General features: G+C 34.3%; 5 protein-coding genes across 8 annotated transcripts; 3 read left to right on the forward strand and 2 right to left on the reverse strand.

Annotated features, from left to right (window-relative positions):
* Nucleotides 1–18,317: 18,317 nt before the first annotated feature.
* On the reverse strand, nucleotides 18,318–21,477 carry LOC131601469 (protein GRAVITROPIC IN THE LIGHT 1-like). Of its 3 annotated transcripts, none has more exons than XM_058873295.1 (2): nucleotides 21,335–21,477; nucleotides 18,318–19,892 (listed from the first exon to the last, which is right to left on the reverse strand). In XM_058873295.1, the coding sequence occupies exon 2, from the start codon at nucleotides 19,824–19,826 to the stop codon at nucleotides 18,567–18,569; it is 1,260 nt and encodes a 419-aa protein (XP_058729278.1). In that variant the 5' UTR covers nucleotides 19,827–19,892; nucleotides 21,335–21,477; the 3' UTR covers nucleotides 18,318–18,566. The 3 variants fall into 3 exon arrangements, with proteins under 3 accessions (XP_058729278.1, XP_058729279.1, XP_058729280.1); XM_058873296.1 differs by having other exon boundaries at nucleotides 18,318–19,899; XM_058873297.1 differs by having other exon boundaries at nucleotides 21,249–21,458.
* Nucleotides 21,478–28,540: 7,063 nt separating this feature from the next.
* On the forward strand, nucleotides 28,541–31,757 carry LOC131601472 (uncharacterized). Of its 2 annotated transcripts, none has more exons than XM_058873299.1 (3): nucleotides 28,541–28,830; nucleotides 29,903–30,283; nucleotides 30,392–31,757. In XM_058873299.1, the coding sequence occupies exons 2-3, from the start codon at nucleotides 29,937–29,939 to the stop codon at nucleotides 31,044–31,046; spliced, it is 1,002 nt and encodes a 333-aa protein (XP_058729282.1). In that variant the 5' UTR covers nucleotides 28,541–28,830; nucleotides 29,903–29,936; the 3' UTR covers nucleotides 31,047–31,757. The 2 variants fall into 2 exon arrangements, with proteins under 2 accessions (XP_058729282.1, XP_058729284.1); XM_058873301.1 differs by having other exon boundaries at nucleotides 29,909–30,283.
* Nucleotides 31,758–34,436: 2,679 nt separating this feature from the next.
* Nucleotides 34,437–36,396, forward strand: LOC131601473 (ycf20-like protein). Its single transcript, XM_058873302.1, has 3 exons — nucleotides 34,437–34,654; nucleotides 35,108–35,314; nucleotides 35,400–36,396. The coding sequence occupies exons 2-3, from the start codon at nucleotides 35,145–35,147 to the stop codon at nucleotides 35,788–35,790; spliced, it is 561 nt and encodes a 186-aa protein (XP_058729285.1). The 5' UTR covers nucleotides 34,437–34,654; nucleotides 35,108–35,144; the 3' UTR covers nucleotides 35,791–36,396.
* Nucleotides 36,397–37,062: 666 nt separating this feature from the next.
* On the reverse strand, nucleotides 37,063–40,789 carry LOC131601471 (uncharacterized). The gene is made up of 3 exons (XM_058873298.1): nucleotides 38,962–40,789; nucleotides 37,645–37,834; nucleotides 37,063–37,543 (listed from the first exon to the last, which is right to left on the reverse strand). Exons 1-3 carry the CDS (start codon nucleotides 40,615–40,617, stop codon nucleotides 37,416–37,418), a joined length of 1,974 nt encoding a protein of 657 aa, XP_058729281.1. The 5' UTR covers nucleotides 40,618–40,789; the 3' UTR covers nucleotides 37,063–37,415.
* A 22,006-nt stretch (nucleotides 40,790–62,795) lies between these two features.
* On the forward strand, nucleotides 62,796–71,084 carry LOC131606412 (arginase, mitochondrial-like). Its single transcript, XM_058878642.1, has 7 exons — nucleotides 62,796–63,049; nucleotides 63,161–63,320; nucleotides 64,185–64,318; nucleotides 64,972–65,181; nucleotides 65,386–65,496; nucleotides 65,599–65,623; nucleotides 70,660–71,084. Exons 1-7 carry the CDS (start codon nucleotides 62,909–62,911, stop codon nucleotides 70,893–70,895), a joined length of 1,017 nt encoding a protein of 338 aa, XP_058734625.1. The 5' UTR covers nucleotides 62,796–62,908; the 3' UTR covers nucleotides 70,896–71,084.
* The last annotated feature ends 1,005 nt before the right edge of the window (nucleotides 71,085–72,089 follow it).

Genomic DNA, 72,089 nt, shown 5'->3' on the forward strand with positions numbered 1-72,089 from the left:
GCATGAGAGATAGCATTCAGCAAAACAGTTCTGCATTTATGATGATTCCTGAAGAGCTTCTTCTGATCATCATTCATTTCTTGCCTTGTCAGCTTTACGCCTCTGGCATTTACTGGATGTTTGTAACCATCCATCAGAAGATCCCATAGATCACCGTCTAGACCAAGAAAGTAACTTTCCAGTTTATCTTTCCAGTATTCAAAGTTTTCACCATCAAATACCGGCGGTCTAGTATAACCATTGTTACCGTTGTATTGCTCAGCAGAGCCAGATGTAGATGCAGGTGTAGACTTTTCACTTTCATCAACCATCTTTTACTGAAGCGTTTTTCTCTTCCTGAATCTTTTCTAAACACGGTTAAGTGCTTGCACCTTAGAACCGGCGCTCTGATGCCAATTGAAGGATAGAAAAACACTTAGAAAGGGGGGGTTTGAATAAGTGTAGCTTTAAAAACTTGACAGATAAAAATAAATTGCACAGTTATTTTTATCCTGGTTCGTTGTTAACTAAACTACTCCAGTCCACCCCCGCAGAGATGATTTACCTCAACTGAGGATTTAATCCACTAATCGCACGGATTACAATGGTTCTCCACTTAGTCAGCAACTAAGTCTTCCAGAGTCTTCTGATCACACACTGATCACTCCAGGAACAACTGCTTAGATACCCTCTAAGACTTTTCTAGAGTATACTGATCCACACGATCACTCTAGTTACAACCTGCTTAGATAACCTCTAAGACTTCCTAGAGTATTCTGATCCACACGATCACTCTAGTTCCTTACAACTTAATGTAATCAATTCTAAGAGTATTACAATTGCTTCTTAAAAGCGATAATCACAAACTGTGATATTTCTCTTAACGTTTAAGCTTAATCTCACTAATATATTACAGCAGCAATGTAGTGAGCTTTGATGAAGATGAAGATTCTGAGCTTTGATTTGAACAGCGTTTCAGCAAGTTAATATGAGTTGTTTTTGTTCAGGATCGTTAACCTTGCTTCTCATCAGAACTTCATATTTATAGGCGTTGGAGAAGATGACCGTTGAGTGCATTTAATGCTTTGCGTGTTCCGTACAGCATCGCATTTAATGTTATACGCTTTTGTCAACTACCTCGAGCCTTGTTCACGCTGTGTCTACTGACGTAGCCTTTAATAGCTTTTAACGTTCCTTTTGTCAGTCAGCGTAGCTTGCCACTTGTACTTCCTTCTGATCTGATGTTTGTGAATACAACGTTTGAATATCATCAGAGTCAAACAGCTTGGTGCAAAGCATCTTCTGATCTTCTGACCTTGAAGTGCTTCTGAGCGTGATACCATCAGAACTTCAGTGCTTCTGTTCTCTTGTTCTTCTGATGCTTCCATAGACCCATGTTCTGATTCTGCTTCGACCATCTTCTGATGTCTTGCCAGACCATGTTCTGATGTTGCATGCTGAACCCTTTGAGACAAAGCTTCTGAGTGCTGAATTATGCGTACTCTTTATATATTTCCTGAAAAGGAAATTGCATTGGATTAGAGTACCATATTATCTTAAGCAAAATTCATATTATTGTTATCATCAAAACTAAGATAATTGATCAGAACAAATCTTGTTCTAACAATATGTTCTAAGATGAACCCCTTTATGACTAGATACATCTTGAGTGTATCTATGAGGGAACTCTTTGTTGAACTGATCCTTGCTCGATGAAAACCTTTATTGTATTCATAATCCTGTTATGACAAGGCATGGACATGCGGTTGGCATGGTGGCAGACATCCTCTTTTTTCTTAGTAAGACTAAGGTCATTCTCAATTTATCCTCCTTTCTCCAGAGTCTACGATCCTTTGATTTTTTTTTTTTGCGAGTCTCAGGAAATCGGCTAGCGCGGTAAGTGTGGATGCGGGTGAAGATGCAAATGTAAATGCATGAATGCATGAAAATGAAAATGCATGCGAATGCGAGAGGCTCCTTGTATTATAACTCCTTGTATGCAATGCAGACGTGTAACATATTATCCTAGGGATAGCCTTAGAGGCGACATTAGACCCTCTTGGAATCTTTGCAGGATAAATGTTATGACATGCTAAGGGAAATCCCTTGGATTCGAGAGTATGCGGGAGATAGCGGCTAGTGACCGTTCAAGATAGTCACTAAATCTCATGGCCATCGAGAGGCCAATCAACGTGTACCAATGAATTTGTCCCTCGTGGGAAGGTTCTCTATGCGGAACACAACCTATATAAGGACGGGATCGGAGAAATGAAATCCCCACGGGCTAGGGATGAAAGATGTACAAATGGAAATCCAAAACCCTACAAGTTATAGGGTGCACGGGAACAAACATGGAGTGACCGTTCAGGACAGTCACTAGATCTCATAGCCATCGAGAGGCCAATCAAACGCATGCTAATGAAGTTGTCCTTCGGGGAAGGACACGATTTTTTTGAAGTAGCATCCCTACAGGCTAGGGGATACGTAGTTGTAAGCACTGGGTGACGGTTCAAGATAGTCACCGAATCGTATGGCCATCGAGACGCCAATTGACATATGCTAACAAAGATGTCCTTCGTATGAAGGATGCGTAGCTGTAAAATGCAAGGATATAAAAGGAAACTCCCCACAGGTTAGGGAGTGCGTAGATATAGGCGTATAGTGACCGTTCATGACAGTCACTAGGTCTCATGGCCATCGAGAGGCCAATCAACGTGCATAAATGGAGGTGTCCTTCGTGGGAAGGACATGGTTTTGGGAATAGGCTCCCTGTATGCCAGGGAACGCGTAGGGGTACCTGCAAAATTGACACGCAAAACATTCGCAGTATATAAATTACAACCACATAATAAGCACATAAGCACATAAGCCCTAGGTTCATAGGTTCGACGTAACGGCTTAGGGTGTCTACCCTTCCCATTGGTATGTTCTAGAAGGGCTCATGGGGTCGTTCGTAGCCGCCGAGAACTTTTTGTCTCTTTGGATTTTAGAACAACTCATTTATCCATGAGGTTCGAGTTTTAGGGGTAGGTTCCCAGAGAGATCAGCCAAATACCAAGTCCAGCCCTCAACAAGGTCAAGCCTCGTATCAGACCTTTCCGGATATTCAACCCACTCTGAGTGGAATTATAATAAGACTCGTAGGCGATGTAATTCCCCTCTGGTCATTATTATAATTCCCACGCTTAGGCTTAACAGCAATATATATCCCAGAAAATACAGTAAAACAGGTAATAATTAGATAAACATTTGAAAATTACTGTAAAAGATAATTACTGTAAATAAAACCATAAATAAATAAAATAAATAAATTAAATTAAATATTTGCATAAAGAGAAAAAACCCAAATCCTAATTCACAACCCTAGTCTTGGCAAATTAGCCAAACCCTAAAAATAATTCGCCAAACCCTAATTGATTCGCCAAAACCTAAACCCTGTCAAAACCTAAAGGAGCATAATAATTTACAGTTTTGTTATCACTAATCCCCAGCAGAGTCGCCAGCTGTAGCAACCTGCCCTAAAAATTTAGCTTTTAGAGTCGCCACCTATTCTGAAGGGCGAATAGGAAACCCTACGCAGTTAAGAGATCGGGGTAAGTTATTATAATCAGGTTGAGGGAAGGTGTTAGGCACCCTCAACCCTTTCCTATGGCTTTGAATCTAAGGTAACAGTTTATGGCTAAAATATTTAGGTTTTATAGCTAAGGAGGTGAATAGGGGGAAAATTGAGATTTTAGGGTGGGGGACTCGCCTTGTTGCCAAGTGCCTACGTATCTCCTTATGGAGAATCAGAGTCAACGTAGTTCGGGTACAGGATTGTACGCCTTAGAATTTGATATGAATGTGTTGACGGTATTTTGAATTACCGTTTCGCAGTTTTAAAAAGGTATTTTGAATTACCTTCGTAGTTTCGCAGTATTGAACAGATGAAAATCTGTGGCTTGTGGTTTGATGTGTTTTAAGTGTTTTGGGCGTACAACCCTGATTTGATATGGCACCGTTAGTTGCAGTGATCAATAGGTTTGATCATTATAGTTAACGGATTAATGGGCATTGCTGGTTACTCGGATCGATAGATTGATCGTCGCGGGCAGCAAATTAAATGTGTTTTGAATTTTAATTAAATTGATTTATTCAGATATTTGATCAGTACGACATAGAGAGTCGACTAATTCGAAGACGGGATGAAATAGATATTCATCCGTCATTTATCCGTTAAAGGGGAAGTTAGAATTGATGTTTTTATTATTGGATTTGATTAATTAAATTAATCGATTGTTAATCATTGCGACCAATAGGTTTAGTCGGAACGAGTAACAAATTAAATCCAAAGACTTCGGCCGAGCGGCCAATGGGATTGGGCGAACCCTGATATTATAAACCTTTATAGGTTTTTTGTGATTTAATATTAATTAAACAAATTACCCGAAATAGTCGAATAATCGAGAATATAAATCGGGAAAATAATTCTAACCCTAATTTTGTATCCTAATCCTAATTTATTAACCTAACCCTATTTAAATAAATTAATTAAATTGAATAATATTATTTAATATCTAATCTAAACATTTAAATAAATAAAATTATAATATAAAGGAACCTGGCTATTATTCTGTGTGTAAGCCCTTGAGGGAGCATGGTATGCAGCTGTGTGGAGGAGCGTCAGATCTGAACTTGTATTGAATCTGATGGTGGTGACTGAAGGCACACCATAGGCGTACGCACAAGGAGAAGCACCGGATCCATGTCATGAACAGAATAGCATGTTATTAAAAAGAATAAAGGGAAGCTGGCCGTCCCAGGGATCGAACCCCTTCCCTTTGTGTAAGGTGCCAGTGCATTCTACCACTAAACCATGATGCGTTTGTTGTTAGACTTTGGATTCGCAATAATAATATATAAAACAAAAACACTGATAAATTTTAAAACGGTTTGCGCGCCCCTGTGTCTTCATCTTCTTCGTTTTGCCTGCAAAATAACAGACTTATACCTACGGTTGTGTTCACCGTAGCTAAAGAACCTGTCCACACGAAACGCTACACGAGTAACATGAACTCCATCCAAGACTATGTATCGATCCGTTTTGATTCCCTGAGTGTGATGGTGTCCGAAATTTGCCTTGATTTCGCCTGCAACACAGAAACCCCAATTTGATACCTCCGCGACCTAACAATGGCGGATCACTGTATATGCACCAATCCTTGAATTAAACACATCAGAAACATCCCACATATCCATAAGAATACGAATAAAACATTAAATTACGCTTAAGACGCATATGTTGCACAAATCGATTTGAAAAGAAAGTGATAAAACCGTGAGCGTGTGGAGGTGAAATTCACGGGCTCTAATCGTCTTTAATGGTTCGAGTAACCTCAGGGAGGACGCAGGTATGTGTTCGAATTCAGAACACGCCTTGAATCAAGCTTTAATTCCAGAACCAATTTTGACTCTTTCTTGATTTTTCCTTTGAACGTGTTTTACAGTTTTGGAGGCCAAAAGCCCTCTCTTCACCTACAATCCTTATCTCTATATATATGAAATCAGTTTAGGTTTTGACAATTAATTCTTGATTTAAATCAGATTAAATGTTGATTGAGTGAAATTAAGGATGATTGGGATTTGTTGCAATATTTGTTGAAGATTTGGAGTGATATTGGAAGGCTTGTAAATATGGTCTTTTTTTCCTGTGAAAACGTGAACAACTTGTACAACATGGTCAATTTGGTTTGTTTCTTTCTTTTTTTTTATTTATTATTTAAGTGAATAAGAGAAATCAAATGATTAAAAAAATAATAATGAAACTAATGCTAATCCTATTAATACTAAATGTTAACCCTAAAAAATGAATAACAGTATAAATAATTATAACACTAATATGATATGTTTTAATAAATCCTAATGATAATCCTAAATATTAACAATGATTAACTAGTAAAAATAAATGAAATTAATAAAAAAAACAAATGTTAGTGAAAAGAAATGTAAATCACAAAAAATGATAAAATCCTTGTCCTAATTGGGCCCAAGTGTCTGGGTCCCAAAATACCTGTTATCCACACCTCTATTCCAATTTATATGAGAATGGGTTTAACAATAAGAATGTTAAACCCCCGACCCTTAATTTTGAACCTTGATGGATTAACGGACGTAGATTTGATCGGGCAAATTTTGGGGTATGACAGGTATATATATGCAGGTTGTGTGGTTTATTGGGATATGTTGGAAGTGTGAGTGTAGTGGTGGTTTTGGTAAAAGATTAATCTCACTACATGAATAATACATGAATGAAGTAGTGGAGAGTTTATTGGTTATGGTAGTATTGTTAGAGAAGGTTAGAACTTTTTGGGAGACTCATCAGGAATTCCGTGGAAAATCTATACCGTGTATGTACCTCCCCCTAGTGATGGAAAAATTGGTCCCTTTTATCGTTCCCACCTGAAATCAATTTAAAAACATAGATTAAATATCATTAAGTTTTTTATTCATGTGGTTTTCATTTTGATTTTACTTGTTGGAGTATTGCTTTGGAAAGAAATAAAATGTTATTGATGCTGTCGGGTGTTTGTTTTGGAAAAATAAAAGATTTTATTGATTTGTGATTTTGTGGTTAAGTGTATTAAAATAAAAATTAGCTTCTAAAAAAAATCTAATATTTGAAACATAATTACCTAAAATATATATTTTTTATAATAACTTAATAATAATGCTAGTCCTAATAAAAATAAGAAATCAAAAAACCAATATTTACAAAAGAAAAGTAATAATAATTTTTTTTGGTTATTTTTTTAAATAAAAAGGTGAAGACGAAAATTAAAATTAAATAATAAAAAAAAACTTATTTTTTATGATTTTCGAATATAAATGAAAATAAAATTAAAACTAAAGTTAGAAACAAATAAAAAGGAAAAAAGTCAGAAGTGAGATTCGAACCCGGGACCTTGTACTTGCAAACCTTACTTGCTTACCAATTGTACTATATTATTTATTCGAAATAAAAAGCCAATTGAAAGTTTATGAAGCATCGATCAACATTTTGCTATTTATTAAAATATAAATAATTTAAGAGTAAACTATTATATTTTAAAATAGACTTTAAATTAAATATTTATAAAATTTTGGATGTCAATGTAAATGAACCCAATATTTTATAAAAATCCAATTTTAAAAGTAATTTTGACTTTTTGAAAAGTGTGGGCAAATTTTGGGGTATGACACCATTCAACATTGCCTAAAAGTCTGTCTATACGATTGTAGATAGTCCCCACACTATGCTTGTTTGACCATGTGAAGTGATCACCATTCCTATCCTTCTCATGGAGGCCAGTAGTGTTCATCATGTCCACCAGGTCAATGTATTCCTTTTCCTGCACAGGTTTCCCACCAGATCTGTCCAACACTGATAATACATTGTTAAAATCCCCTATAAGCATCCAGGGTCCCTGCAGTCCTATATGAATTTTAGTAATATCCTCCCACAAAATTCTTCTCTGAGCAAGCTTGTTGTGGGCATAAATAGCAGTGCACCACATGAGAAACTCACCACTGATGGAGTAAACACCACAGTGGATGAATTGATCAGTAGAGGACATGTCATTTATTCTGACTCTCGTATCATTCCACATAATCCAAATGCGGTCATTAGTGTGTTTAGAGTAGTTATCAATATACTGCCATCTATTTCCAAATTTATTTCTAATATGTACAGACTTTGATTGTTTGACTCTTGTTTCCACTAAAACTGCCAGGTCAGGGTCCATAGTGTTGAGACGGGTTGTAATCTCCTTACATCTCCCTGAATTATTCAACCCTCTAGTGTTCCAGCTAACAATCATGTAATCACTTCAGCCCCCTCAGTAGGACCCATCAAAGTCTCTAGAGGGTCAAAGCCATTACTGCAAAGAATATCTCCATTGTTGCTCTTGTACTCTGGCCCTAAACTCTTCCCTTTAAGCTTTCTGTTGTTAACTTGAGTCCAAGATGGTGATGCCTGGTCAATAGGGTTGTTTGGAGTGCTGACTTCTTGGGTCTGCTTAATCTCAATAGCAGGTTTAGCTCTCCATTCTTTCTGAATTTTCTTCTCAACATTGCTACAGTCATGACCAATTCTATTGCAGCTCTCACAAAACTTGGGTTTCCATTCATATTCAACTAGTTGGGTCAACTTTCTTCCTTCATTATCTTTAATAGTGATGCTCTCCTTCTGTTTTTGGGTGATGTCGATCTCCACAAGTATACGGGCATACGACACACGTAGCTTGTTTGCTGTGCATTCATCAGTGAAGAGCGGTTTGCCTATAGCACTGCCAATCTTTCCGAGGCTAGAGGCACTCCACAAATACAAAGGCAAATCAGGCAATGTGACCCAAATAGGTAGTGTGCGTACCATATCTCTTTTGAAATTGAAGTCTGGGTACCATTCCTTCAACACCATCGGCATGTTATGTATAGAGTATGGACCTCGCATCATAGCAAGTTCTTTATCTTCTTCCCTATTGAACTTGAGTAGGAAGTAACCCTCATCATGATAAAACATCTCTGGCAGTTGGGAGAAATTCCAGTAGCGGATCATAAATTGTTTCACAGCATTAAGGCTAAGATCCTTACCAAGCACATACACGATGAGTGTATTTTCCCAGAACCTGATTTCAGAGGCAACATCATCAGCATCAAGTTCCACTTCAATCTCTCCTTCAACCATATTCGGGGCCGTATAGCTGATTGACAGTCCATTTGCAGGGATACGATTACCGCTAATCACATCAACCCACAACTTCTTCTCTTGCTCATTCGTGTTCTTCACCTTTTCTAGGGTTTTGGGGGTTTTCTCCACCACATCTCCTTCCTTTATGACCACAGTCTTCTCATGAATACTTTTGACTTCTTCAACAACTGGTGGCACAGCTGTCGGCGTTGGCACCTTGTTTTTAGGCCTCCCTCGTCCTCGAGCCATACCGGACAATGTAAATGAAAATGCGCGCTAGGTTATCTTCAGTTGAGGGGTATAAGCCCCCAAAGGCCCCCAACCCTAAGGCTGGGAGTTTAAGCCTCTGAAAGCTTGATCCTCAACTAGAAGATTTTCCAATCTGGTACACCGGAAGCCGTTTTCTGTTTGCCGGAAATCGCTTTTCGTTGTGATCGGAAATCGCCAGAGCTCGTGAAAGCAATTAAGCAATTGTATCAAATTTTTATACAATAATAATCTTAGTATAAATGAAATTTCTAAATTATAAGTGTTTTTAAAATATCTGTTTTACTTATAAATTATTTAACCCGTGCCTCGCACGGGTCTAAATACTAGTGTGTATATATATATATATATATATATATATATATATATATATGGTTTAAATTTTTCATTAGAAAATAGTAAAAACCACACCTAAACAATTGTATCTAAGTTTATCCTTTAACAAATTATAGACTAAACACTAAATAAATATTTAAAATACTAGATTATTATATTTTTATATGTTTATGAGTTTGATTATTAATATAAACTATTATATAAAAATAATTTAATATAAATTTTTTTATAATATTGCATTATTCACGTAAATATGACATATTTTTTAAATTAAAAAAATATAACTAAAATATTTAAATAAAATTAGAGAAAAGGGGTCATGCACTGACAGTGTAAAATAATTTTACACTGTCAACCAATCACAACCATGAATCTAATTTCTCCACACTTTTATTTTAAAAAAAATTTAATGACATGGCATACTCCTTATTTTCTATTGGATGACATTGTAAAACTATTTTACACTGTCAGTGCATATCCATTAAACCCATAAAATTACAATTAAATTAATATGAATTTTAAAAATTTTATTTTATTTGATATAACTTAAAAACATATTGAATGATTAAATTATGTATAATCATACTTATTAAAATATATATATATTTTTATATAAAAATATTATTTGAAATAAAATTCTAATCAAATCCATGCAATATACTCCTAGTATAATAAAAACCAAGCTTTTGAGATTCAAAAAGAAGAAAAAAAAAAAGCCCAATCTATATCCACCTCTTCTCTAACCTAGATATAAATAGATAGATTTTACATCTGTTATTTTCTTCTTCTTTGATGGTGTGAAACTATTAATCTCTCTCAACTGCCCTTTTCTATACAAGCAATTTTCATGGCTTCGGTTCAACGTTCAAAACCAATGGTAAGTGCCTATTCCGTTATATATTTTTCTACTTTTGTTTTCAATTGGCATGAATAAACTTAATTGAATCATTTTTTCAATGAAGAAATCTGGAAGCTGTGACACTGTTGATGCATTAGGGTTTCTAAATGACACTCTAAAAGTTGCATTTCTTCATATAAGTGGTTTCAAAGCAAAAGTGGAGAGCTTGTTTATGCCGAAGGAACATCCAATCACACTTCCATTATTAGAGTCCGACGATGTTGCATCAGAGTTTTTGAAAGCAGTAAAAGTTGCCTCCAATAAAGATGATTACGATGATTTTCTAAAAGTTATCAAAGATTACGGAGATAAAACTATTGATATGAGGTGTTTTTCGGCGAGGGTGAGTGTGTTGCTCAAAGGGCGTGCCGATTTAATTTTGGAGTTCAACAACTTCCTTCCAACGGAATATCATATGAGAGTTCCTCCTTGGGATCAACTTCCTTGGGACGTGCTTGACGCCATTTCTCGAACACTAGATTTTGGCGATCTCGTTCAATTTTCTAGTGTCTGCGCGAATTGGAGAGATTTTCAGAAGAATCGAAGACGAGATATTGATGCGTTAAGGTTTCTGAAGAGAGTAAAAGTTGAATTTCGATATAACATGAAAAAGTATGGTCAATTTATGAAAGTCCTAAGCGATTACCGTGCAAACTCTCTTGATATAAATGGTGTCAAAGCAAAAGTCCAGAATATGTTTGAAGGGCATATGTGTTTAATTTTGGAATTCAACAAATTCTTGCCGAAGAAACATCGAATCACACTTCCACCTGAGACTATGGTTAGTACTACTGATTTGTAATTGATATTTTCTATGATATTGTCTCCTATGAACATCAAATATCTTATGAGTTCAAAAAATGCACACAAACATTGTCATTATATAAAGGAAAGTTAGGAGAGATCTGTCAAATTCCTTGAGGACCTCTTTCAGTTTTCTGGTGTCTTGCAAGAATTGTAGGATTTTTTATTTATCATTTTTTTTAAAATTGTTTAATGTGATAAAGATTATGTAATAGAGTGATTTTTTTCATTATCCAGCTCCTAAAATAATTAATTATATGATTGGATTTATTAAAGTAATTATATGATACATATAATTGTATGATATAGATAGACATGATATAATTCAAAGACTTAATTGCAACTTTTTTTTCTTGATTTTAGTGTCTCCATTTTGAAATATGGGTTTTTAGTTCCTTTTTAATTAAAAAAATAAAAATAAAAATTCAGAATTTTAGTCCCCTAGCTACCATCAGACTATATATCTTTGGTTTTTATTATTTTCTGCATTGTTGACTTTGTATGTGTTGGGGGAGTATATTTTGTACTCAACCGTTTCTATTGAATTTCATTGCTTATAAAAAAAAACAATCAAACACTATATCATGTTTGTGATTTTCTCGGAGTAACTTGGTTATATTCTAGAGAGAGATGCTCCTCCTCTCTAGAAATTTCTCCCCAAATCATTTAGGATTTGGTGGCTCTTTCCCATCCTCATGGTGGCTCTTGCCTTCCACCCCTATGGTGGTCACATCCCTCTCTTTTGAGAGCACCCTTCTTCCCATCTGTTGTCTTTATCAAGTCTTCACAATACCAACGGTTAAGTCTCCCTTTCTTCCTTTGCGGCCACCACCGGAGCCACCACCATTAACAAAGAACAAGTTAGTTGTGGGTTTTCTTCACATCTCACACACCTTATCAGCGGATGCTTCTCGCTCTTCGGCTACTCCTTCTCTTTCGCTTCCCGGAACTATTCGTCCTCCACCGAAACCGCCATGGGTAAATGTTGCACTCTTGGATTTTGTCAAGATGATTCATAAGAGTTTTGTGTCTTGTAAGGTGTTGGTGTTTCTCTTATTCTTGTTGTTTCTGGTTTATGTTGTTTTGCTGTGTGAGTTGCTCTTAAGCTTAAGGTGTTGTCAACTCGTGCTCAAGGTGTTTGATGATAGGTCTCAAAGAAGCTCGGATGATGGTGCTGTGTTTTTGAGGAAGAGCCTTTTCAGGGCTGGTGCAAATCAATCTCCTATTTCCATTCAACATATGATTCATCCACAAATTGTGAGTTTTTTCATTATTGTGAACCGGTATAATCGACTTGCGTGTGATAAAGCTAGTGTTAAAGCTAAAGATATGATCCTTAATTGGATAGATATAAAGATTGTGGTTCCTAAACTCATATGTCTCTTGCGGGAGAGTTCTGTTTGGTGGATTGGATTAAGGAATTGGTTTGGTAACTCCCTTTTAGGTTCTTTTTTCTCTAAGTTTGTTGAAGTCCATAGCTTGTTTGGCTCAATTATTAGTGTTGTTGTTAAATTGTGGATGAAAAATACCCTAACACAATTTCTTTCACTATGTTTGTACCTTTTGTTTTTCATCTATTGAATGAGTTTGTTTTACCATAAAAAAATATATTCGTGATTTTCTCTCGTGTATTTGTTTAGTAAAGCAAATGTTCGTCCTCAACAACTGTCTCTAATTGGATGGAAGATTAAAATCTTTTAAAAAAAATTAAAAAGGACTAAAAATCCGAATTTATGAAAAAAAAAAATAGAGGAATCGAATTGCAATTAAACTTAATTTAAATTTAAATAATAATCAACAAAAAAAAACCATTGATTGGTCATAAATTAACTTCTTTTTTAATTTCTCTTTTTCAAAGAAACAGTAGTCCAAAAAACTATTCAACTTTTTCTTAGAAAAATTAAATTCTTGGAACCAATTGTGATTGTAAGCACAGTGGATCATCTCCATTCTTCCCTTTCCTTCCAATAAACCATGTGTAATAGAATATAGAAAGTTAAGAAAATATAATAAATAGAAAAACGGAGAGAAAATGATAGAGCGAGAAAGACACAAAAATGAGAATGAGATAGTCGATGAAAACATTGAAGGAGAGGATTCGAGCACGTAAGTGATTAGTTTGGAATATATTTTTTAATAATATTGTTTCTTTTATAAACTAAAAAGTACCCAAAAAAATTATTTAGAATTCAAACCATAAAAAATATAATTTTTACAAGGACACGATTTCTTCTTTAAAAAATTTAAAAATTCAAAAATTGTATCAAAATTTTAACATTTCTAAGGAATGTGTTCCAAATAATTCGAATCATGGTGAATTTTAAAAACTTATTTACTTAAAAAGATCTTCTTATCACAGCTAATCATTGTAAAATTGCCCCCATAGTAAAAAAATTCTTGATGATAGCATTCATTCAAGTCTAATTAGAATAACAGTCTTTTGGATAGAAATAATTTCATAATGATTAAATGATATTTCAAGTCTCTATTTAGGACTATTAAAGATATAAGAGAATTAATAAATCTTTAGCTAAGGAATTTTAGAAAAATGATTATTGTGAGAGTCAATATGATGTATGGGTGTTATTGGAATTTCACATGTTTTAAGTGAAGGACAAGTCGATCTTCACCTTTGTGTGTGTGTATATATATATATATATATATATATATATATATATATATATATATATATATATATATATATATATATATATATATATATATATATATATATATATATATATATATGAGGACGACTCAAGTGAGAATACTTGGTTATTATGAGAAATAAGAACAATGAATCACGGCCATTAAATTTTGATTTTCTTGATAGAAAAAGAAATCAATCCAGTTCATTAAAATCTACAAAATCAAAATTTAATAGTCATGATTCATTGTTCTCATTTCTCATAATAACCAAGTGTTCTCACTTGAGTCGTCCCCTATATATATATATATATATATATATATATATATATATATATATATATATATATATATATATATATATATATATATATATATATATATATATATATATATATATATATATATATATATATATATATATATATTCTCTTAAGAGTTAGAGCAAAATTTAAAAAATAAAAATAGAGTTTAAAAATATTTGTAAAACAAATAATAAAATAAACAACGGAATAAAGAAAGATGGATAGAAGAAGAGCAAAAATAAAATAATGGAAAAATAAAAGAGATAAGGAAAAGTGAAAAACACCAATAAATTATAGAGGTTCAGTCTAATTGAAACCGACATACTTTTCTCTCCAATAATTTTTTCTTGAGAGTCTCCCCTAACTTGGAGTTTTTTACTAGTTATCCTACAAATCAAACAGATATTTTGTACGAGCTGGCCTCTGATCTGGAAAGGGGTTCTGCACATGATAACCACCTAGTCAAATGGAGCTTTTACACCGGGTTAAGCTCACGAACCTTGTGGGAGATTTTACACAAGCTAATCTCTAAACCTTTCCTTGAAGTTTTATACAGATTGATCTCATATCCTTCCAGAGCTTTAATACGGGCTTTGCTCGAGAACCTTGAAAGAGATTTTACGCGGGTTGATTTAATAACCAAACAGAGCTATATGCAAGGAATTCATTGATTGTGCAAAACAACATGGCGCGCAACTTAAATTTATCACTAGTATACGCATCATAAACATTAACACCTTCCTCCCACAAAAGTATTAAATCTTCAATCAATGGCGATAAATAAACACTTATGTCGTTCCCTGGTTGTTTTAGACCCGAAATCATCATCGATAGCATCAAAAGGGTACATGGCGTATGGTTACTCAAATTACCAAAAGGGTACATTCCATCGGTGGCAAGTCCAAGCCTAAGGTTCCTTGGTTCATTAGCAAAATCTAGAAACAAGGAATCAATTTTCTTCTATTGCAATGAATCAACTACATGGCGACTTTTTCCATCACACACACTTTCATCTGCATGTCATCTAGTATTCTTTGAGTTACTAACATTAGCAAACAATCTCTTGAACCTTGGAATTATCGGTAGGTACCACGTCACCTTGGCAGGAACACCTTTGCTAGTCGCACCATCGTCGTCATCAATATCGTTGTCATTCTATTTGTAGCACGGCACCACACACCTCAGGCATTCGTTCAAGTTTTCAAACTCTTTCCTGTATAAGATGCAATCATTACGAGAAGCATGTATTTTGACATAGTTCAAACTCATTGGACACAATATCTTGTCAGCCTCATAAGTACGGTTTGGCAACGTGTTACCTTCAGGAAGCATTTCTTTCAACAATTCAAGCAATTTAGTGAGAATTTTATCCGTCCAACCACCTCTTGCCTTGAGATTAAATAGTCTTAACACAATTGAAAATCTTGTAAAACTTTTACATCCCGGGTACAACGAATTTTCCATGTCTCTTCATAAAGTATCTACCATAATAGCTTTCTTGAAGGCATCGACTCCAATACAACGAATGATGTCTTCTAGACGAATGGGACTTGGAGTTGTTGGAGATGATGTAATTGTGATATAACAGAGGCATGAAGAGTTAGAAGATGATTTTGTGGTGGAGGAAGTGAAATGTGAGGCAAAGGAATTTGCTTCCGTGGTGAAGGAACTAAACGAGTTTCTTAAACTAGCGGATGAAGAATCATCATTAAAGCTTAGGGATCTTGTTGCAATGGATGTTTTTCGCCGACAAGAGAAAAATTGGTGAAGCAATATCTTGAAGAATTTGAACATTTTGTTGGAGATCGTTGGTAACGTTTTGAGTATGAAGAGGATTCAAAACGACCATTAAATGAGTAGCAGAAAGCAAATATGGTATTTTAGGTTGCTCATAGATGTAACTGAAAACGACAATGATTGTGCAATAAAAAAATTTGAGAGAATCAAAAGCCGATTATCACATACAATGTCCATATTCTGTGCTAGAACAGAAAATTAACGATAGGTTGATGACGACCACCATGAAGAGGTTTCTAGCGTAGTGGTGATAGTTTTATGCTGGCTGGATAGGGTAGTTGCAAAAATGATAGCACTTTGACGCTCAAGTCAATATGAGATTAAAGTGAAACTTTGCTAGTATGAGTTGAATTGTACTTAGAGTGACTTAGAGTCTCGCTTATATGTGATAGAAATTTATAACTGTCTCGGGATCATTTGACCTGAAATGTGGGCAGCTGAAAGATAGTTGTGCTTTTGTGTGACGCCCACAAATGATAATACACCTCTACACCAATGATCGATGCGCCTTGACTAAATTGAGTGTATGGATTTGGTCGATCTTTATGGATCATTTATCAACCGTCACACATTTAACATTAATTGCATTTTTTAATTAAGGTTAAATTAGCATAATTATATATAATTTGGTACTGGGAGTTTTAGTTCTTCACCACTAATATACTTTTATGTCTTAAATTCTCCGTCTTTTTAAAATATTGATGTAATTTCACATTAGACTAATTATGAATAATAAAAGGGTTTTTTTTTTATAAAGAGTGCAAAAACTCATGTATAGCAACGTTGTGACATTTAGAATAATAAAAGTATTTTTTAAGATGATTAGTTTTATCATTTTAAACGGAGTAGCGGCGCAGTTTATTGCTTGTTTACCTATTATTTTTTATAATCTTGATTATATATTAATTCATTAAAAAATATTTATACTGAGAGCAACAAATAAAAGTATATTAGTGAAGAAAAATAATGGTGGTATTCTAAAACAGTAAAATAATAATTAATTTGAAATATAACTGTAAATGATCTGTTTTGTTAAATAATTGATTGGGAAAACATAATAAGAACCCAAAAGTGAAGCTTTGGATATTCCATGAAACAGAAGTTGAATTGAAATAATAAAACCATAATAATATGGTATCACGCGGGTAATTAGTGGATTATTTTTTGGACAATTTAATTAGTGGATAATAATGTTGATTTTTTTAATAAAATAAATAGATTTGATACTAATGTTACAAGTGGTATATTGAGACAGATTGGTATTCAAGCAACATAAAATACTTAATTAAACCTACTTTTTTTTTTTCTTATCGCCATTATAAATAAAAAATTACTTTTAAAATTTATTGGAACAAACTATTAAAAATACTTTTTGATTTATAATAGTGATTAGAAGATGTATGTAAAAATATTCTCATCCATTCAATTGTAGCTTCAGTTTAAGTTGCTCAATTATACTTATAAATTTTAAATACACATATTTTAAGAAATAAGTATTGCATTATATACTTTAAAAACTCTTTTCAAATAATAAAATAAGGTATGCTGGCTTATTTCTATACTATAGACTACAGAATGAGATTCTTCAATCAAAATCATAGTTTTAAAGTTAGTCTTTAGTTGGCAAATATGTATGTTCAGTCTCGTTTAAATCCGCTCTATAAAAATTAATAAAAAATAAATGGAATTGACATATAAAATTTTATTCCGTTCGACAAGAAAAATGAAGACGGGACAGTATGAGTCTTTAGGTCCTACACTTTTAAAATTTAAAATTGTAAAATTTTATATTAATGTCCGTGTCCCCAAAAGTTATTTTTTAAAGCCTAAAGTTGCAAAATTTTATACTAATTTCCGCATCCCAAAAATTAGCAATAAAAAACAAAGTGGGACAAAACAGTCTTATTAAAAGTATTAAAAGATTTGGAACTAAATTCATAATCCATCCTAAAAAAACACAGATAAAACAGGCATGTCTGATGAGTCGGACCTGCCATCCTATAAAAAAGCACAGACAAAATAGAGATGTCTTATTAAAAGATGTGGAACTAAATTCATAATCTATCCTATAAAAAAGCACAGACAAAACAAACATGTCTGATGAATCGGACCTGCCATCCTATAAAAAAGCACAGACAAAACAAACATGTCTGATGAGTGTTTTGTCACTCTAATTAGGGCATAAATTTGTTCATTTCGTGGTAAGGCATTAATATCTTTGCTTAATTAGTTGTCATTGTGTTTGATTATTTTGATTATGTTTCTTCTTGTGTTGATAAAGTTAAAGTTAGATATTGTCCTTTATATGAATTAAACTTTGACAAAAACAAAAATTCTATTCCCTTCATTTTTAAAGTTCAATACATCCTTAAGATAAACTTCATTAAGATAAATATTATATCAACAGAACAAGAACAAAAAATTTGAATCTAAATGTCCTCAAATTCTATGAATAAGGGTAAAGTGGAAAGACTGGATCTTCTTCTCTGTCAAAAGGGTGGGTGCACTCTGCTATGAACAATGGACACATTTGTATAATGGACACATTTGTTTCCGCAGAACAAAAAAAATTCAAGGAAAATTTATGGAAAAAAGAAAACTTTTATACACCTTCCAATATCCCTGCCACATATACTATTAGAGTTACAACAAGAGACCTAAACAAACACATAGATAAAGGGCTCATGTAATCTTACAATAACTAAAATGGATCTTACAAATTACAAACAACAGCATTATCTTACAAGATAAGAAAAATACAATAAATGAAACAAAGGACATACAACCAAATGGATTTGGATTTGCTGATTAACTTGTCTGTTTTCAGAAATCATTCAGCTACCTTCATACCTGTGAGATAAACTTTACTCTGAATCACACTTCCTCCGATCCAGAATCCTGGCATAACCATCAAACCGACTTTCGGCTTTTCGTCATTTTCATTCATTATCAGATTATTGACAACACTTTCCATGTAAACATCGGAGAACTCGCTCCCTCCTTTAACCTGAAATACTTTTACATTTGGCACAAAAGAATAAGCCAATTTGTGTAAAAGCCAAATTGACTTTGCAAGTTTTAGAAAAGCTTGGTAAAAAGGAGTTCTTGGGTGCCCTCCACCCATCACGTAATTTCGCTGATCTAGGTTTCCGAAGAATGAAGCTTCCATCTTAGGATGAACTACCGCTAGGTATTTGCTGCTGCAAAATTTCCCGAAAACGGAATCTGGATTTTGCCCTAGCATGTCCAAGGGATCGATCTCCCTTAACGCAAGAAATTGGTGGAAGAAGCTCTCTTTATTGACTGTAATATCGTCTGATTGGACAGAGAAGCTTTCTTGCTCGAAGCCACCAAACATTCTTTGGCATATGTAAGACTCGAATGCATATTTCTTATGAGCTCTCTTTGCATAAACAACATTCGGTTCGATTGAGTTGGCAGCAGCATCAAGGTCCCACCCAGCTGCTTTCATCATGTTGATCAAAGGTTTAGAAAAATCATGAATTGCTTTCGCAGCTGCTTCAACAGAAGAGGTAAAGAGATCTGGAGTTAGATCAACGGGGAAAAATCCATTTCCGTCTTCTGATTCTTTAGTTGACAAACCTCTAAGCTTTAGATTCTTTTCTAGTTTTGCTCGCTTCTGACTAGCCTCCTCAATCTGCTTTTCAAGTTGATGAATCTCTGAATCTTTATTCTGAATTTCAGACTGAAATTTCTTAACCATGACCTCGTACGTTTTTAGGAGGCTCTGCTGCTCTTGGATTTCTGCAGCTAAACGTGAGTCTTGGGGAGAAACGCACACTGGCTTTGGGTTGTTTTCCCTGTAGAAATGCTTGAGTTCAGATAGATTTTTCAGCTCGCTAATAACAAGTTTATCAGCAGTGTGGATTTTATCGGGGTCATAGGGAGTATGAGCGGCTTGCAACTGAATGTAAGCTGATTTCAGTGTAGAGATATTAGTGAAAATTTTAGATACTAGGGTTTCCACAGCTTCTGGATTCTGGTTCATGGCTTCTTCCATGGGTTGAGGGTGGACTTTCTGACTGTTGTTCTCGCGTAATTGGGTCTCTTTGGCTCCAGTTGGTAGCATAGCTAACGCCAATGGAGGGACAGATGAACAAGCTTTCGATCAAGAAAATCAAAATTAACACACAACCTGCAAGCTTTCAAAGAAGTTTAATCAAATGATTATGACATTCTTAAAAAAAAAAGTATACATTACAAAATAACTAATCGTGGAAATAACAAGTATGCAACTACCAACCAGGCAGTAATGAGCTCAACGTATTAATCAGAGCATTTTTCTACTGTAATACCATATCGTTAATTATAATATTCTCGAAGACACTTTCTTTATTTGAAATAACATTCGTGTCTCTTTTCTCAAGTTACTCGGACCTAGAACATTCTATAACTACAAGTCTACAACCAATCCAATCCTCATTCCATGTATAGCATGTCCAAAAACTAAAGATTCTAATTGCTCTTAATCGTACAGTTTAAACATCAAAATCGTTAGAAAATCAACTCTGGTCTCTGGACTAACATACTAGGAAAAATACAAGTTTCCTGATTTCATTAAAACTTTCACCGAAAGGGTCTTGCATGGTAATTTGATCCAGATCACAGAGTCAATTGCTTACAGCATGAAGAAAACATGTCCAACTGCCAATTAAAAAACGAAAACTGATAAATGATAACCTATCCGGGTCATACTTATCCTCTCCTTACATCTACTCACATCAAATTTACTATGAACAGACTCAAAAACAACTATATCTATATCCACAAGTCATGGAAGTACCACAAAGCAGTGTTATCAAAAAGCGGCGACATGGCCGCTATGGCAGATATACATGGCGGTTTTAGGCTAGCCACAATGGTAAATATCGGCCAATATTGCAGGTTTTTCCGTCATAATCCGCTATAGCAACGCCACAAAGTGGCTGGTATGGCGGGATTTTGGCTCTCCGCCATCCGTCATCAACAACACTGCCACAAAGGAAGTCCTAGTGGTCTAATCTTAAATCTAATGTCTCAGAATCTCACTATTTCAGTTACGATATTACTACTGTGTATGAATGAAAATAAAATCAATACTGCAACAAACAAAATGAAAATGAAAATGAATTGAATTGAATATAATACAGGATTAGCAAAGCTTCAAAAGCAAAAGACTAGCTTGCAATCCTAAACCAAACAACAAGAAGCTTATTTTAGAAAAAATTGATTGATCGGCACAAATCCCATTATTGCATATCTTCCAAAAAAAGGTATCTACCCAGAAAGACTGCATTTTTCAGCAAGATAACAAAATTAAGAAATTTGGGGAAAAACAATAAGCAATAAATCCAGCATTTTTCAATCAACGAACCCTAATTCACATGCAAAATCAAACAGAAATGCGAATCTGATGAAAAAAACAGAGCCAATGAAATTGTTATGGTTCTAATCAATCATCAATACAATATGAAACCCTAAATTGAAAAAAAGAGGAAAAAGGGTACAGTACATGATGGAGAGTAGGAAAAACGTTAATTGAGGAAAAGGAGGTTTAGTATGGATCATTGTGAGAGAGATCTGAGAAATTGATGATACCTTAATGGTGGAAATTGGAAGGAAGAGTGAAGATGGAAGTTGTCTTGTGAGGTTCAGTAAAGTAGAAGGTTCGTGTGAGAAGTAACAGTGACAACAAGCTTCAACCGAAACCCTATTCCCGTTCCTATGTGAAAACAACTAGAACCGTTAACCATCTTCTATTTTTATTTTATCTTTGCTTTTGTTTTTATTTTTTATTTTTTCTATTTTTAAGACTTAATTATAATTTTGATCTCATAATTTTTATTTTTTTTATTTTGATTCTTTTATTTTAAAGTCTGAAATTATAGTTTTTTATTTTAATTTTTTTAAGATTTTAATTCCCCTACAAATTTAAAGATAATTTTTAATTATATAATGCTCACATTGATAACGTATCACAGTGAACTATTTAAAAAAACTAAAATTTTGAATTTTAAAATAAGAGAATTAAAACCACACAAAATATAATAGAAAGATCAAAATTGTAATTAATTTTTTTATTAGAAACTAACACTATTTTCATAAATTCACACACAAAATAAAGTGCCCAGCTATATAATATATACATTTGTTTAAGTTAAGACTTACTATAACTATCTTTTTGTTCTTTTTGCTACTAATAGTAATAATAAAAAAAGAAATATTGAATTTTTATAACTATTTGATAATTGGAAATATCATAGTCATCAATTCAATGAAAATATTTAATTATAATTATAACTATCTGAGTATATATTTCTATTTAAAAGTTATGTTTGGATTGATCAAACATAACGGATAGAGCGGAATAGAACATAACAGAGTTGAATAGAGCGTAGCTAAATAGAATATAGATTTTTTTTATTTGATTATTTTATTTAAAATATTTCATTCTATCACATACACCCCAAATTTAATAGAATAAAAACAGAAGAATTGGATGGAATGAGATAGAATTATTATATTCCTTCCATTATTTATAAATCTAAACAATTGAATCTCATTAATTATCATACAATTACATTTCATTATATCTCATACCACCAATCCAAACATAGTCTAAAATTATCATGATGATAACCTTAGACAAAACTCTAAGAGCAGCATTATCGGTAGTGTCTTAGGATTTTAAAGCCACCCATGTCAGAAAATAGTATTATTTAAATGCAATTGTGATGCTTTTCATGTGGCACCGTTGCTTTTTGCAACCACGGTGTTTTGGCTAGTTGTGAATATTTTTTCTTTATTAGCCAATAATATAGTGACATATAAGATTAATAGGACCCACTTTAGAGTTTTAAATGAGTAGTATGGATATTTGAAAAATATAACTTAGTTGTTTAAATAATTAAAAAATATAAAAAAATAAAATATATTGTGTAGGTCCCATTTATACTACTAAATTGTAGGGGTGCTCGCGGTGCGGTTTGGGCGGTTTTGACGAAAAAAATCATCCGAACCGCAAGAGAAAAAATCGTGCGGTTTGGTTTGGTTTGGTTGGATTTTAAAAAAAATCCGAACCAAACCAAACCAAACTAATGCGGTTTGGTTTGGTTCGGTTGGTTCGGTTTTTTACAAATATTTTATTGAGCCATACATACACATATAGGTTGCAACATAATTTTGTATTTAAACATTCATACACTATCAAATAACAATAAAACTCGTCATATTTTGACAACAATTTTTCATTTAATATGTAAAAATTAAATTAGACAAAAGTGGAATATTAAACATAAAATAATGTTATTAGAGATTTGAGAAGATCGGGATTGAAATTATATGTGTAAGGATGAGAAAATTGTTGGTAATCATAAGGTTAATGTATAATAGGTTTAAGTTTGGGTTGGATGTGAGTTAAGTTAAATTTAGGTTGTAACATAATGCGGTTTGATTTGGTTTGGTTCGGTTTACAAAATACAAACCGCAAACCAAACCAAACCATGCGGTTTTGTTAAAAGATGACCCAAACTAATCCGAATTAAATGCGGTTTTTTGCGGTTTCGGTTTGGTTAGGTTTGGTTTGCGGTTTTCTATTGGGTTGGTTTGGTTTTGAGCACCACTACTAAATTGAGTGGTATGGATGTGGATGCTCTAGTCCTATGGGTGAGGTGTCATTGTATTAGCAGTTTAAATTTACTATTTTAGTGTAAGAACCATCACTTTTTAAATAATAAGAATTAAAACAAAAAAAGAACAATATAAGAGATAGAGGGGACATAGAGTCTAACCTAATAAAATAAAATATTAAAACAAATCAGAATTAGAGACAAACATTCATACATCACGTGTACAATCTAGCGAATCACTTATGGCACGAGATCAAATTGCAAAAGGATATGATATATGAATTGACAACCACTAAACTCATATTTTGAAAACGACGAATGAACTCGACCGCTAACACGATAACAACTTCATTAATCAACAACTTACTCACAAATTGCGGTAAGTAATCACGACCATTTCTAGACAAACAGTCTGAAATCAATCGCAATCGGCTGAAGCGAATTTTAAGACTGCGGAGGTAGTTAACTCGAACCCAAAGCTAGAATCCAAGAAGCACTGTCAATCTGAACAACCCAAATTTAATAAAGAGTGAAAATGAATCTGAAAAATTATTTTGTATCAATAATTTATATATATATATATATATATATATATATATATTAATTTATTATTATTATTTTAATAATATTATATTAATATTATTATTGTTATTATATATTCGTAGAGTAGTGTCAGTTAATAAATTATAGAATTAAGATTTGTGTCTAGAGTTAATATTAAAATGACATGTGATTAGAGTTGTTAACGTGATAACGTTAGATTATAAACTTGCGCATATTGTAATTTATTAATCATGTATTTTTCATATATTAATAATATATAAAAATTAATCTTTAATAATAATAATAATTGTATTACTTTCTTTATTTTATTAGATGCCACCGACATAAATTGCAAAATGTTGTATGGTTACAAGATTAAAATAAAGAAAAAGATAAACAAATTAAAATCTTAAATATAAAAAAGTTGTGACCTCCGCCAAAATGTTATTGAATCTCAAAGGAAAGGGATTTTGAATCAAGTGAATATCTTTAATAGATGCACCGATCTTGTCATAGAATCATCAATTTTATTGTCTTAATAAAGGGTGTAGGTAACTCGGAACATTGTGTTTTCAAATAAAATAATTTAATAATTTGGATTAACAACGCATGTTTGTGATAATCATTCAAGAGAGTCTTAATAAGGTTAATATTGAGGAATAAATCTATTTAGCAAGCCAAGTCAATAATAGCCATACCTTTTACTAGATAGAGACCTTTGTGAGTGGCATAAAGTTCTTCTTAAAGGATTTCCGAAGAGTTCAGAGTGAATCCTAAGAAATTGCATTTCCATGTCTCATGTGAGGTGCAAAAGGTACCACTAATTTTCACATGAGTTGGCATGCCATTATAGCTTCCATCTACATTAATAATGTTGCATATGTAGTCAATGGTAGCCGATGGGGTTCCATTTGCTAAAAGGAGTCTTGTTTGAGGTTTAGTGAAGCAAATGTGAAAGGAGTCTGCCACAACGTGGACGGACAAAAGAGATAATACTTGGAAATAATTTCATGAAAAATGCATGTTAAGTTATAGTTTCTCCAAGCCCATCATACTTTTGCGGCAAAGAAGTTATGACAGATACCATGACTCTCATTTTTTATCCAATCATTTCCATCTCGAGCCAAGAAAAAATTTGAATGATTAGACCCAAAGTACAACTAAGAGTGTGTTTGGATGAGGTAATTGGAAATTTTAAAAGAATTTAAAATTCAAAACAATTCAAATGAATCAATTGAAATCCAATCATTTTTAAATTATTTGTTTGAATGGAGTATTAAGATAATTCATTGTTAAATTTTTTGTGTCATTTTTTATAAAATTTAAAAATTTTGGATCAAATTAAAAAATTGAAAAGTAGGGACCAATTTGCAATTTTTAAAAATTTGAAGGACCAAATTGTAAATTTTAAAAATTATTAAGGACCAATTTACAATTTTTTAGGACTAATTTGCAAAATTTAAAGAAATAATAGTAACAAACGTATTCTATGGAGTATGAGAGGAATTTCAAATTCTTTGATTTTTGGTGTCATTTCAAAATGATTAAATTTAACTTATATAAAATACTCCATAAATTTTCATCATTTTAACAATTCTTCATTTTTGTATCCAAACAATAAATTTTGTGCAAATCATTTTAAATTCCCTTAAAACATTACATTACCTCATTAAAATGCTTCATCCAAACACACTCTAAAGGTTTCTAGAATCCCTATGGTCACAATAAAAGAATGACCCATCTTTTAGGCCATATCTGAAACAGATAGTCGATGGGACCATGTTATGATGATGAAATAGAGAGAGTAGGAACAGATTTAAAACAAGAAAACTAAAAGAGGAACTTGATATTTTCTAAAAAGGAAGAGCCTCAAAATCAAGTTCATCGGTTGAGGTTCAGAATTATGATCATGTAAATTTTATTTGTTGCGAAGGATCCATGTGCAACCACTCTTAGCAGTGTAAATTACCTTTGAAGGGATCAAACCAAATGAATACATCTTATGTGTTTGGATTAAAGCTAAGCATTTTAGTGGTAATCTCAATGAGGATATTATAGGGGTGAGTATATAAGTGGTGGATGGGGGACGATGTAGTATAGCAAAAATATTTAACTAATATATTAATGTCATGTATATATTTGTCTATACACGTGAGAGCTTTACTACTTTGAAAAATATAATAAAGAAAAACCTTTTATTATAAATAACTAACACAATACAAATTCTAAAAACGATCTTAAAACAATTGATATGTAAGACTTATACCACCAACAGAACGATGGGAGAAAAATGCCGAAGTGGTGGAAAGATTTAGCTTCGATTTAAGAAAAATATGTCTTTGGTCAGGGAAAAGTGGTTTGGAGAGTTCTCTTTTGAGAGGTGGGGAATAATGAAAATACATCCTTCTACCATGATTCTTGGTTGAAAAGAACTTTATTGAGAGATAAGTTTAATATGTTGTAAGGGTTTTTTATGAATAAGTAGGCATTTATGATTGATATGTGTAGATATGGGTGTGAGATGAATGAGGAGTGTTGGAGGTCTAAGTGTTGTTTGTTTTCTTTTATATTATTGTATTATATTAGTTTTTTTTTTTTTGCAAGATCTGAAAGTAGATAACTGGATATGAAAGTTTGACACTAATGACGAGTATTATGTTAAAAATGTTTATCAAATGCTTACCATGGACTTGGATATTGATTCTAAGGCTTTGTCAAAGTATGTTTGAAACAATTTTACTATATTGAAAGTTTCTTTGTTTATATGAAAGACTTCTAATATATACTCCTAAAAAAAGGACAACTTTATTTAACACAACCATTAGAAATGATTATCTAAGATGTGGAAATGGAGAGGATCTTAACTCGTGGAAATGTCAAAACCTTATGTCATTTGTGTTTTTCAAGTATATTTGCTTTGGGAAAGTTTAGTACAACGTTTTGAAATGGATGAGCACTTGTAGAGATCCTAACGACTCAAAAAGGTCACACTTTTGCGTTTTATGGTCATTTATCTTATAGAAGGGAGATTCATATATGCCTTCATTTCATTTGGTTAATAAATATTTGAATTTTATAAAAAAAAAACATAATAAATAACTATTTAGCCACATAGAAATATCAATAGGAGCATGAGTTCGAACCCGCAACATCACACTTATTCACCTTTAAAGGATGAGTTTCAGTAACTAGACTATTTAAAAATAATTAATCTTAAATTTTAAATAAAGTATGCACTATATGTTGAGAGAATTTCATATATCACTAATAATATTTATCACCTTTTTTTATAAAAAAAATACATGTAATAATTTTATCCATTTTTAAAATAATTTATCTATAAATAATTTTTTGACACATTTTTAACAAAATTTAAAATACAATGAAAGAGATATCAAATCACCATTAAGATCTTGAATTTGTATAAAAAAAACAAAGTTTTGATCAAATATGATACATTTAAAATGTCTATTATACTATTAATAATAATAATAATAATAATAATAATAATAATAATAATAATAATAATAATAATTTCAATTTAATACAATAATTAATACAATATTTTTTTTAAATTTCTTACAACTTTGTTTTTGACAAATAGAACTAACTATATGTTAAAAATACATAACATATATTTCTTTTTTCTTTTGGTATTTTGATGAACTAATTTTAACAAAGAAGACAACATAATTGTTATTATTTTAATCCAATATAAATATTATATATTTTTAAATTTCTTAGCTCTCAATTGTAAAAAACCATTTTAAAATCCAATTGTAAAGGTGTGAATAGAGCTGTCAAATAGGCCGATCCGGCCCAGTCTGCTTCGGCCCGGTGGGCCAACGTGTTTTTATGGGCTGGCCCGGTCCAACCCAATTGCTAAATGGGCCACATAAAATAAGTCCGACCCATTTTTCAAAGGCCCGTGCGGCCCGATGGGCCAGCCCGACCCGTATTTCAATATTATAATTTTAATTTTATAAAAAGATGTAATGGATAAATGCAATACGACATAAGTAAAAAGTCATCATAAACGTATATAAGTGATGTTTAAAATATTTATCCACAAATATATATATATATATATATATATATATATATATATATATATACCACAAAATCATCCATGTAAAAGTATAAAGTAACTTAATATTATCACCAATACTTATCAAATTTTTTCTACATCTCACAATCATTTCCTTGATCACATCATTTTGAAAATATATCTTGATCCTCTTTAACTTTTCTTTATGACTTGAAAACACATTTATAAAATCATATCTTATCTCAATCTTTTATCTCCAAAATTTACCAAAATCCTTTTTTAATGGGCCAGCCCGAAGCCCACTTGGCCCGGCCCGTCCCAGCCCATAAAAAACATAGGCCCGGTGGGCTGGCCCAAAAAGACAGGGTCGTCTTTTTAAAGGTATTTTGCGGCCCGACCCGCATTAAATTTTAGGGCTTATGGGCCGGCCCAATGGGCCGAGCCCATTTTGATAGCTCTAGGTGTGAACCATGTTAAAATTTCTTTCCCTATTTTCCATAATGCAACCAAACAAAAGAGAATGGTAATATATTGAATTTTCTTTAACCTTTCTCTCCTCCATCTTTCTTTCCTTCCACATTCCACAAAACAAACCATACAATCACCCTTCAGATCTCCACCACTCCAAATTTCTTCACAAGAAAGAAAATCCTCATTCATAAACCCATTACTTCTTCCTCAACATTACTCAAAATAACACACCCTACAATTGCTTATTCTTTAATCAACAATAAACAATCACTCATCAATCATTAACAAAATCCAACAACAACAACATAGTCTACTGTCGTTGTCACCGGTGACTCTTGTCGGAGATTCTCTCTCTTTCATCGCATTCAACTGATTCCTCTCTCACTAGATCTACTCTCAAAAGGGTACAGATTTTTATAACCCTTTTTGTGATTTATGCTTGAGATGTTGAATGTGTTGGATTTGTTTAGGTTCCTATAGTTTTTGAGGTTTTTACTTGCTCATTGGTTTGATTATCCAACTTGGTCACTTTCTGATGTGAAAATTAGGTTTTTTTTTTTACCATGTTATTGAATGATTCATGTTTCTTGTTACCAAAGATGGAGATTTCAAATGGGGTTTGGTTTAATTTAACTATTTTGTAGTTTTATGAATGATGTTTCACTGTTTGAGAAAAAAATTTGATGCCTTTCAAATTAGGATATTTTTAGTGTATGTTTGGTTTAGATTTTGGAAGAGGCAAATGCAAGCAATTCTAGAGGTGTAAAATTGATTTTAGAATGATTTTGAGGTGTTTGGTTCTTGTAAAGTATAATTGATTCTGCCTCTAGAGTTGTTTCTACTATAAGCTACAATTTGTAGCTTTCGAGTATAATTAATTCTGTCTCTAGAATTGATTATATTTGAAGTTAGAATTTGTAGCATTTAAATATAATTGATTCTGCATCTAGAATTGATTCTACTTGAAGCTAGAATTTGTAGCTTTTGAGTATAATTGGTTTTGTCTCTAAAATTGATTCTACTTGAAGCTAGAATTTATAGCTTTTGAGTTTAAACGTGATTTTACCATTGGAATTTACTTTTCAATTCACTTTTACATAAAATTATCCAAACATAAATCACTTTACATTCAACACACTTTTAATCGGAATCAATTTTACAAAATTAGTTCTCTAAAATCAACTTTTTTCACCGCAGAACCAAACATACGCGTAGTATACGCGTAGTATTGTAGTTCAATGAGAATTGAGATTATTACAAGTGAATATGAGCAATTGCCACTGTTGTCAAATTGTGGTTTTACTGGTGCTATATAGCTATGCATACGCTGCTTAGTGCCAAATATTGTTAAATATTGCAGCGTTATAGAACTGTAGCGTAGTGCAGATTTGAACATATTGCTATTTTCTGCTATTTGTGATTGACAATACTTGCAATGGAAGGTTTGTTTAGTGCTGATTTTGTTGTTTTTGCTAGATTCAGTAGGTGAGGTTAAGAGGTTTTGTCATTGATGGCACTTTCAGTTTCTCGGACTATGTCGAAGGGCATAGTGATGACAGTACCTGTTCTGATTCTCACTGTTTCGGCGGCCGCTGTTTTTCTGTTCTTCTTGTTGTCCTCTCTCTCTTCTTGCTCATGCCCTTCACAACCTTCAGCCACCCCTGTCAACAATGCAGTGAACTCTAATGTTGGTTTGTCCGAGTCTAGTACTGGTAACGGTTTGTTAGCAACAAGGAAGGAGGACGTTCAGTGGGTGAAAGATCAAATACAAGCAAATGGACTTCATATGCAAGAAAACGTGCTCCGCAAGGGTATTAACCCTCGCACTAGGGTTCAACAACTCGAGGATCTTAGACAGTAAGACCCCTCTTCTTAACTTGTGTATCCATTTTTTTATGCGTGAATGTGTGAATGTATGACTTCTCTGTTGGATTACCTGATTATATTCTATCCTGTCAAGTGCAGATTTAAGGGCATATCGCACTACGAGGGAGCTGATTCAAATAATCACACGGCCTTTCCTTGTCCCGGAGAACTTCTAGTTGAACAGCACCATAGTAACTACGGTGAACCATGGGCAGGTGGAAGGGATGTGTTCGAGTTTCTTGCTCAAACCATTCAGCTCAGACCAGACTCACAGGTGCTGGAAATAGGCTGTGGCACACTTCGAGTTGGTTTGCATTTCATTCGATACTTAAATCCCGAACACTTTCACTGTCTTGAAAGGGACGAGCTTTCTCTGATGGCTGCATTTAGGTACGAGCTTCCCGCACAAGGCCTCTTACACAAACGGCCTTTGATAGTTAAGGGTGAAGACATGGATTTCAGTAAGTTCGGTTCCGGCATAACGTATGATTTGATTTACGCTAGTGCTGTATTTCTTCACATGCCTGATAAACTTGTATGGGTTGGAATGGAAAGATTAGCATCTAAATTGAAACCCTTCGATGGACGAATCTTTGTATCACATAATATAAAATTCTGTTCAAGGATGGGAGGAGACGAATGCACCAAGAAGCTTACGAGCTTAGGACTCGAGTATATTGGGAAGCACACACACGACAGTCTTCTATTTAATCACTACGAGATATGGTTTGAATTTAGACGGTCGAAAATTTAACGCCCCGATTGATTCTTCGAAAAAACACGAGAAATTTTTAGCTCTGAATGACCTCAAGCTACTAAACTGCTTCGTTCATTGCAACATGTCATCAGCATGAATTCTTGCTTCAGTCCTGAAAGTTGCCAATTTTTCTACTCACCAGTTCATTGATCTGTGCGGGAAAAGCGAGACGGGTCATTTGTAATTTCGATTGAGAATTCGACAAAGCGCTTAATAGATATACTTCTTATTATTGTCTATATGTAGATTATGATATGATTAGCTGTAGTTGGCAGTCATATCTTCATGCAACTGATTGCTGTTTCGACAATTATGATTGCTGTTTCAACAATTATTACGCCGGACCATGAAACATGTGTGTGATACATTTAACTATATTTTTTAGATTATTTATTATATATTGTTTCAAATTGATACTCATGGTGGTTGGTGGTGCTTCAACAATGGATGAGGAACTCTGAAGTCCATACAATATTTGTGTATGTTAGTTTTAGTCGTGTGATGTGTGAATTATATTTATTTTATGAGTATATGATTTTTTTTTGAGATTATAATCTTAAAGCTCAATTTTAGTTGTCCAAGCTTTGCAACAATGAAAATACTCTGCATAATGAAAACAACCTTGTATGCAATAGAGATTTCGTTCTCAGTCCTAAACTTGCTAACTTAGTTAAGGTTATGTGAAGAATGATATGGAAATTAAAGTAATAAGTTGGACATTTTTCCAGCAATAATCAAGTTTTTCAATTAAATTCCCTCAATAATGATTTAAGTTTTTCAATTAAATTATCTCAATAATGATGTTTTCTCATAATTTATCCAAATAACTAGGTTTCGTCATTTATAGTAGCTTGTAAGCTCTTAGATGCTCATTGCTATTCTTCTCTAAGTGGTTGGTCATGGTTGGTCATTTAGTGTTTATTTTAACTTTAGAGTCGTCGTGGATTGATTTGGATAAAAACTAGAGAGTTTTTTTTTTTTTTTTTATATTAATAAATTCATTTATATGTTGAATCTGAACACTGATTGATAAAGTTTGTTATTCGTCACTGTCGTCTTAAATTATTTGAGGTTCCATGTAGAATTAGCCATGATTTTATAATGGCAATAAACAGAAGTTCTATTTTGTCACGACAAAGATTTTAGAAGACTTTATATGGTTATGATTCATGGCAAAATTTGTATTTTGTGTGGTAGTTCAGACCTTATCTAGTTATGATTCATGGCAAAGTTTGTATTTTGTGTGGTAGTTCACTTTGCACACCTTAAAGATGACTTTGTTTTGTGATGAAGTTTTTTCTTTCTCAGTTTCTTAGTGATTTCAATCTTCACTCAAATGAGAGTTACGACTAGGTCAGAATAAATATTTTGTGAACCGAAATTCGATATTGGTGGAGATACTCATGTGAGTCAGATAGTTTTCAAGCAAACAGGGATCAAGAGTTTTTGAATTTGTTGAAGAGTTTTTGATAAAGCCTTGTGTTTTGATATTTGATTTTATGTGTTTAATCGTATATTACATATCTATATTATTGTTATTATTCACATAATTAGTCTAAAAATAGTCAAATAGAGTTTTTCTGCTATTTGCTATCCCGCTATCTCATTTTTTGGGATATTCATTTTTTGGGATATGCCGCTTCATTCCGCTATACTTTGCTATTTAGGATTTAGGATTGGTAACTCTAGAATTGAATGACTTACCAAGTTCTTTAACAAAATAAAGAGGTCAAAGAAAATGTTTGCGGAAAGAAGAAGTACTTTAATTATAATCTATAAAAATAAGGAGGATATACAAAATTGTACAAATTGTAGAGATTAAACTTATGAGTCATACTATGAAATTATGGAAAAGAGACTCAAATTAATAATAATCAATTTAGTTTTATGTTTGGGAGGTGGACCATATAAGTAATCTTTCTACTACAATGTGTGAAGGAGAGGTATATGATGGATCAACAAGATTTGCACTTAGTTTTCATCGACTTGAAGAAGGAGAAAGATGCTACATATTAGACTAGCGATGTTGCACGAGACAAAATACTAGACAGTAAAGAATCAACCCAAAAAAAAAATAAGTGTAGTAGATATGAGGTTTTTACGTTGGATGTGTGGTAAGACTAGGCAATATAAGATTAGAAATGACAATATTAGAGAGAGAGTTTTGGGATAACACCCATGGTAGAAAAAATGATGGAAAATAGACTTAAGTGGTTTGGACATGTAGATAGAAGACAAATGTATTATGTAGTAAGGAAGATGTTTCGGGATTCGTCGGACAATATATGCTGAATGTAGGCCTCAGATACGTAGTGTATTGGGAGCCTCATCGATGAAAATCATGAGCTTTGGCCTACTAGAATATAGACAAGGTACATTCTTTGTTGTGTTTCTTGACACAGTGTACGAGTTCTCAGGCTCTCGTTGCTACCGTAGAGGGTTCTCAGTCCGACTCCACTTGTGTCAGGAAATTTTCTTGTTCATGAATAACTTTAAATTATCCATAGACCGCTACCAATAAATCTCTAAGGAGATCGTTGGTTTCCTAGCCACCATTGAAAGAAGGGACATCCTTAATATCCATGTTCGAGAAGAGGGCCAAGTTTGTATGAGGAACTATTTCTCTTTGTGGTTTAGTAGAGGCTTGTCAAGGGAAGAGGATGACATGACTGTATCGTCATGTTGTGAGACACGTTTCTCACAATTATGGTGACAAGAGTACACAAATTGACGATGGTTTCTGCCGTTTGTGTTGGCTGCCATTCTCTGTGGTTTCAGCCATTTGTGTTGGCTGTCATTCTTTGTCGTAAACTAACCATAAGTTCCTCAATAAAATATGATGAAATGTTAAGTCAATTTCCATATATAACATAAATGATCAGATTGGGCATGAGGAACTGAACGTTGTTGATATACGTTACTCTCGAAGGTGCGAGGGTGTGCTTGCAAACACTTTGACGATCAAGTAAGTGATTTGTGCGAGTAAGGTTTAGTGTTTTGAATTATGTGAATCCGAGTCTGCGACTAGTTCCACTTAATAGTATAGTCTTAGAGTTTTCAAGCCCTAGAACCTTCTTTGAACAATTGTCTCGATAGTCATTTGTTAAAAGACCTTTTAAACTCATTCATCTAAGAGTCAACAACAACCGATGACTCTAAATTCAATATGGCTTTAAGTTGTGTCCATTCTCCAAATCACCTTATTGTTTATGATCCAATTTAGAAAAAATTGACCCTTAATCTAAACATAAATCAATTTTACTAATTTCAATTTTATTACAATTAATTATATCAAACTTAACTTTTATTAAAATCAATTCTGTTCACCGTCAATCTATAAAATCACATCCTAAATTAATTACCTAAAATCAATCTATTCGAATCAAATCGTACATGACTCTGTCTTATGAAAGGCCATTCAACACACCCGCCGCACACAAGAGCACCGACATCGGACACACAAAAACTCACTTCACAAACAGATGACTATGTTTTCCTTCGGAACAAATAACAACATGCGCCCAACAAAGGTTTCATTGAAACAACAACAAACCCAACAAACCAACAAACAACCCCTTTATTCTCCAACTTCCCACTAATACACAGTAAGCTTTCTTCTAAATTCAATTCCCACCCTTATCTTCATTTTCCCGAAACACCCCTTTTCTGTTTCCATCTTGTTTCACTCTTTTCCGTTTCATTTCATTCTAAATTTCAGTTTTTTATCATTTGGGTATCTTAATATATTGTTTTTATTGAACAATTGACATAACCCAGATTGGTTTCTTAAGTTTTATATATTTAGAGTCACAGAATTGTAACAAAATGTAGAGATGAGTAAAACAGATTTGAACATTTAAGGAACCGTTTGGTAGAAATTGAATTAGCTGTTGTGTTATGTTTATTTGTTCTGCCATGAACTTGTGTAACCGCGAACAACTAAAATGCTCGGGCATTTTAGTTGTTTGCGGTTGCACTTGTACCGTAGTCATTCTTAGCATCTGAGAGTATTGTGCATATTGTTGTTTCTGATGTTATATATCATCTCCATTCTCTAGGAGTGAAGACTTAACATACGGTTTCCGACTTAGAACGATGTTAACCAATTGTATGACAAGTGCGAAAGTTGTTTCCTCGCTTGATTATATAAGTTCAAGAGTTTCCGAAGCTGGTCTTGCTGCATTCTTTTACAAAACCGCATTCGGCCAGAAGCAATGCTGCTTCTCCTATAGTTTTGCTCAACCGGGTCTATTCGTCGGTTTCAAGTAAGTTAGTAGCAGTTTATGCTTATGATAATGAGAGAAGTGCGAACGTTTCTCGCAACATTGAATCCTTTTTATTCCTTTTCAGGAAGATGAGTTGGTCGGTTAGAAGCAGCGTAAACGACGGCAGTTTTAGTCCGTCAAACGGAACTAATGGAAGGACGCGTATAATTAGAGTGATCCAAGAGTTTCGAGCTAAATTAGGTTCTAAAATTGAGACGGTGAAGAAAAATCTTCCATTGAAACTTCTTTTCTTCTTGGTTGGGTTTTATTGTGCAACCGCGTTTTCCACGGTTATTGGACAAACTGGGGATTGGGATATTCTATCGGCTGGATTAGCCGTTGTTGTTGTGGAAGGGATTGGTGCTCTCATGTATAGGTCTTCTCTTCCTTTAGTTATCAAAGGGTTAATATCAGTGTTTAATTATTGGAAAGCTGGCCTTACGTTGGGACTTTTCTTGGATTCGTTCAAATATTAATTTGGTTTTATGCTGGACGCAACGATATCTTACGTGAAAAACAAAATTTCGCAATCGTTTTTCATCGCGTAGCATGTTTACACCGACCCTTTGGTTTTCCATCACAAGCTAGAAGAGAATCGTCAAGTTATGTAAGTACTGACACTTGACATTGAAGGCGTGTTTGGTGTTCGACGCCTACAAGACACCGACACATGTGGTTGCTAGCGGGATGCTAGGTGTTCTGACAAATTGGAACATATGAATCATGGAATTTGTGAAACTACATAACCTTTGCAGTCTTCCATAGGATGGAAATACAAACAGATGTCAGACGGCTGAGCTAGTTCGACTGGAATTGTGCAATTCAGATCAAATACAAGTTCATATAAGTCAAGTTGGATCATCTTTATTGCAAGAAGTACAGCATTTATTAACAATACATTAGATACTTGTCTTCCAGATTCCAGGAAGAACAACAACATATAATTTTATTTGTTTATTCATTTGTTTGTTTGTTTGTTGATATCAGTACAAGGTTTGTGGATCTTCTGAATAGTTGTCCATCATGTTTGTGCAGAAAGGATAGTTAGCCTCTTTGATTATTGAAATTCTTATTAATGAAAACATGGATTGCAAATTTCCTCAAACTGGAATCTCAAGATTTATTTTGTGGCCTTAATCTCCTTCACCATCCTCTCAGAATAAGAAAATCATTTTGAAATCCAACACTAATAATGTTGCATGTTATGTTAAGCAATTAGCACTAGAAACAATTGATAATGTGTGCTAATTAATATTCCAACATGTTGCAATCACTTGGATGATTGGGCCAACACATTAATAAGGTTAACTTTGTAAAAGTGTAATGTGTTACGATGACAATATTATTATATTTATCTGTCTGTGTACAAAAATCTTAAACGAAAGTAGTATTTAAGTTTGACTCTCATTAATTTGTGGATGCGATTACTACGGGTTGTCATTCTTTGGACCTTTCAGAATGTGGTGATGCTACTGTGGATATTGCAGGACCTTCTATTAATTGGCCTGAAAATTTTGAAAAATAACTCTTGGAAAGCAAAAGAATATATGGGGTTTGTGAGTTCAGCCTGATGATCTATAAAAAAACTCAAGTTTTTTTAAGGAGACAGTCACATCAAGTTGCTTGTAACAGTTGCCACGTCCGGTTTAACTATGTGAACGATTCAGAAACATCTATCATATAATCGAAACTCACATTGTACTCCTCATCTAACTTGTCAACCAGAACTATTACCAACATCAACCACAAATAACAATTATCTTTTTGTTATAAATTATATCATGAATAATCTGAGATTTGAACGGAAAGAGAAGAAACAGGCTTCACGTTTATTGAGAAACATGGTAGAAAAGAATTAAATCTAAATGCTGACTGATCAAACTAAAGTATAACTGATCTCAAACTATACAGAAGTTATGGTTTTTCATGTATACATCATTACATTCGTTATTCCTTTAACTATGATAACAGATCAAAATTTATTACTAAACGTATGAATGTGTGCGCGCAAAATTTTATCTATGCGGAGGAATCTCATATACAAAGGTGTTGTCACAATCTAAAAGTGTTTATGGAGAGAGATCATTGGCATTATATGATATTACGCAACATCTTCGGGCCCTGGATAGGCTGGTAAGCTCATTATACGCTTGTCCACGACGGGACTTCCAACAGTAAAATGATATAGGCTTTGGAAGGTTGACCCTTTTAACCCAAGTAACTGATGCACTGCAAAACAACACAAGATTTTTTTTTTTTATTACTAACTAAATCCAGAATACAAGGGAAAAACTAGACGAAAAGCAAACGGTGAGGAAAAACTATCATACCAGGGTCATCAAAGAAGCAGCCAATTCCAGTCGCCGAGATTCCAACTGCATGAGCTTCAAGGTACAACACATGTCCAAGTACTCCAGTTTCCCAAAATAAGCGCGGATACATCCAAACGTTCTTCTCACGCAAAGTAGGTTCCATGCGTGCCAACATACCAAGGCTAAAACAACCATCACTTGCAATGTCCTGTCATATTTCAAACATGGGATAAAATAAGTTAGAAATAAGACTGTTATGTAGAGAATGGAGCAAAGTCATTTTACATTCCAGACATAGTTGTCAATCGTGGAATATGGAAAATAGTTGTTTGATCAAATTCCACCATGCAACAATGCTATAGCGCAAATGCAGTCAAGCAAAAGATTTTAAGTAGGATCGGCCGGCTTATGAAAGATAGTAAAACTCGGATCGTTAGCACGGCACGTAAGATCCAACGAAGTGAAAAAGAGTATGTTCATACATATATACACACACATACGCAAAAACACGAAAATCATAATACAAGCCCCAAAAAAAGACCCGGTATGTTTTTTTATGATCTAGCTTCAAAAAGCATGATTTTGACCACGTCGGCAATGAAAACGATCTCTCTCTAATCGTAGCATTCTCGGGCATCCTTAGTACATATGAAAGATCTCACAATTTTATGATCCAACACTCGATCTTGACTACACTGTATAGTGCTGCTTTTTGAAAACATTTGTAGCGTATAACACAACAATAAAAATTTGTTCAAACTCCACTACTCCAGCACCGCAATTTAGCAACATTATAAGAGATACTAATAGACCAAATAAAATCACAAACCCCAATAATTTATATCCTTCAAAAGTCAAAACTCAAAACTAATCGCTCTCGAGAATTCAGGATGGTAAAAGCAAGAAAATAACAGCCTTTTGATACCTTCATTCAAATTCCATCCTTTGATGCTATTAAGATCAAACACCAGCTTATTCACTAGTTTACTAGTAAGGAATTGAAGGACTACAATGTGTGAATTGTGACATGGCTAAATATTACTAATAATCTAGTAAACTGGAATATTAGTAGTAATAGGAATCAAATTCAGATCACCTAATCTATCTAACTATATTGAAAGCAATTAGCAAAAATCACCAACAGTGTGATTCTAAAGTTTAGGGCCTAAACAAAGGGAGGCATTTTTTCCATCTCCCCGGTTGTGTCTCACAGTTACCATTTAACTACAAGTTTGATGTTGTAGCAAGAACATAACTTACATAGACTTTAACAAACTCCACAATGCAATGCAAAACTTTTAAAAGGCACACAGACAATCACAACTAGTTGCATACCTGATGGCACGAAAGCTGCTTAGCAAGCCGCCGACAATCCGACCTAAGGAGTTCATATAGAGGAAGCTCATCAGGACAACCTTCCGGTTTGGTCCAGACAAAGTCAGGATTCATAGCTTTCTTCAACTCAGCAAAATGATCCTCATTCCTCACAAGGAAATACAATCCCTGAGGTAACCCCACCACTCTATGAACAAACAAAGCAGCATGAACCTCAGCATCCCAAGGAAGCGCTCGGAACGGCAAGGAGAGTTGTTTCCGTTGCTTCTTTCCAACTTCTGAACCAGAAGGAAGACAATGTGACAAAATCTGATAAAATGTATCCCTCTCCATTGCCGTCACTCCATCCATATCAACCGCACTTCTACGCTTCCTAACAACTTCCCTAACAGTTAAACCCTTGTAAACACTTTCACTTTCGGCCTCACTACAAAGTCCACTCCTTTGAAATGGATCAACCAAAAACCTATCTCCTAAAGTCAAACTCTTTTTAACAACTTCAGAAGTTCTATAAATAATATCCCAACAAACATGTTCTTTACTAAGCGAATTAGGTTTCCCTTTCCACTCCAACTTCGAAAACTCCAACATAGCATCACTCAATTCTCTATAATCCAAATCAAAACCGCTAACCCCGCTCGGAAAAACCAGCATTACACAATCAGGATGTTCAAACTCAATCTCAGGAATCTTACCTTTAACAGCACGCGAAGGTGTTTCGAATTCAGGAAAAACATGAACTCCCATAAGAAACTTCATCTCTTCAAACCCTAATGAATCCAAAAGCTTCACATCCCAACCAAGCCCAGCAGCAGCCATTGAAACAGCACCAATAGCGTGACCAACATCATGGTTACAGTACCTAAAACCACGTTCACCATACTTCCAAGACTCACGCCAGAAAATGGAGGAAAACCCAACAAGGAAAGAATTGGGTGGAAAAAATTTAGAGAAAAACCCAGATGGGATTTGAGCTCTGAGTTCCAAAGAATGTTCCTTTGGAGCATAATGAGCAACAAAAGGTGTATCAGAGAGTGATTCAATTGAAGGTGCTATTATATATGCTTCAGTTGGATGTAGATTACCACTGCTAGGGTTTACTCTTAGAGACCAAGTTGAAAAGGAGGTACTTTTCCAAGCTGAGAGGGCGAGAGAATCGTAGAGGAATTGAGAAATAGTGGATTTGGAAATGGGTTTTGGAGATGGGAGGGAATTGAAGAGAGAAGAGTAAAGGGGTGATTGTTGTTGTTGTTCTTGTTGAGGGGTGAAATGGAGAAGAGGAAGAAGAGGGGAAGAGATGTATCTACGAAATGGGTTGGGTTGGTTGGCCCAATCAAGGCCATGAGGACCTCTTGCGTAGTTGTTGAAGTTGTGTTTGGTTTGGTTGTGGTATTTGATGACATGGGAGAGTTTGTGTTGTTGTTGTTCAATGTTTGTGATTTGAGGTTGTTGTTTTTGTTGTGTGGGATTGTTGGATGAAGAAGAGGAAGAGAAAGATGATGACATGGATTGTGATTTGGTTATGATAGGAGAAAAGTGATTGTTGTTGAAAGAGGTTGTTGTTGGGAGGAAATGGAAGAATGGAAATTGGTGGCAATTGCGGAGAGGGAGAGAAGAAGATGATGGCATGTTATAAATGGTTAGAGTTAGACACATAGTTTGTGTTTAATGTTTGATTTTGGAATGGGAAATTGATGCTTTGAATTGAACTCGTGTGTCTCCATGGACAAGGGATTGGATTCTTCTAGTGGGTCTAGAAAATGCTGAGGTTTTCTTTTGAGGAAGAGAGGATACAAATACAAACAAATCACAACCAAATGGAAATCTTTAGAACATTTTACACAACATGATTAGCAACTTTCCACAAGATATTTTGAGCATCAAAACGCGAGGATTAAGTGAGTTTTGGCCATGCCAAGTTACACATTTGACATGATATTAGGTTCACACGAATTCACTCAAATTGGATCAAATTCACACGCTTAAATCAGTGTTTAAAAACCGGACTGGACCGGTCGAACCGGGAACCGGCCAAGTAATCGGTCTGGTTTAATAGCCGGATCGGGAATATCATTGAACCGGTGTGAACCGGTGTAAATCGCTAAAATCGGAAAAATCGGCGGTTTTTGTGAACCGGTAGTTTAAATGCATTTTTTTATTTTTTTTATTTTTTTATTTAAAAAAATTAAAACAATGTCATTTTGACTATTTTAATTAAAAATAAAATAAAAAAAATAAAAAAATAAAAAAATAATTGTATATGCGGTTGATTTTGTTACGGATGATTTTGATATTGAAGAAGGAGATTCCAACATTAAAACAATTTTTCTTTTATTGAAATTAAACTTAGTAGACAATATAATTATTTTTGTTATAAATTTTTCAATTAAATTATGTTGCGATTAAACTTTTGTTTATATTTTATAATTATGTACTATTTGATTGTGTGTGATATCTATGTGTAAAATTTGAATTTAAATTATGAACTTGTGGATTTTTTTATAATATGATGTTTTCAAAAAATTTAAGTACTAGTTATATTTTGTAGGGACTGAATCATCCTGTTCGACAGATTTTATACCTATATAATTTTGTTATAACGAACGGTCTACTCAACCGAGTTATCCGGTTTAACCCGGTTTAGTCATGCGGTTCGACCAGTGACTCAGTGGTTCGACCAATAAAACAGTGACCCAGTACCCTTACCGGTTTGATTTTCGGTCCGATTTTTAAAACACTGGCTTAAGCATTCCATAAATTTCCTTATAAATAGAGGATCATTTTCCTCTTATTCCCCAAGCTTTTGATAGCCAAAATATCCCTGCTAAGCTCTCATTCGAACTTTTAAGCTTGTAATTCAATTTTTCATTTCCAGACCCTAATCACTCGAATTCTCCATTCACTTAGCTTCCTTGAACTTCATTGAAGCTAACTAGATCATTAGCAAGCCAAATTGTGCCTCAACTAAATAAATGTTTCGTAAGAATATGGTTGAGATCGTCTTGATGAGACGAGTCCAAAGATACCATTAACATTTGATTTGGTTACGTTTTGAATGCCTTCGTATTTCCTGCAGATTCCCTTTAAAATCTTTGGCTGTGTCATCTTCAACCAATGAGAAAGTGCCATTTGAAATAATTCCATTGGTTAAACTTTGATTTGCTTTGTGTGCGTGTTTTGACCGAGGTTCACCATGAGCGTGTGTCTTAGAGCCGTTAGATTTGCCAGGTAAATTAATGAGCTCTAAATCCAATGCCTCATACATTTTCTGATTTTATTTTATTTTCTTTTATTCCATTTAATTTCAAAAATTCATAACTCCTTTGTTTTTTATCCAAAAATTATGAAAAAATTCCAAAAATACTTTGAATTATTTTTTATTTTACGAATATTTTCCATATTTTTATTTTATCATTTGATTTTTTAAATATTTTCTCCCATTTTCTTCATGTTTTAATTAGTTTTAAAATGTTTTTAAGTGTCTTAAAATTCTGGAAAAATTTAGAAATGATACTATGATGGTCCTTGATCTATGGTGATCTTTGGTTTGAATTTGTTTTATGTTTAGATGTGTGATTGGATTTTAAGCTTTTATTTTCATTTTAAAATGTCATTTAAAATTGTTTTAAATCCCTTTTTGACTTGAGGCTTGATGATCCTTTTTTGTGAAGGTTTTTTTTTATTTGATTCTCACTCTCTTCGTCTCCTTTCTTTTGTCTCATGGGTGCAAGTCTTGATGAATACATTGTGTGGAGGTTATGATTTTACCATTCCTATAATGAATTATCAAGATGAAGTCCCATAAAGACTAAAAGAAATTCATCCAGACTTGTGGTTTTGTGGTTGATCTACTTCCCTCCCTCTTCATCTCAATCTCATTCTTCATTTTACTTTTGATCAATTGGACTTATAGATTCATCTGATTCAATTAGGGTTGGATTGGTATTGATGAACTTTCATCATTTCAAATATGCTTTAAGGTGATCATGAGATCATTTTGAATACTTTGCATTGATGATAAGCTTGTCCTAAGTACTAAGAAGACTTTGATTGATGTAATGTTCTTATTAAGCTCCTTGACTTTGTCTTGATCATCTTATTTATTCTTTTTACATGTGTTGCAATTTTTTGGAGAATGATCTTCTATATCATTTCTCTAACTTGTTCTTAAACACATTAATTTCTATTGACCGACCTCATATAGGTGCAACTTCTACATAAGTTCACTTATGATTGCTTAACAAAGCGCTAAATTTGCCTCTAATCAAATTACTAACATTAATACTAATCATTGACCATATAATTGGGCTAACTTTTACTTAAATGCAATTTATTATTTCGCACTTTATTTTTCTGATCTTTATTTTTATTACCATTTACCATTCATTGTATTTTAATTTTATGCCTTTTCTTTTTGCTCACTTGAGCGCTTATTTTCCCTTTGCTCATCTGAGCCTTTGCTTTGTTCTTGCTTATGACAAAAAACACTTGATAAAGAGAAAACCTTAAAAGACTTAATTGTGAACTATGGACTATGGTTACTATCCTGAGCTCAAGGAATTGGACCTCTAGACTTAGAATTAGGACCTTGACCTTGGAACCTTCATCTGAGACCTTTTGACCTTGTGTCATCTTGTTGCTATTTTTTGTTTGAAGTCCTTGGAGTTTACTCCAAGGCATTGGGAAATTTTTCTGTATGCAGGTGTTTCATTGAATTAAAAGCTTTGAGTGCTTATCTGAGGCAATTTGATCTGAGGCAAAACCAAAATTCTTGAGACAATGCTTAAAATGGGAATATTATCTTGGAACCCTGGCCATTTGTTCAAGTATTTTTATTGCTATGATTTGAGGATAATCCAAAGGAAAGTAATGCTTATGTTGACTTCATGTCAAGTGTTGGCTTCTTGCTAGTCACATGGTTCTTGTTCTTAACTTTTACTTTTATGCTTTAGGATAGTCTCTTAATCTCCCCCTTCTTAAATTTTCAAAATCTTCCCCCTTTTTCAAAATCTTCTTTCTTTTCATGACTTCACTCAAAACCCTTTTGCCATTTGGATTTTCTTTTTTAAAATCTTTTTCAAAAGATTAGGCATGAGTAATTATTATAGTTGAGATGTAATTATCCTATCTTCATGATATTGATTGATACAGTGTTGATTCTTTTCCACTTGAAAGAGCTAGTGGCATATTTGTTGATTTCTATCCAAGCTGGAGCCCTTGTTTCACCTGTGATGCAAAGATCCACCTGTTCTCATGTTCATGACCGGTGTTGAGTTTTCTCTCCTAAGATGACAAAGTGTCTCTTCATTTTAAAATAAACCATCATGTTTTCTTTTTTAGCAGAACTACAAATGCTCTGACTTCTCTCCATTGCACAAAGGAGGTATGTAGGCACAAGATGAAATGTCTTACCGAGCATAACTAAAAACCACAAACTTATATATGCTTTGGTACAAGTCCCTTTTAGGTATTGGCAATGATGTTGGTTGTTGCATATGTACATAATGTTGCATCTTAGTTTGAATTTGGAAATGTTGTTGTTACATATGTAAAATGTAAGTTTTTAAAGTTGTAGCTATGAGTAATTTTAAAAGCTACAATACTGCAAATTTACATTCTGTTACATATGTACAAGAGAAGTTTTAAAAGCTACAACCATGAGTTTTAATGGAATTTTTACATTCAGTTTTGTTCATTTTCTCATTTCAAAGCTACAACCATGAATAATCTTACATTCTGTTTGCAGCCAGAGGACATACAAGTTCACCTTCTAGCAACAAACTACTTATGTAAGACCTTGACTGCTAGTGACACAAGCAATATGAATATTTGATATGTTGAGTTTGCTTGTAAAATATTTGAAGATTTAAAATATATGTAATATTAGATGGATGTGTTGTGACTGTTGCTAGGTTGATGAAAATGATATCCCTGTGCAAGAAACTTTTATTTACAGAGTAATATTAGATGGCTTTGTTGTGACTGTTTCCAGGTTGATGAAAATGATATCCCTGTGCAAGAAACTTTTATTTAGAGTGCAGGAAACTTTTATGAGTATGAAACATTGAAACAATTATTAACAATACTTATTTTTATGTAGCTTAAAACATTTACAATGCAAGAAAGTTTACTTACAAATTTTGTTATAATAAAAGTAAGAATCATGTAACCGAACAAACCGATCTTTATTAACCGATAAACCCGAATCCGAGCTAACCGAGATACAAATCAGTCGAAATTGGGCCTAACAACTAGACCCATGGCTTGGGCTGGTTTGACATTTTTGGGCCGGAGTTAAACCAAAACTGATCTTCATCATAATTTACATTACGATTTTGCGTGAAACTTTGTATAATTTAAATCATATTTCCCCAGTTTCAAAATGATTTTAGTTTAAGGTTTTTGCACACAAATTAAATAATGCAATAATACTGTCCTAAGACATTGCATTTTTACTAAATTAATTTTATTAATTTGTTGAAAGTAGTGTACATGATAATAATTAAATGACATAATTGAAAAAATAGCAATTATTTATATATTGAAAAGTGAGAATGATATTCATTTTGAAACAAATATTTTTTTTTTTATAAAATGACATTCATTATGAAAAAGAGGGAGTATCTTAAAAGGTATTCAAAATATCATCCAGAGGGAGTATCTTAAAATGTTAGTCTATAAAACCTACTTTATAACAAGTTTCTAGAAATTCCAGTGACGTCTTTGTTTGAAAATTTTATGCAATTTTCAAGTTTTTGTTGCTTTTTGTATTATTTTTTTAAAAAAAATGTGTATTTTTTAAAGTTTTAAAAAATAAATCAATACATTTTATCTAGTAAAATTTCGAGAAATAATTTTCAGATATTTTTATGGTTTAATACCCTTTTTAGTCCCTTACCTCTACATCTGAGTCCATTTTAGTCCTCTTTCTTTATAAATGACCAATTTAACCCCTTATCTGTAAAAAGAGTACCACATTTATTCTTTCTGTTAGAAACGTTAGTCATTGTCCAATCTCATTGCCAAATGGTGCTAACGTGTTAGTACATTGCTGAGGTGGACGAAAGAAATTACAAAAACTCTTAAGACTTTGGATGTTTACATTTCATTTAATTTTTAACACATTTTAGAAAACTCCAGCGGAGTGAGAAGGGGAAGGATTGAAACGTTATCCATACAATCTCGCTGAAGACAAAGCTTTAGTCTAGGTTAGCATCTTTTATGTTGTTTCAATTCTAATGTTAGTAATGTTAGGAATTTCTAATTTAGGGTTTTCATGTTCTTCGATTCTTCTGTCAATAATGCATATTCTATGATTGTTGTATTTTTGTCCCTTTTAATATTTAGGGTTTTCATCTAATTTAGGGTTTTGTAATTTAGGTATTTCGATTTTAGGGTTAGCATCTTCTACGATTGTGGTGTTTTTGACCCTTTTGATAAGTTATTGTTTTTGTTTGACTTAGGTAGTAATGGATGAGTATTTATGTCTGAATATTCATCATAGTGGTGAGTTTATAGATAGTGAAAAAACTCTGTATGAAGGGGGAAAATGCAATGAACTGAAAATAGATGTTGATAGGTGGATCTACTTCTAGTTGGTTGGTATATTGAAGGATTTAGGTTATACTACAATCGAAACCATATACTATAATGACCCCATTTTTGGTATGTTGGTGCTTAATGATGTCAAAGGTGTTGTAGAGATAGCTGACCTTTGTAGGGTTCACTTGGGTGTTGATGTCTATATAGGACATTCCCTATCCTAACTAGAGTATGTTGATAGTTCTTTAGACCAAGATATAAATATGGAGGAGGAAGATATAATTCTCGAGGACAATGATACAGAGGACATGCTTGCAAATATTTATGAAGAAGTAATTAGGGATGATGAGTAAGCTGATGAGGGATTGAATAATAGTGTTAAGGGTCTTAATGATAAAGGTGAGGGTCTGAATGTTAGTGGTCAGGGTCCTATTGAAGGTGATGTGGGCCTGAATATTGGTGTTGAGGGTATTAATGTTGTTGGTGGAGGTGAGGGTCTTAATGTTGGTTGTCAGGGTCCTATTGAAGTTGAGGTGCATAATGGTAATGATGCTCTTAATGATGAAGGTGAGGTGCATAATGGGAAAGATATTATTAACGGGAAAGATACAAGCTCTAATGACAGTGATGATAAGACTTATAATTATGATAGTGCCTTGTAAGTTATTTTTGATGATTCTGATATGAGTGAAGATTATGATGAATAACCACTTGACAATCTACTTGGATATGAGGGAAATCAAGAGAGGACTAGCAAAAAGAAGAAACAAAAATGAGAAGATGACAATGGAGATGAGATGGGCAGTGCTAATGGAAGTGAGGAGTTAGAAAATGGATGTGAAAGGGATGGTACTGATGGGGGGACATCCAAGAAGAAGTATCCAATATTCAAGTTAATGAAAGATATGTCAAATTATAAATGGGAGTTGGGAACTTTTTTTACTTCAAGAAGTGAGTTCAAGGAAACAATACAAACATATATTTTCTAATCAGGTAGAAATCTAAAGTTTAGAAAAAATGACAAACAAAGGGTTAGGTTGGTATGTAAGGAAGGTTGTCAATGGGAAGCTTATTGTGGCAATGTGCCAAATTAGGAGACTTGACAACTTAGGAAACTAATTGATATCCATAATTGTAGTAAAGAATACAATATGAAAATGATGAGTTCCAAATGGCTGAGTAAGAGGATAAAAAATTCAATAAAAAATAATCCAAAGATTAAAGAAAATTGAATGTTGGGGTTAATAAGACAAAGGAGATTAGGGCAAGATCTATAGCTAGGGATATGGTGGATGGTTCATTTTGAGGAGATTACACTAGAATTTATGATTATTGTCATGTAATGCTAAGGTCAATTCATGGCTCAACTGTAAAATTAAATGTCACACATGTGGAAGAAAGTGTTGATGATGCTAGGCCTTATTTCAAGAGATTGTATGTGTGTTATACTTCTTGCAAAGAGAGTTTCAAGGTGTGTATGCATGTAATTGGTTTGGATGGATGCTTCTTAAAAGGTATTTGTGGAGGTAAAATTTTGGCAGCAATCAGGGTAGATCCTAATGACTAGATACTCCCAATAGCCTTTGTTGTTGCAAAGGGGAAAATAAAAGATAGATGGTCATGGTTTCTAGAGCTTCGCATTGCTGATTTTGGAGGTAGAGATGAATGCCTATCCTATACATTCATATTAGATCAACAAAAGGTATCAATGTGCTTTTGTATTTCACATTTGAAATTCTGGCGTAACAAATTCAAATGTTGTGAAAGATGTCGAGACATGTGATCTGTCAAAAACAATCAGCAAACAATATACACAGAATTATGCCAAACTGAAAGATAAAAGACACTAGAAATTGTTAACCCAATTCGGTGAAATCACACATACTCTGGGGGCATACCAAGCCAGGAATGAAGTCCACTATCAGCAGTATTAATTCGGAGTTAAACTAGTCACAAGCAACCCCTCACTTAATCCCTACCCAATGACCCTTCTACCTAGGTTCTCCCTAGATATGGAATATCCTATCCCAATTCCAATCATCGCAATGATGTTGTACAGTTCTCCAGTCCCAGGAGTTATAGCAACGACCTAATTTCCATCTCCTTCTAGTCCCAAATATCTAAAGGTTTGGAAGACATACTTCCATGACAATCCCTAGCCAAGAACCTTGACTATGACCACGAACCTGAAGTTACTTCAAAGCTTCCTCCAAGAACAATACTCCTCTTGCCTACAGGCTTCGAGGATCACATAGGTAACCTTCCCACAGGCCAGGAGGTTTACCTTAACAAACCCTAATGACTACATCTTTATGCTCGGTGGTTGTCTTCTTTTTATAGGTTACAAAGTCTTCTATTTATAACCTATACCCAACTGGATTTGAGCCTTCAATCATAGCAAATTTGTTCTTCCAATATAGCAGTAACTTCTGCTACAATCAAGGTCTTCAATCAAATCTTCCTACATTGTCTCCAATTATAGAAAGTCTCTATCTTCCCGAATCCTCCAAATATTCTGATTGATTCTTCTGACCTTTCAATCATGTACCGCTTTATGTGATATGCATAATATTCAAAGAATATTCTGCATCTATTAAATCTTATTATCCAGCTCAGCAGGCACATGTCAATAGTTATTCCATAGGACATGTTATACCAGAACATGTTCCAACATCTCATAGGACATCCTCTTGTTGTACCTATTTTCTATTTACAAGAATTACATCCTATGACTATACATAGTTTAGCCAACATAAATGCCAATTACCAAATTCAGAGAATCAACAACATTTATTTCCTCATTATATGTCCAATATTAAACTGTTTGGATTTTTTTTACAGGATCTTCTTCCTACAATGGATGAACTACTTCCTAATGTAGAATAAAGGTTTTGTGTCAGGAACTTATATAACAATTTTAGAAAGAAGTTTCCTAGAAAGTTATTAAAGGAGATTATCTGGAAGGCTGTTAAATCAACTTATCCACAAGAATGGGAAAAGGAGATGAAAAAAATGAAAGAGATCAATCAGGATGCTTTCAAGCACATGATGCAAACACCATCCAAATTTTAGAGTAAATATTTTTTTCAAGACACAATCAAAATGTGACTCTGTTCTAAAACATATGTCTGGGGCATTCAATAGTGTGATTGTAGAGTCAAGGGCTAAGCCATTGGTGACTATGCTTGAGGAAATAAGGAGTTATGTAATGGAAAAATGGGCAGCTAATAAGACAAGATTCCCACATTTAAGTGATGGGGATGTCTTACCCAACATTAAGAAGAAGGTGGGGAGAACAAACACATATACAAACTACTGGATAGTAAGGTACATTATCAGTTGTGATTTTGATAGTAAGGTTCAATAATTATTATGAATTTTGTATATTATTTAATGTCATCTCTTTTGTTGTATGATGTCATCTGAGTTCATCTTTGAGGTTAGGCACATTGAGAATCAAGCTAACCAATTTTTTGTCAACTTAAAGGACCATGAATGTTCTTGTAGAAAATGGCAGCTGACAACTCTCCCTTATGTTCATTCTATTTCTGCATTGAAGAGTAGAAATTTGAATATTAATGACTAAACTTATCAAGTTGTATATCAAGGTACCAAGTTTTATCAAGTTGTATATCAAGGTACCAAGTTGAAATCAAGGTACCAAGTTGTATATCAACCAATCATTTATCATGTTAATGGAACCAACTTATGGATCAGAATAGAGTATCCAAATGTGCAGCCACCAGAATACAGAAAAATGCCACGAAGACCCAAGAAGAGGAGGAACCTTGAGTAGGGTGAAATTGATGGGACGGATCGAAAGACGAGAAAACGGGAATGGTACTTAGATGTAGCAGGTGCAGGAAAATTGGACACAATAAGTCAACATGTAAGAGGACACCGTCTATAAAGTCATCTCAGCAACCAACTCAAACCACTCAGGAAAGGGGTACACAGTCATCTGAGCCACCAACTCAACCCACTCAAGCAATGGGCTACTGTTACCCTAGGTTTTCGACTTACCAACAAATGGGCAACTAGGGCTCAAAATTGGTAATTGGGCCTCAATTTGGTAAAAAGGCCCTAAATTGGTAATTGGGCCTCAATTAAATAATTACATTGTCATTTGGGTCGAAGTGGTTTGACTAAGTAATGCTTAGTAGTCGAAGCTGTTCGACTAGAAAGATGATCAGAGGCTTCAGCATTCGATCAAAAGTATGCGAAGACTTAAGAATTTTGCTGCAGAAATTGAAGTGGAAGTCGAGAGGTATTAGAAGTTAAGAGGCAGTTTCAAGCAATTTTCTGGCAGTTCTTACAGGACGCGTGGAGGTCTCACAATTGAAGATCTTGCATGTCGAAGACACGTGTTGACTAATAACCAGTCGACCGTTAGTAGTAGTTATTTTATTTTTACTATTTAAGCAAGTTCCATAGGAATAGTTAGGGGTCCGCATTTTCTACATAAACACAAGTAAACTCAAATCTCTGTGCAAAAATGAGTAACGAGTGCAACTTTGGAATGTACGTATGCGTACCAGTTTAATTAATGCAATCATTTTACGTTATATCTCAACTTTCAGTGCACATTTACTGCTTTTTTACTGCTTTGATTTACTTTAAAGCCTTTAATTTCAGTGTTTACTTTTATTTTAAAGTTACTGTTGCATTTAATACAAACCAGATACACATAATATAACAAAATAAAGCAATTAGTCCTGGAGTATTCTAGTTGATTCCGCAAAAGTAACCTTTAAAAAGGAAACTAGCGCTTGTTTACCATTTTTTTGGGTAAACAAATTGGCACGCCCAGTGGGACACGTCAATTGTTGTTTGTTTTATATTTGTTAGTATAATAGTTATGTATGATATTAAGAAGTGGTCGGAAATTAACTAACATGGCTGAAGTTAATACAAATAATTCTGATCTTTCTGGAAATCAAGGAGGTGTTCTAACCGGAGCAACACCGCAAAATGCCGCAGATTCATCCCCAGTGGGAACAACAAATACTGGTGGATCGACGGCAGCAATAATGGTATCATCACCAACGAATGTACGGTCACCGTTGAATCCATTACGACCGCCGTTTCATGGAATGATGCATCCACCAGGTTTTAACCCTCAGTTTGGAATGCCCACGTCTATGATGCAAGGTTTGCATACAAATCCTTCATTATATTCTGACAGCATGATGGCTACAAGCACATCAAATCCAGGGGGTCGACCTATATGCATAGGATATAATCACCAGGTTTTGCCATCTTTAAGTACTACGTCAATGTTGTCAATTCGACAACAAATGGACGAAAGTAATCATGAAATGGTGAATGCCCTTACTCAACAAATGGGAACTGTTTTTACTCCCATGATAAATAACACGAATCAAAGTTATGAAATATTGGCGGGACAAATGGCCAGAATTGCAGATTTCTTTGGAGCACCCCCACAACCAAACCTTTCGACTACTCAAGGGTCGAATGTGAGAGGGGTCGAACCTATAGGACAAGGAGATCAAATTGAGCCAGAGATCCCTAGAATAGTACAAAGGCATCAAGATGCTGACCAGGTTCTTAGGAACATCCAGCAAGATGTCAATATTGGACACAATAATATCTCTAATGTAGTTGAACAAATTTTAGTTCAGAATGGAATAAATGTAGGTTTGCATAGACAAAATTTCGTTTCCCCGTTGTCAGAATATGTAAGGCAAACAGAATTGCCTAGGGGGTGGAAAGTCCCAAAATTCACCAAATTTGCTGGTGAGACTGGCGAGTCGACGGTCGAACATATTGCTAGGTTCCAGACAGAGGCTGGAGAAATAGCAAACAATGAAAATCTAAAGATGAAGTATTTTCCAAGTTCTTTAACGGAAAATGCATTTACTTGGTTCACGACCTTATCTCCCCAATCTTTGTTCTCATGGAACCAATTAGAACGATTGTTTCATGAACAATTTTATATGGGACAGTCGAAAATCAGCTTGAAAGAATTAGCTGGAGTTAGACGAAAGGGTACAGAACCAGTCGATGACTATCTAAACCGTTTTAGGTTACTGAAAGCTAGATGTTTTACACAAATTCCTGAACATGAGTTAGTCGAAATGGCTGCAGGTGGGTTAGATTATTCCATAAGGAAGAAATTAGACACCCAACATTTGAGAGATATGGCACAACTGGCAGATAGAGTACGCCAGGTCGAAAGGCTAAAAGCTGAAAAAGCCAGAGCTAGTAAATATCATAAGAAAAAATAGCTTATGTTACTACAAGTGAGTTCAACTCTAATAGCGACAGTGAATACGAAGAGGGAGAGGTCAACGTGGCTGAATAAAAGCCAGGGCCACCATATATCTGTAAATTGCTTAAACCTTCAAAAGATAAAAATCTGGTTGAAAGTAAGAATGAAAAATTTTCTAGTAAAACGTATTCATTTGATATAACAAAATGTGATGAAATATTTGATTTGTTGGTTTCTGATGGGCAAATCATAGTACCCCCGGGACTTAAAAATCCTCCTCTTGAACAAAAGAAAAAAAGAGGATTTTGTAAATTTCATAATTTCTTGGGTCATAAAACTTCTCAATGTGTCCTTTTCAGGGATTTAGTGCAAAAAGCTTTGAAAGAAGGAAGGTTACAGTTTGGAGAAAAGCCAAAGTCATCAATGCAAGTTGATACTGATCCTTTGCAAGTCGAAGAGGCTCACTATACTGAGCTTGCTGATGTGATGATGGTCGAGACTACTGATGGTTTCGTTAGAAAGCAAAACGGCGCTACTGATGGCAAAGTTTTGAACATGGTTTATCCTGAACCAAAAGAGAGTCTTTTGAAATTCCTTGAGAGATGCCACAATAACAACTCTCAAGTTGGATTATGCCCAAGGTGTGATGCTGTTTTCAATGTCGATACTGCAAACAAAGTGAGGTTCGACCCTCGTCGAGGCAAGAATCGTTAATTCATGTATACAGGAGAAAACAGTGGTCGAAGGGCTGGAGAATACAGGAAGATGTTTGAAAAACCAAGAACTTTCCGTCATAAGACGGATGTCCCTGAAGACAAATGGGTGAAACCCATTAACTTCAGAGGTAAACGCCCAGAATGGCAGATTCAAGGCGATGGAACCAATGCTGAAGGTTCTTGGACTGATAGTGGATCTAAAAGAAAAGATTACATATCTCCAAACTACAAAGGAAAGAACCCCATGACTCGAACGCAGTGGAGACGTTACCAAAGAAGCCACAAGAATGGACAAGAAGGTTCGAAAATGGTGCAGGCAGGATTTTCTCACTATCAGTCAAAACCTTTTCACAGGAAGTTGACTGAAGAACAGGCTAAAATAGCAAATGAAAGATTAGCTGCTGGGATGATCCTAGGAAAGAAACTCATCAAAGAACTAGTTGATGATGATGCCCCGACTCTCAATACGGGGAAAGAGCCTGAATATTCTCCACTGTCGGACGAAGAGGTCGACGACAACTTTGACATAGAGTCAGATGAGTTGCTAGTCGACTGTGGAATTGTCTCTGTACTTCCAGCAGAGTTCGACAGAGTATCTGAGGTATCTGAGAACGAAGATGATTTTCTTCCTGACGAGAATGTGGAAGAAACACCTGTCTGTTACTATGTAATGGGAAAAGGGGTAGTAGAAGAGCAAAAGGCTGTGTTTGAGAGGCCAGGTCGAGGAATGATGTATCATTTGAAGCCTTTATTCATAAGGGCGAAAGTGGATGGTGTTCCAATAAACAAAGTGTTTGTCGATGGTGGGGCTGCTGTAAACTTAATGCCCTATTCTTCACTTCAGAAAGTGGGAAAGTCTGATAAAGACTTAAGACCCCATAATATGGTAATGTCGAATTATGAGGGCAAGACAAGTGGAATACTTGGAGTAATTCAAGTAAAACTAGCTGTTGGTTCGTCTGTCAGGTCAACCGTCTTCATGGTGATTGCATCGTAGGCAAATTTTAAACTGCTGTTGGGTCGAGAATGGATCCATGGTATTGGGGCAGTTCCTTCCACCTTACATCAGCGTGTGGCCATTTGGAGGTCAGATGGTATAGTGGAGAATATTGAAGCTGACCAAAGTTATTACAAAACTGAAAGTGGTCGCAGACACTTCGACCAGCATTTGGCAAATGTAGCTCCTTGCTACAAAGCAGAAGATGTATATCCTTCTGATGAAAGTGTGTCTAAGTATCTGAACTTAGACCCAAATTATGGTTTCATTTGGAATAAAGAAGATCCTAATGAACCATTGAACCATGAAAGTCCTCCAGAGTAGAGGACAACAATCAAAGACGATGACCACTGAGTCAGAATACCTGGCTCGAATAACGGCCTATTTGGCCGAAAACAAAGAAAAAGCGGCTTTAGAAGCCGAACTAGAGAAAAATATGACGATTGAGGCCATGATAGTAAAAAATGAAAACGATCAAGAAGTCGATCACCAAGTCGAACGACTTGACGGGATATACGATGATGAACCTTTAGGTTTCGAAATGGATCCACCAGGATCGGTAAAAAGGATGCAAGCTCAAGATCCTCTTGAGGAAATTGACTTAGGTGATGGAGTCATTAAAAGGCCTACTTATGTAAGTACAAGGCTTACAAGTGACCTAAAGACCAAGTTGATTCGACTTTTGAAAGAATACAAAGATTGTTTTGCATGGGATTACAATGAAATGTCTGGTTTAAGTCGACATGTGGTGGAACATCGACTACCACTAAACCCAGGGAAGAAACCTATCAAGCAGCTTCCTAGAAGATTTACGCCAGAGGTTATGGAAAAAATCAAAATAGAAATTGAAAGATTGCTGAAAAGTAAGTTTATTCGAACTGCGAGGTATGTCGAATGGTTGGCTAATATAGTGCCTGTCATAAAGAAAATGGTAGCCTTCGTGTATGCATAGATTTCAGAGATTTAAATAAGGCTACTCCTAAAGATGAATATCCCATGCCAGTTGCTGAAATGTTAGTCGACTCTGCAGCCGGATTTGAATATCTCAGTTTATTGGATGGGTATTCAGGTTATAACCAAATTTTTATAGCTGACGAAGATGTACCTAAGACAGCGTTTCGATGCCCAGGTGCTTTAGGAACTTATGAATGGGTGGTAATGCCTTTTGGTTTAAAAAATGCTGGAGCTACATACCAACGAGCCATGAATTCCATGTTTCATGATTTTATTGACAAGTTTATGCAGGTTTTGATGATATTGTAATAAAATCTAACTCTGAAAATGGTCACTTAGACCATCTTCGACAATCTTTTGAACGTATGAGGAAATATGGACTCAAAATGAACCCTTTAAAATGTGCTTTTGGTGTACATGCAGGGGATTTCCTAGGCTTCGTGGTTCACAAGAAAGGCATTGAGATAAACCAAAATAAGACGAAAGCAATCTTGGAGCTAAAGGCGCCAGAAACAAAGAAACAACTCCAGTCATTGTTGGGGAAGATTAATTTCTTGAGGAGATTCATCTCAAATCTAAGTGGCAAAACGAAGATATTTTCGCCACTTGTGAAACTCAAGAACCAAGATCAATTCAAATGGGAACAAGAACATCAACAGGCATTCGACCAAATAAAAGCTTATTTAACTAAGCCTCCTATTTTGTTACCCCCAATAGGACAAAAAGTATGAAGTTATACATAGCTGCATCAGGCTCGACAATTGGGAGTATGTTGGCCCAAGAAGATGATAATGGCGTCGAAAGAGCCATATATTATCTAAGTCGAACCCTAATAGATGCTGAAAGTCTGAAACTAGGTATAATGATATTGAAAAATTATGCTTATGCTTGTACTTCTCATGTAATAAACTTAAGCAATATATAAAGCCTGTTGATGTGTATGTGTCTTCTCATTTTGATATTATTAAACATATGTTGTCTAAACCAATTTTGCATAGTCGAATTGGTAAATGGGCCTTAGCGCTAACTGAATTTTCCTTGACATATGTCCCTTTAAAAGCTATGAAAGGACAAGTTGTGGCTGATTTTATAGTCGACCATGGGTTAGTCGAATTGTCTGTAAATCAAGTCGAACGAACTAACTGGAAACTGTTTTTTGACGGTTCTAGTCACAAAAATGGATCAGGCATTGGAGTCTTGATTATTTCTCCCAAAGGACTTCCAACAAAGTTCCATTATAAAATGAAAGAAGTATGCTCTAACAATGAGGTCGAATATGAAGCCTTGATAACTGGTTTGAAGGCCCTAATAGATTTAGGGGCAAAACGAGTTGAGATTCGAGGTGATTCTGAGCTAATAATTCGACAAATCATAAAAGAGTATAAATGCATCAAAGAAAATCTAATAATGTATTATGCAATTGTGATACGCTTATTAGAAAAATTTGAACATGTTGAGATCTTGCATGTACCAAGATCTAACAATTGCATTGCCAATGAATTGGCACAAATTGCTTCTGGGTATAGAGTTTCTAAAGACAAGTTAGAAGATATGGTCGAGATCAAGAATAAAGAAACCCATGAAGTATTAGACCAGTTAGGTCAATTGTCGACGTCAAAATTTGAGGGGGTAGGTGATAATGTTGAAAGTAAAGTTGAAAGTAAAGATTTGTATGCCTTGGAAATTTTTGCCATCGACAATATGACTGATGCTGATTGGAGAAACCCATTGGTCCAATACCTAAATAATCCAATCGGAGGAACTGATCGAAAGATTAAATATAGAGCTCTAAACTATGTGATATTAGGAAATGATTTATACAAGAAAACAGCCGAGGGTGTATTGTTGAAATGCTTAAGTGAAGCTGAAGCATATTTGGCTGTGTCAGAAGTTCATAGTGGTGTTTGTGGAGCTTATCAATCAGGCCATAAGATGAAGTGGTTGTTGTTTAGACAAGGTTTATATTGGCCAACAATGTTAAAAGATTGTATTGAATATGCAAGAGGATGCCAAGAGTGCCAGAAATTTTCAGGCATTCAACATGTTCCAGCCAGTGGATTGCATGCCATTGTCAAACCTTGGCCTTTTAGAGGATGGGCTTTGGATTTAATAGGAGAAATCAAACCTGCATCTTCTAAGCAACAAAGATTCATTTTAGTAGGAATAGATTATTTTACTAAATGGATAGAGGCAATCCCACTAATTAATGCTGATCAAGAAGCAGTGATTAGTTTCATACAAAAACACATTATCTATAGATATGGGATTCTAGAAACTATTACTACTGATCAAGGATCAGTTTTTGCTGGTCGAAAGATGCAAGCTTTTGCAGCAGAGACAGGATTTAAATTGCTAACATCCACTCCGTATTATGCTCAGGCTAATGGTCAAGTCGAGGCTGCTAATAAAGTTATTATAAATTTGATAAAGAAGCATGTGGGGAAAAAGGCAAGAAATTGGCATCAAACGCTCGACCAAATCCTTTGGGCTTGTCGGACGTCACCAAAGGAAGCAATAAATACTACCCCATTTCGTTTGACTTTTAGGCATGATGCTGTATTGCCTGTAGAGATTCATCTACAGTCGACAAGAATTCAACGACAAAATAGTCTCTCGTCTGACGAATACTGGAATATGATGTTAGATGAATTAGTAGAATTAGACGAAGAAAGGCTAATAGCGTTGGATAGGTTAATAAGACAAAAAGAAAAAGTGGCGAAGGCTTACAACAAGAAAGTCAAAGAGAAGACATTCATAGATCTTATGTTGGCATTTGTTAAAGGTTGTGCCATGGTGTGAAGACAAAGATTGAAGGATGAAAATGTTTAAGATGTTGTGCGTAGGGAAATGCAAAAGGAAATGGAAGGAATGAGGCTATATATATAGAGAATATGTAGTTACTTCAGCAAGACAAACGTGGGAAAGGAAGTTAGAAAATCAAAGGTCGTATTAAATATCTTGGAAACTGACACAAGCAAGCTGGGAGTAGTTATAGCCCGCTAACCTAGTGTTTAGGTAATAATTAGTGCCGGGGAAAATGAAATGTAATCATGGCGTAATGGGAATTAACAAAAGTTGAAACCCAAGAAAGAACTAAAACGCCATCTTTTCTCTTTCCTAAAGTCAGTCGAAAGAAGTCGCTTGGGGGGCAATTTGTTACCCTAGGTTTTCGACTTACCAACAAATGGGCAACTGGGGCTCAAAATTGGTAATTGGGCCTCAATTTGGTAAAAAGGCCCTAAATTGGTAATTGGGCCTCAATTAAATAATTACATTGCCATTTGGGTCGAAGTGGTTCGACTAAGTAATGCTTAGTAGTCGAAGCTGTTCGACTAGAAAGATGATCAGAGGCTTCAGCGTTCGATCAGAAGTATGCGAAGACTTAAGAATTTTGCTGCAGAAATTGAAGTGGAAGTCGAGAGGTATTAGAAGTTAAGAGGCAGTTTCAAGCAGTTTTCTGGCAGTTCTTACAGGACGCGTGGAGGTCTCACAATTGAAGATCTTGCATGTCGAAGACACGTGTTGACTGATAACCAGTCGACCGTTAGTAGTAGTTATTTTATTTTTACTATTTAAGCAAGTTCCATAGGAATAGTTAGGGGTCCGCATTTTCTACATAAACACAAGTAAACTCAAATCTCTGTACAAAAATGAGTAACGAGTGCAACTTTGGAATGTACGTATGCGTACCAGTTTAATTAATGCAATCATTTTACGTTATATCTCATCTTTCAGTGCACATTTACTGCTTTTTTATTGCTTTGATTTACTTTAAAGCCTTTAATTTCAGTGTTTACTTTTATTTTAAAGTTACTGTTGCATTTAATACAAACCAGATACACATAATATAACAAAATAAAGCAATTAGTCCTGGAGTATTCTAGTTGATTCCGCAAAAGTAACCTTTAAAAAGGAAACTAGCGCTTGTTTACCATTTTTTTGGGTAAACAGCTACATAGTCGTCTCAGCCACTAACTCAAACCACTTATGCAAAGGCTACACAATCATCTCAGACACCAACTCAAACCACTCAGATAAAGGATATACAGTCATCTCATCCACCAACTCAAACCATGCAATCAAAGGCTACACAATCATCTCAGCAAGGAGGGAAGCCAAAAAAGTTACCTGTTAGGAAGACATCTCAGTCATCTGTTATGCAGGGTCCAACAACTAGGCTAAGTGCATCACAAAATGAAGTTGGCCCTACCACTAGTATGACCACTCCAACAAAAAGACTTAATCCAATGAAGACCATTTAGTTATCTCTGTGTTGATCTATTTCATGTTTGTTTTGTAACAATTTATGTGATGTCTATTTTGAGAACATGGTTTATCATGTCTGTTTTGAGAATCATGGGTTTGTAATGTCGGTTTTAAGAACATGGCTTGTCAAGTTACCATTATTGTTTTGAACAAGGTTTAATCAAGTAATGCAAGTTTGTTATGATTCAAGTTTATTCAAGTATAATTATGTTGTGATACAAGTTTATACAAGTTTGTTATGATTCAAGTTCATTCATGTATAATTATTGAACTGGTACCATTAATTAATACCAATATCAGTTTCAACATAACACATTCATTCATGTCAAATAACTGAACCTGTACAACAAATTCATGCAAAAATTTTATTAGAACAAGATTTGGTTCTGGAATATGTCTATGAGTTTTGATAATAACAATGAGTATGTTTATATAAACAATTTTGTTATACTAACATTTGTTATGTTGAGTACTTAACAAACAGGTTCTGATTCAAATGAAAGGAGTGGCCAAAACATCAGAAGCTACCAAGTTATGTTTATGCGTTACACAAGTTCTGATGAACATTAGCGAAGCTTCAGAGGCATCTAAAGTCATTACTCTGATACGAAATCTGAAGAAACCATTCTGAAGACCAAGTGCTGAAGACTCTAAAGACGTGGTTCTGAAGACTCTGAAGACTTGAAATTCTGAAGACTCAAGTTTCTTAAGATAAATGGTTCTGAAGAACAAGTGTGGAAGACTCTTAAGACGTGGTTCTGAAGACTCTGAAGACTTGAAGCTCTTAAGATCCAAAGCTTATTTTCTTTTCTTCCAACTCATGTTGTGAGCCTCTGAATTTCAAGAATAATAGAAGATAATGTTATGTAGTACGAGGTACAAGGTACAGACAGCATTGCGTACTATCTTGTCTCCCACTACGTTCAAGCCGCCGAACTTCTGGAAGTTCCAAAACTTCCCTCTAACGGATATATTATTATATTGGCTATATAAAGGGCTTGGAGACTAAAGAGAAAGCTGCTAATTCACGATCATATCCATTCTTGAAAGACTGTTAATAGCTTTATACTGTTAAGTCTAGGTTTTGAAAAATATCGTTTACATTCAGCTTGTGTAGAAGCATTTATACTGTAAACAAACTTTGATTCAAACGGTTGTTTGATTGTGCCTCAAGAGACCTGTTGGTCAGAAGTCTTGGGAATTTTAGGACTAGAGAGTCTTAAAGATTGTTAGTCACATGTGGTTTCTTGTGTAGGGTTAGTCACATGCGGTTGCTTATGCAGAGTTAGTCACAGGCGGTTGCTTGTGCAGGGTTAGTCACTTGTGAGTAGTTTCTGCATTGTAGTTAGTCACCTGCAGTTGCTTGTGCATTGTTAGTCATCGGCGGTTGCCCGTGTAATTGTAATCAGTTTGGTTATAGTGGATTAAGACCTCGATTGAGAGAGGAGAAATCATCTTGGCGGGTGGACTAGACTAGCTTGGGAATTTCTCAAGTGAACTAGTATAAACATACATTGTTCTTTCCTTCTTACACTTTATAGTTATTATCAAGAGTAAAGAGTTTGTTGTTTAAGAGGAAAGTTATTTTTTATCAAAGTTTTGTTTGTTAAAAATCCTATTCAAAACCCCCTTTCTATTGTTATTCACACCTTTAAATTTATACTGCATAACTGGTACATAGTGAAACAAGGATTTTCAATTGATACCTAAAGCCGGTACATAGTGAAAACAAGGATTGTCAATTGATACATAATGACACAAAAATGATAAATTGGAACACAATGAATATTATAACATCTTGAATACTACAACAAAGAACACAACATAAAACATAAATTTTCAAAACTTTTTCTACTTGATGGTGTTCTTCAAAGCAACTTCTAATTCCATATTACTGAGCGGAAATAATTCAACCTTTTTTTTGGCTTCATCGATCTCTTTAGTTAGCACATCTATCTTACTTTGTTGCTTCATCATGAATTCCTCCTTTTCATCTCTACCTTCTTCGTAGAACCATTCAAAGAATCCACAACCAACATTATTATATCTCTATAGAGATTAAGAAAGAAACATGCAATGTAATAACAACACATTTCAACAATATTTTAACCTAGAATCTTCACGTTAAAGCTTACCTTAAAATGTTGACAACCCCAAAAAAGTTTTCCATAATTGATGAGTGTTCTTGCCCTTCGAAGTATATCACTGTCTCCACAACGACAAAAAGGGTTCCATAGAAGATTAGAGCTGCTATATACCTGCAAATCACTTTTATTTTTCGCTGATGACGATGAGCCATGACCAAAACTCATGATTAGGGCACCAATGTAGTCGAATTAGGTTTCAATTTGAATTTTTTTTACCCTATTCAAATAAGGGTTAGATTTGGGGGAAACATAACACATATTCTGCAAGGAAGAAGAAGGTTATAAAGAAGAGAGAATCCACCTCAGCTGCCATATAATCGTAATCTAACGTCGTTTGTCATTATTTTACATAAAGAACTTGGTTAACTCTATTTGATATGGTAAAGGATCAAATTGATCAATTTTTAAAGAAAGAGGACCAAATGGATTCAAAGATTGAGATAAGAGACTAAAAAAGATATTTAGTCTATTTTTATTTATAACAATAAAATGTATTTTAAAGAAAATTATTCTTGACAAAATGCTAATGTCTTGGCAAATTTTCAAAATAAATCTTTATGAAAAAAAAAATCTAGAGAAATAAAAAAATTTCGAAAATTCTTTTTTTGTATCACACTTTTTTCGAGAACTTTATTTTTTAAGAAAAGTCTTTTGAAATGCATCTTTTTATTCAAAAAACAGTAACATTTTATGTATTTGATTTGAATTCTAGACCATATATGCATCAATTTTCTTTAACCAATTTATTTTTATAATTTATTTTGAAAAGTATACCACCTGATAATGATAATAACCAGTAAAACTCACACACCTCATAAATATTAGAGCTCAAATTCTAGTAATATATTCTAACCTAACAATCACGTTGAAAAATAATTTATTGACTTAAATATATTGACAAGAGGGAGTTGAGTAATTTAATGGTGTACGTTACTTAGTTAGAAATCATAGGCACCCCTATTAGTTATTATGCTTTATAAATACCCACATTATTCCTTTCACTAACAACGTTGTTTTGGATTTCACAAAGCATTTCAACTTATAGCTTTTAATTTTCTAAAGCATAGCATAGCATAGATTAATCAATATTATAATGTCGACTATAGCACGCAGAGGATTCCATTATATGCAGAGACTAAATTCTGCAAATGTATCAACTGCTTTGTTAGAGAAAGCTCAAAATCATGTCATAGATGCTGCACTTGCATTTATTCATGAGAGAGCAAAATATAAGGTAAGTTCTAACTTCTTTTTTTTTGTTGTTGTTAATATAGATATGAATTTCTTGAATGGATCTTGGTAATTTTATGGAATCAATCTTTTCACAATTGGTTTTGTAATGTAGGGGGAACTTATGCGTTCTTTGGGAGGTGTTGTGGCAACTTCATCTCTTCTTGGTGTTCCATTAGGTTATCAATCATCGTTTCATCAAGGGTCTGCATTTGCGCCTCCTAGAATTAGAGAAGCGATTTGGTGTGAGAGCACAAATTCAACAACGGAAGAGGGTAAGTATATGCTCGATTTTCTTTGTCAAATTGTTTAGTAGTTGAAATTGCACCTTTTATTAAAATGTCAAAGATTCAAACATGAACTCTTACATCTGATATCTATATTAATTTAAGTAGCTTAACATAACTTATCCTCTCAATTTTGCGTTTGGAATAATCATGATTGATTTTAATGTATGTATTTTTTTTTTTTGTGGAGTACTATTAATTCTTCTTTGAAGCTAATATTTTTAGTTTTTCAATTTAATTTTTACTTAAAATTTATTGGTAAACTCAATTTTACGCATTTAAATGCAATTGTATTTAAAGAGAAATCATATAACTTTAATTTATTTTTAAATAAAATATATATATCAACATGGTTAAAGAATATTTGAATGATATAATAAAAGTCTTTTTTAGTTTAACTCGAGATTTTGAGTCCGATTCAATTTTATATACGCAGCAGTGTTAAATTTACCGTATATTCAAATCCTTCTAATTCGAAAAATTAACCTTTACAATTGATATACCATTTTATAAAAAAAAAAAAAAAAAACAAGCAACAATATTATTAGACCAAACAAGACGTCTGTCTAACTTCAAACAAAACATTGAATAAGTCATAAAACATCTTTCCCAAATTGTCTTGTACCTTAAATTATCTTCTTGTCTTGTATCCCAAAGCATCCTTAAAATGTAGGGACATGGGGACAGCACTCTTAATGGCTTTCTTTTTGTTTGGTGAAACACAAACGGACTTCATAAATGTTCATTCAATTATTCATGATTTCTTAGTCTATATAAATTCTTTTTAAAAGTTGTATTTTTTATTTTACTTTTATAAATATTAAAGGTTTCTTTTTGAATATTCATTTGTAGGTAAGGACTTAAGGGACCCAAGAGTGATAACAAATGTTGGTGATGTTCCTATTGAAGAAATTAGAGATTGTGGGGTAGATGATGAAAGATTGGCCAATGTCATTAGTCAATCTGTCAAGTTAGTGATGGATGAGGTATATTCTCACTATTTCAAAATTATCAACGTGTTGATTTTTTAAGATTTTAAAATTTATATTTTTTTATTTATAAAAAATTTATTATTTATAAATATTAATAATTTATTTATATTAATTCATAAATATTAAATATAAGTAAATAAATATAAATGAATATGATTGAATATTATGACGAATAGTTTACGTTTATTTTATTCAACTATCACATATCAATTGAGCTACAACATCAACTTTTTAAAATATAATTTTTAATATTTTAATTAATATGAAATATTCTTTTAAAAATTATTTAAATATTTTAATTAATATGAAAGATTCTTTTAAAAAGTATTTTTGATACAAATAATGTGGAGGTGATTTTTTATAAATATTTTAAAGAAAACTATTCTTTATTTTGTTTGTTTAAAGATAATAAAACATTTTCTTTAAAATAATTTTTTTATATTTTCTATTAAAATGATTTTAATGAAATATTTTTGGAGATTAATTTTATATAAACAGATGGTGTAAAACTTTTTCACAAATATTTCTAATCAAATTACATATCATTTTTACTAACATCAAACCTAACTATGAAATAAAAAATAATCATGTTTTCTAGTAATTTTTTTTTAGAAAGGCTAATTCTCATGGTGTGGATACTTTTGTAGGATCCATTACGTCCCTTAGTTTTGGGTGGTGACCACTCAATATCATTTCCAGTTGTTAGAGCTGTCTCTGAGAAGCTTGGAGGACAAGTTGACATTCTCCATTTTGATGCACATCCTGATCTCTATCATTCCTTTGAAGGAAACCCTTATTCACATGCTTCTCCTTTCGCCCGAATCATGGAGGGTGGCTATGCTCGACGACTCGTGCAGGTAAGTGTAAATTCTACCTTTATATATTCTCTGGTCACTATTATAAGTAAATTTCACTTTTTATGGTACATAATTGACTGTTAATGTATCTAGTTCATATTAACAGTCAAATGTACCATAGAAAGTGAAATTTACTTATAATAATAACCGAAGGGTATATATTTATCACACTCTTCGAGCCTTTAACATATTCATTTATTACAGGTTGGTATAAGATCAATAACAAATGATGTTCGCGAGCAAATCAAAAAGTTTGGTGTCGAAACACATGAAATGAGAACATTTTCAAAAGATCGCGCCATTTTAAAGAATCTGGTCTCTCTTTATATCATTATTTTATACTATTTTTATCTGTGATAATTTACTATTGTGAAAAATAAGAATTAATCTTAACAGTTAAATTTTTATGATGAGCAGAAACTCGGAGAAGGTGTTAAAGGATGTGAGATATTGGATCGAACTCTAGTATTGTCGAAGGGTAGCTTCTTGGTTCGACAGTTCGACAGAGTTAAGCATTAAGTCGAAGGATTGTTCACATGCTGGTGTCGAAGTGTGCATGTTGTAGTCGAAGATGGGTCTAGCATGCAGATGTCGAAGATGCTAGGGTTGTTAGCATGTTAAATTAGGTTTTAGTGTTTAAACCCTAATTTGTTAAGTTAGCTTGTTTATTAAGTTGGCTTGTGTAATGGGCCTTGCTGAAAAAGCCCATTAGTTAGTATGTTAGGTTTTATTATAAATAGCATACTAGTCTCTCATCATTGCTAAGCTGCAAATCCTAATTTAGGGTGAGAGAGGTTATTTGTTATTCTTGTAAACTTGTAATCTTGTTTTAAGAGAAAGTAAAAGAATAGCAGTTATAACCAATTCTTGTGTTCCTCTTCTTCCTTGTCCTTTATTCTTCCTTGTTTTATACTTTGTTCTTGGCATTGAATTCACAACAAATTGGTGCGGTGAGCGTGGAGAAGATGCCTTCAACAAAGTATGAGATTGAAAAGTTCACCGGAGTGAATGATTTCGGCCTGTGGCGCTTGAAGATGAAAGCCCTACTGGTTCAGCAGGGTTGTTTGGAAGCGTTGAAGGGAGAGGCAGCCATGAATGCAGAATTGACGGCAGCGGAGAAGACAAATATGATCGAGAAAGCACACAGCGCAATTTTGTTGAGTCTTGGTGATAAGGTTCTCCGGCAGGTATCAAAGGAGACGACGGCATCAGGGTTATGGGTGAAACTTGAAAGTTTGTATATGACCAAATCGCTGGTAAATCGACTCTACCTGAAGCAAGCTTTGTATTCATTCAAGATGATTGAAGACAAAGTATTGGCTGAGCAGTTGGATATGTTCAACAAGCTGATTCTTGATCTTGAAAATATTGATGTGAAGATCGATGATGAAGATCAAGCGCTGTTACTATTGTGTTCTTTGCCTCGATCACATGCTCACTTCAAAGAAACTCTCTTGTATGGAAGGGAGTCCCTGACGTTTGAAGAAGTTCAATCAGCCTTGTACTCTAAGGACTTGAATGAACGAAAGGAGCATAAACCTTCGACTGTTGGCGAAGGTTTGGCCGTTAAAGGAAAACTCTTACGAAAGGATGGTAAGTTCGACAAGAAGAAAGGCAAAAGCCAGTCGAAGACTTACAGTGGCGAAGCATCTGGCATTCGATGCTACCATTGTAAGAAGGAGGGTCACACAAGAAAGGTGTGTCCTGAACGCTTGAAATATCATGGAGGTAAGGATAATGGCAACGCTGCCATTGTTCAAGATGATTTCGAATCATCTGATGTTCTTGTGGTTTCAAGCAGTGACTCTAAGAAGGAGTGGATTATGGATTCAGGTTGCACTTGGCACATGACTCCAAACAAAGACTTGTTCGAGGAATTATGTGATCAAGATGGTGGATCAGTATTGCTGGGAAACAACAAGGCTTGCAAGATTGCAGGTGTTGGATCTGTGAGATTCAAGCTCCATGATGAGTCAATAAGGTTGTTGACTGAAGTCAGATATGTTCCTGATTTGAAGAGAAATCTGCTTTCTCTTGGTGAATTCGACAAGAAAGGATATGTTTTCCAAGGAGAGAAAAGTATCCTAAGAGTCATGAAGGGTTCGAAGGAAGTCTTGAGAGGCGTGAAGAAACAAGGCTTGTATACCCTTGAGGCTGAAGTTGTAAGTGGTTCGACAAATGTTGCATCCACGAAACCTTTGTCGAAAACAGAAATCTGGCACATGAGATTGGGCCATGTCAGTGAAAGGGGTCTGGTCGAATTAGGGAAACAAAATCTGCTTGGTGGAGACAAAGTCGAAAAGCTGAAGTTTTGTGAACCCTGTGTACTTGGAAAATCTTGCAGAGTGAAGTTCAACAAAGGCAAACAAAGAACACATGGATCCCTTGATTACATCCACGCTGATCTTTGGGGGCCTGCAAGGTGTCCATCACATTCAGGAGCAAGGTATTTTCTATCCATAGTAGATGATTATTCCAGAAAATTATGGGTATTCATCCAGAAGACTAAGGATGAAACTTTTGAGAATTTCAAAAGTTGGAAGACTCTGGTTGAAAATCAGACTGGCAGAAAGGTCAAGAGGTTGAGAACCGACAATGGCCTTGAATTTTGCAATGAGGCATTCGACAGTTTTTGTGCTGCCTCTGGTATTGCAAGGCATAGAACTACTGCAGGTACTCCACAGCAAAATGGTTTGGCTGAAAGGTTTAATCGAACTATTTTGGAGAGAGTCAGATGCATGTTGACTAGTGCGGGGTTAACAAAGGTGTTCTGGGCTGAGGCTGTTGCGACAGCAACATATCTGATAAACAGATGTCCTTCGACAGCGTTAGATATGAAGACACCTGAAGAAGTTTGGTCGGGACATCCACCAGATCTCGACAAACTGAGAGTATTTGGCTGCATAGCCTATGCTCACATTAGGCAAGACAAGGTCGAACCTAGAGCTCTGAAATGCATGTTCATGGGATACCCAGAAGGAGTCAAAGCTTATAGGCTATGGTGCCTAGAGCCAGGTCACAGGAGGTGTATCACCAGTCGAGATGTTGTTTTCAATGAAGCTGAAATGGCTTTTAAGAAAACTGATGATGTTGGTCGAAGTACAGAAACATCTGACGAAGAGCTGGAACAGGTAGAGATTCCTGTTGAGGTGGAGCATGTTGATGCTGAATTGCATGTCCCTGATGAAGTCGAAGAAGAAGCAGAAGATGCTGAGGAAGTTGAGGAAACTGACGATGACTACCTATTGTCGAGAGATAGGTCGAGAAGAGTCATCAAACCACCTCAGAGACTTGGGTATGCAGATCTTATAGCTTATGCCTTAATCTCTGCAAGTGAGGTTCTAGACGAAGAACCTAGAGACTATAAGGAAGTTATGAGGAGTCGAAATAAGACTGAATGGCTGAAGGCCATGGATGATGAGATGAAATCTCTTCATGATAATCATACTTGGGAACTGATCAAGAAACCTGTTGGGGCAAGGTTAGTCAGCTGTAAATGGATTTTCAAAGTTAAGGAAGGAATTGAAGGAGTGACGTCGAAAAGATACAAGGCAAGGTTAGTTGCAAGGGGTTTCACTCAGAAAGAAGGTGTCGACTTCAATGATGTGTTTTCTCCTGTTGTGAAGCATAGGTCCATTCGAATGTTGCTTGCCATGGTGGCACAGTTCGATCTTGAACTGGAACAGATGGATGTGAAGACTGCGTTCTTGTATGGTGATCTAGATGAAACGATCCTGATGAGGCAACCTGAAGGGTATGTCGAAAAGGGGAAGGAAGATTATGTGTGCAAGTTAAAGAGATCTTTGTATGGGCTGAAACAATCTCCTCGACAGTGGAATAGGAGATTCGACAAGTTCATGGCACGCATAAGTTTCATTAGAAGTCAGTTCGACCACTGCGTTTACTTCAGATTTCGACCTGGTAATTCATTTGTTATTTTGTTGCTTTATGTGGATGATATTCTCATAGCAAGCAACAATGTTGAAGATGTGATGAGGGTGAAGGCTGAACTCAATAAGGAGTTCGATATGAAGGATCTGGGAGCTGCTTCCAGGATTCTTGGAATTGACATTCGAAGAGATAGAAAGAAGTCGAAGTTATGTCTATCTCAAGAGGCATATCTACGGAAGATTCTTGAAAAGTTTGGTATGTCGAATTCGAAGCCAGTTGTGACTCCAACAAACCCTCAATTCAAGCTGAGTATTGATCAGTGTCCCAGTACTGATGTCGAAAGAGCCTATATGAATAGCATCCCGTATGCTAATATAGTTGGTTCTTTGATGTATGCTATGGTTTGTACTAGACCCGACATAGCTTACGCAGTCAGTCTTGTAAGCAGGTACATGGCGAATCCTGGAAAGGCTCACTGGCAAGCATTGAAGTGGATTTTAAGGTACATAAATGGGTCTCTGAATAGAGTCCTAATTTATGGTGGAGCCTTGGGTGAAGATAGTAAAGCAGCAATAGAAGGATATGTCGACTCTGATTATGCAGGTTGTATGGATTCTAGAAAGTCTATTTCTGGATATGTTTTCACTATGTTTGGCACAGCAATTAGTTGGAAAGCAACTCTTCAGAAGGTTGTTGCTCTATCAACCACTGAAGCGGAATATATTGCTCTCACTGAAGCTGTGAAAGAAGCATTGTGGCTTGAAGGTTTTGCGAAGGAGCTGAAACTTCAAGGTCGAGGTATCACTGTTAAATGTGATAGTCAAAGTGCAATACACCTGTCGAAGAATTCAGCCTATCATGAGCGAACTAAGCACATTGATGTGAGACTGCATTTCGTCAGAGGAGTAATCGAGCGTGGAGAAGTCCAAGTGCTGAAGGTTTCGACTGAAGACAATGCTGCTGATATGATCACCAAGACATTGCCGAGTTGCAAGTTTTTCCACTGTATGCAGTTGATAAAGCTGCATGAAGAAAGCTAGTTTGTTCCTTGACGTTGTAGAGTTAGGTCCAAGGTGGAGATTTGTGAGATATTGGATCGAACTCTAGTATTGTCGAAGGGTAGCTTCTTGGTTCGACAGTTCGACAGAGTTAAGCATTAAGTCGAAGGATTGTTCACATGCTGGTGTCGAAGTGTGCATGTTGTAGTCGAAGATGGGTCTAGCATGCAGATGTCGAAGATGCTAGGGTTGTTAGCATGTTAAATTAGGTTTTAGTGTTTAAACCCTAATTTGTTAAGTTAGCTTGTTTATTAAGTTGGCTTGTGTAATGGGCCTTGCTGAAAAAGCCCATTAGTTAGTATGTTAGGTTTTATTATAAATAGCATACTAGTCTCTCATCATTGCTAAGCTGCAAATCCTAATTTAGGGTGAGAGAGGTTATTTGTTATTCTTGTAAACTTGTAATCTTGTTTTAAGAGAAAGTAAAAGAATAGCAGTTATAACCAATTCTTGTGTTCCTCTTCTTCCTTGTCCTTTATTCTTCCTTGTTTTATACTTTGTTCTTGGCATTGAATTCACAACAAAGGAGTTTATATATCAATTGATATGGATTCTCTTGACCCTTCTATTGCACCAGGAGTGTCTCATCATGAACCAGGAGGCCTTTCATTTAGAGATATTCTAAACATTCTTCAAAATCTACAAGGTGATATTGTTGGTGGAGATGTGGTTGAATATAATCCACAACGTGATACTTATGATGGCATGACTTCATTGGTTGCTGCTAAGTTGGTTAGAGAATTGGCTGCAAAGATGTCTAAATGATCATCAATTTGTTGCTTAATGTTATTAATTACTTGACCAATATTATGAATTAGTTAAATAGTTTTACATGGTTTAGTTGCCTCATGATTGTTGGGCAGCCAATGCATATGTAAGATGTATGTGTGTCTTGATTTTTAGCTTATTTTGAATAAATTTGATATCTAAATAAATGTGACAAATTTACATATATATTTTGGTTTTGATATGCTTATTATATCAACTAAAATGAATGAAAAAAGTTTTTTAATAAGAAATTTTTCATTGCACTCATAAAAAACACTCATGAAAATTTTAAAATATTTTTCGGATATACATATCCGAACCTCAACAAAAATTTGGGATATTAATTAATTCAGATATGCATATCCGAATTAACAAAAATCTCAAATTTCTTTTAATTTTATTTTTAAAAAATATTTATTTATAATATAGTTATAATATAATTAAAGTGAGCTATTACTAATAAAGGATAACTTAAATAGAAATTGTTATAAATAAAAAATAAATTAATTAAATAAAGTTTTAATTTTGTAATAATTCATTTTTTACGAATTATAAAAGTAATTATTTTTTAAATGATTACAACATTATTCATTATAATTAATGAAATTATCATGTTAAAAATATACACTATTTACATTATAATTTTTAATTTATATTAATTTTTTCCTTTAATTAATTTATATAAAAATAATATGTTGATTTAAATATTTATTAGAATAATATTATCATTATTATATCTTGATTATAATGATATATATTTAATTATATATTTTGATTAATACAATTAATTATACTATTAATTATATTGATTCACCTTGATTTTAATTTTTCAAAAAGTATTGAGTTATTTTCGAAAATCTCAACACAAAAAATTTGGTTATTTTGGATATGCATCTCCGAAGTCACCTCTTTCCAGAAAATGATGACTACGAATATGCATATGCAAAGTCACCTTTTTAAAAAAAGGGTGACTTCGGATATGTATATATAAAATATAGAGGTATTTTGGAGTTTTCATCGCGGGTCTGTGAGGGCATATGGGTGCAATGAGAATTTTTCTTTTTATAATTTGGTCCAGCCCAAGGATAAAGATCCTAAAGCCATGGGGATTTCTTATTACACCTTAGTGGTGCTCACATACCCTGGTGAAAAATTAATAATGTCTCTAAAAGTTGGAAATATATTTTCAAA

Source organism: Vicia villosa, linkage group LG5 (assembly GCF_029867415.1).
Source record: "Vicia villosa cultivar HV-30 ecotype Madison, WI linkage group LG5, Vvil1.0, whole genome shotgun sequence".
Classification (NCBI taxonomy): Eukaryota; Viridiplantae; Streptophyta; class Magnoliopsida; order Fabales; family Fabaceae; genus Vicia; species Vicia villosa.

Excerpts from the sequence above, each read along its gene's own strand:
- LOC131601472 (XM_058873299.1), top strand. The coding sequence starts at position 29,937 with ATGGCACTTTCAGTTTCTCGGACTATGTCGAAGGGCATAGTGATGACA. Across the intron at positions 30,284-30,391 it reads CAACTCGAGGATCTTAGACA|ATTTAAGGGCATATCGCACT; the intron begins GTAAGACCCCTC and ends TGTCAAGTGCAG.
- LOC131601471 (XM_058873298.1), bottom strand. The coding sequence starts at position 40,617 with ATGTGTCTAACTCTAACCATTTATAACATGCCATCATCTTCTTCTCTC. Across the intron at positions 37,835-38,961 it reads AGCAGCTTTCGTGCCATCAG|GACATTGCAAGTGATGGTTG; the intron begins GTATGCAACTAG and ends GAAATATGACAG. Across the intron at positions 37,544-37,644 it reads CTGCTTCTTTGATGACCCTG|TGCATCAGTTACTTGGGTTA; the intron begins GTATGATAGTTT and ends GTTGTTTTGCAG.
- LOC131601473 (XM_058873302.1), top strand. The coding sequence starts at position 35,145 with ATGTTAACCAATTGTATGACAAGTGCGAAAGTTGTTTCCTCGCTTGAT. Across the intron at positions 35,315-35,399 it reads GGTCTATTCGTCGGTTTCAA|GAAGATGAGTTGGTCGGTTA; the intron begins GTAAGTTAGTAG and ends ATTCCTTTTCAG.
- LOC131606412 (XM_058878642.1), top strand. The coding sequence starts at position 62,909 with ATGTCGACTATAGCACGCAGAGGATTCCATTATATGCAGAGACTAAAT. Across the intron at positions 63,321-64,184 it reads AAATTCAACAACGGAAGAGG|GTAAGGACTTAAGGGACCCA; the intron begins GTAAGTATATGC and ends ATTCATTTGTAG. Across the intron at positions 65,497-65,598 it reads GCGCCATTTTAAAGAATCTG|AAACTCGGAGAAGGTGTTAA; the intron begins GTCTCTCTTTAT and ends TATGATGAGCAG.
- LOC131601469 (XM_058873295.1), bottom strand. The coding sequence starts at position 19,826 with ATGCTACCAACTGGAGCCAAAGAGACCCAATTACGCGAGAACAACAGT.